Below are 62078 nucleotides of genomic sequence, written 5' to 3' on the forward strand. Positions count from 1 at the left end.
CATTGAGCAGGACGTTCTGACACTTGTCATACCACCAGCCTCCATAGCTACTTGCGCAATTCCCACTGGCCTGGTCCTGATCCTTGTCAGTCGTGCTGAACTTCATGTTGTCGTGTATGCCCCCCAGGCCGGAGTGGTAGGTGGTGAGATAGTCCTCGCCGTCCCCAGAGTACCTGCCCAGCCTCAGCGGGTACCCGCTGGGCTCATCCTCGACACTGAAGATGTCGTACTGTGCGTAGCGGGTGTTGTTGGATTTCTCCTCCACGACAAAGCGGACCTTGTAGATGTTCTGCCGCGTGAGCAGGGACAGGTACTCGTTGCCCAGCCAGTAATCCTGCTGCACGTTCCCAAAGCCGTACTTGTAGGTGCTCCAGGACTCCTTCCAGGTGATCTCTGTGTTGTAAGAATTTCTCTGGACAACGGTCCAGCCTTTGCCTTCGGTGTCCATGTCACACCACACCACTCGAGGGGGAGAGCCTGCCGGCTGGATGACATGGACCCCGCTGGGGCTGTCCCTGGGGATGTTGCTGCAGTCTTTGGGGAACCCTGAAATGCCACGAACATCAGGTTAAGGGGGCGGGGGGGAGGGGAGGGAGAGAGAGAGAGCGCGCGCTAGCTAGCTCAATCAAATCAGCCTGGGGTAACTGGAGGCTGGGTTTTTAGAGACAGGTCCTGTGTATTTCACAATACTACAGCCACAGAATCCGCCCCGGCCATTCCTGGCCACAGAATCCCGTTCCAGATCTTACACTTTCATTTTACCAATAAAATAAAATAAGAATAGTTTCTTGCTCTGCTGGTTTTGAAGAAACCTTGAAGAGATGAATCAAGTGTAAACCAAGGCTCTGTATCCTTCCTGAGTCCGTACTGCTGAAGAAATCGTTTGGGGAGGGTGGGGGAGACGCTGCCAGATCCATCTCAGCGAATGTCAATTATGAAACCCATCAGTGACAATTTAAATGGGAGTTTTCAAAGAGCCTAAGGGAGTTTGACACCCGACTGTGATTGGAATTCAGTGGGATTTAGGCACCCAACTCCCTGTGGTGCCTTTGAAAATTCCAGACATCCTATCGAGGGGCTTGTCTTTGGGGCGGAAATTGTCCCGAACTATCCTGGTAGAATGAAAGCACTGTGGTTATACTGCTCCTCCCCTCCCCAGCGTCATCCCTCGAGCCTGAGCCCCCCCAGCTCCCCTACCCCCCAGACAATCCCCCTGTGTGCCCCACCCCCATAGCTGAGCCGAGGGGGAGGAGCTGCTGAGCTCTGCGGGGGCAGGGGCTCAGGGCCACCTCTGGAGCTGGTTCGGCCCCTGGCCTGCCTGGGCAAGCCCCTGAGCAGCTCCCAGAGCCGCTGGAGATGTGGGGAGAAGGGAATGAAAACCCCTGACAAGGAGGAACTGGCTCTCCCTGCTGCCTGGACTCTGGGCGCAAGGCTTCTAGGCATCAGCGAGAGATCCCCAGCTGTTAGCCGGGGCTAGCCCTAGTATAGGAGTTGGTGAGATTGAAGGGTAGAACTCCCAGCCAATTTGCGGGGGGGGTGCCTGGTTCCCACACGCTGCCCTGCGGTTGGCACCAGCGCTCTTCAGTCACTGCCGGGGGCTTGGCAGCCGTTACCGGAGAAAGGGATAACGAAGCTGTGGAAAGCAAACAGCCAGTCGAGCAGCACCTCCCCCACCCCGGCTGGCCCATTCCCAGGCGCTGGAGGCCTGCGAATGGGAGTAGTGGGGTCACTAGCGCAGGCCGGCCTTGCGATCCCTTCGGAGAACTCAGCGTTTCTTTGGGCCCAGCGCTGGCGGGGGGGCTGGAAGGTGCATTCAGTGGATAAGTGGATCTAGGGGTGACCCCGGCATGGAGGAGAGGAGCAGAATCAGGCCCACGATGCCCTGATCTCGGATATGGCAGATGATAGAAGCTCTCCGACGGGTTCTCTACTCACCCCTCTCGACCTTCTTGTGGGCCAGGGCCCCGTTGCCCTGCACGGGGGCTACGCAAAGGAGCGCCATCATGGACAGCGCAGACAGAAGCAGGAGAGAGCTGGACTGGAAGCCTGCAGGGGACAGAAACCGCTGGACATGAGACCAGGAGAGAGTTTCACAAGTGCCTAAATCCCACTAGACGTCACTGGGATTTAGGCACTTAAGTGACTTAGCCACTCTTGAAAATGTTACCCTTAGACGCTAAGGCCAGAGTTTTCAGAGGGCTCAACTACTGGGCCAGATTTTCAGAAGAGCTCAGCTCCCAGGTAGGCACCACAGGACATGGCTGGATGTTCAAAGGGGCTCAGCATGGGGGGGGGGGAAGTCTCTGGAGATGGGGTGAAGCCCACCATTCACCTCTCCCCCGGCCCGGCCACTGTCTCCATCTCTGCAGCCGGCCCGATTAGCACACAGCGGGGACCCAGCTGCATGGTAAAAACCATTCAAAGATTGCGGCTCCGATGGCCTGGGTCCCGGGCGGGTCAGGGCCGGCTGGAGCGCTCCCTGTGGTGGGGAAGGAGCTGCCTCCTCTCTCCCCGCGCTGCACCGCTGCAAGGGGAGTGCTGCTCGGAGCAACCCCCTCTGTCCCAGCTCCCCCCGTCCACAGTCACTACCACCAGCCGGAGGGCAGTGCCCGCTCACCCACACAGAGACAGCAGCTGGGCAGCCTCCGGCAGGGCTCTGCCCCCCTCAGATGAGTGCCAGGTGAGAGGGACCCAGGGCACAGAGCTGCTGTGTGCCCCACGCCAGGCATGCTGCCCCCTGCACTGCAGCCCAGCAGCCCAGAGGGGGACACGCTGCTGACACTGCAGCTGTTCTGTGGGCCCAGCTCAGGCCAGGCTTAAAGTGGGCAGAGTCGCCAGGGGCCACAGTCCTGGCCAAAAAGAGTTCAAAATGGAGCCGGGTCCCTGAGGGGTGCACTGGAAGCGCTGCCCTAGCAAGGGCATGGCCATTTATTTCAGCCGGGATTAACATAGACACCCCTCCCCCGCCCCACACATGCTTTTCCCAGGCCACCTTCAGCACTCAGCGCAGGGATTCACAATGACCTTGCCGGGATCAGCAGCCCAGAGCAATCCAGACTCTTGGACAGAAACCGGCTCATTCACCCCCCCCCCCCCAGGTATATCTATCCCGGCCCTGGTATTACATCTTGTGTAGCTACAGCCCACAGAACGCAGAGCACGGCATATGCAGCCCCCAATGCGAAATAGGTTGAGAACCCTACAGCAGAGGCTCACGTGTGAAGCTCCAGAGGTCCCAAGTTTGATTACAGCTGCTGCCGGCCCATGACAGTTGCAAAATGGCAGCTTTTTGTGGGGTGAGGCGGGTTGGGGCGGGGTGTGTGTGTATGTGTCAAACCAGAACAGGCTAAAGCCGCACTGTCCTCCCTTTTGGACTACATGGGACCCCAGCTACCTTTCAGCGCCTCATGGATAAGCTACTACACCCCCATAATCATTATGCTGCTGCCTACCTGGACGATGTGGTCATTCATACCCCAGACTGGGAAACCCACCTCGAAGGTGGAGGCAGTCCTCAATACCTTCAGGCGAGCTGGCCTTACAGCTAACCCTGCTAAGTGTGCTGTAGGGTTTACGGAGGCCAAATATCTTGGCTACATTGTGGGAAAAGGTTTGGTAAAACCCCAACTGAACAAGTTAGAGGCCATCCAAAATTGGCCCCGACCACATCGCAAGAAACAAGTCCGGGCATTCCTAGGTGTGGTGGGGTATTACCGACGATTTAGCCCCCACTTTGCCACAAGGGCAAGCCCCCTGACAGACCTACTGAAAGCCCACGGACCTGATCTGGTGAGATGGTCTGACGGAGCAGAGAGAGCGTTCACAGACCTACAGACTGCCCTCTGCAGTAACCCCGTACTGATAGCCCCAGATTTTACCAAGGAATTTATCCTGCAGACGGATGCATCGGAAGTAGGGTTAGGGGCCGTTCTATCACAGATGGTTGGGGAAGAGGAACATCCAGTTCTCTACCTCAGTAGGAAACTCCTTCCGAGGGAACAAAAATATGCTGTGGTGGAGAGAGAGTACCTCGCTGTAAAATGGGCCATGGAAACGTTGCGCTACTACCTGCTCGGGTGCAGATTTGTCCTCGTGACCGACCATGCCCCTCTTCAATGGATGCAACGGAACAAGGAGAAGAACACTAGGGTGACCAGGTGGTTCTTATCCCTCCAACCTTTCCAGTTCCATGTGCAACACAGAGCAGGGAGCCATCACGGTAATGCCGATGGCTTGTCACGTGTGCACTGTCTGGCGTCCCAAGCTGCCCAACCCCTTGGTGTTGAGCAGGGGGGAGGGATATGTGACAGACCCAGACAAGTGGGGTACAGAAGCCTTGTAGAAGGCAAATATACTGGCCATTGGATGAATAGTTTTCTGTTCTCTGAGTGACCAGAGCAGGGGCTGCACTAGAACAAGCAGGAACTTTCTTGAACCAATTTAAGGCAGGCAGGCTAATTAGGACACCTGGAGTCAATTAAGAAGAACCTGCTAGACTCAATTAAGGCAGGCTAATCAGGGCACCTGGGTTTAAAAAGGAGCTCACGTCAGTTTGTGGTGGTGTGTGTGAGGATCTGGGAGCAAGAGGCACTAGGAGCTGAGAGCGAGAAGGCGTACTGCTGGGAGATCCTTTTTTAAGAACATTATTGGATTTCTGTGTTTTAAGAAGTCTGTGCATGTTTTTCAGTTAGCTGGTGGCAGCAGCTGATTTCTTTTCCTTTTTTCAGTTCTTCCCCAGACAAGGGGGGAAGAGTTCGGGGGTACCCCACAGGAAGGAATTCCCAAGCGCGCCTTCCTGGGCTCTCAAAGGGGTGGCAGCATTTACCAATCCACGGCCAGGGGGATCTGTAACCTTGGGAGTTTAATACAAGCCTGGAGTGGCCAGTATTAATTTTTAGAGTCCTTGTGGACCCTCCCCCCCTTCTGCACTCAAAGTGCCAGCGTGGGGAATCAGCCTTGACAGCATCCCAGCTGGGGAAGTTTCCCATTAGCCTGGCTCCCCAGACCAGGAGAGACCGGCCCAGGGCAGTGTGCAATGCCCAGTGATACGAACGCCCACAGTGACTGTCCTGCAGCACGGGGCAAACGTCTCAGGCCCCAGAGCCTTGGTACCTCCTCTGCCCCCAAGAGGAGACTAACGAAAAATAATTCCCCCAAATGAGGTAAACAGCCCCATGACTTGCAAAAGCAAAGAAAATACAGGAGTTGGGTCACCATCTCCTTGTGCTTAGATCAGGGGGCTGGAGCCAGGACTCCTGGGTTCTAGCCCTAGATTTGCTGCTTCCAGGGCAAATCACTGGGGGCAGTGAGGCTGTAGGAGTGCCAGGGGTTGTTGTGGTGTCCCTCCCCGCAAAGGGAGAGGGGCGGGAAGGGGTTAATTCATGAAATCCAGAAAGTGATTAAAGTTCCCAGCCGGACAGACAAGTCCCCGAGCTCCAGGAAGGGGTCTCGGGCCTGGGGGCTGCAGGTCCGACTAGAGCTAAGGGCGCTGCTGGGACACTGTGTGTAGTGGGGGGCTGAGAGCCCCTGACCCGAACTGTGACCCCTTCCCCTAGTGCCACCGCCCCCAGCCCGGGGGTGCGGCCCCCCGCGAGTTCCAGCCTCGGAACACACGGACCAGCTGACCCCAGAGAGGCGGGGCCAGAGACCGGCCGAGCTAATGGCGGCTCCGCCCATTACAGCCCCGGGGCCCAGGTCTCATCCCGCCCCCGCCCCCCCCGGCTCAGACATTCGGTTCCCCTTCGCCAGCCGGCCCAGCGGGTTCTGCCCAGCGACCGGTGACGGAGGCGGGGCTGCGCGCCGCTATTGGCGGGATGGTCCCCTCTCAGCCAATCCCTGCAGACTGGAGGCTCACACGGCCAGTAGCTGGGAGCTGGAGTCCGGTCTCAGCGCCCCGCGGGGTTCTCGGGTTGTGGGGCCGAGACCGGGCTGGGGGATGCAGGGAGGGGGGAGCTGGGTGTTGGGGGTCAGCCGGGCTGGGGGGTGCAGGGAGTTGGGTGTCGGGGGAGGGGCAGTCGGGCTGGGGGGCGCAGGGAGGGGGGAGCTGGGTGTCGGGGGAGGGGCAGTCGGGCTGGGGGGCGCAGGGAGGGGGGAGCTGGGTGTCGGGGGGCAGTCGGGCCCGAGGGTGCAGGGAGGGGGGAGCTGGGTGTGGGGGGGCAGTCGGGCTGCAGGGGTGCAGGGAGGGGGGAGCTGGGTGTGTGGGGGGGCAGTCGGGCTGGGGGGTGCAGGGAGAGGGGAGCTGGGTGTGGGGGGGCAGTTCTGGGCTCTGCGTTCAGAGGTGTCAGGATAACCACACCGCTCCCCCCAGCACTGAGCGGTCACTGACGTGGAACGGTGACGTTGCTATAGTGACTGGGGGGGTCCTGGCCCCCTTGTGCCAGGTGCTGCCAGGGTCACTGCTGGGACACTGTGTGTAGTGGGGTGCTGAGAGCCACTGAACTGTAACCCCTTCATCTAATGCCAACCTCACCCAGCCAGGGGGTGAGGCTTCGTTGGGGCCAGAGCAGCTCAGCAGCCCGTATTGATCCGGGTGAGGGTGCGGGGTGGATTTGGGGTTTGTTTAAAATGGCTTAAGGCACATTGGTGCCCTTGTGACACCTCAGTAACCGGTGTGGTTTGACCTAAACAGGGTTAGGCCCCAGTGCAGCCTGGCCCTACTGGGTCATAGAATCATAGAAGATAAGGGTTGGAAGAGGGGAAAAGGACACTGCCCAACTTACTTGGGGTTTGCAAGAAGGCTGGCTAACCTAGTGAGGAGGGCTTTAAACTAGGTTCGTTGGCGGGGGGCGGGGGGGTAAGAAGACCAAAGCCCTGAGGGAAGTGGGATACCAGGAGGAAGCACGAGCAGGAGAGCACAAGAGAGGAGGACTCGTGCTTCACACTGAGAAAGCAGGACGATCAGCGAGTTATCTTAAGTGCCTATACACAAATGCAAGAAGCCTGGGAAACAAGCAGGGAGAACTGGAAGTCCTGGCACAGTCAAGGAATTATGATGTGATTGGAATAACAGAGACTTGGTGGGATAACTCACATGATTGGAGCACTGTCATGGATGGATATAAACTGTTCAGGAAGGACAGGCAGGGCAGAAAAGGTGGGGGAGTTGCGTTGTATGTAAGAGAGGAGTATGACTGCTCAGAGCTCCAGTATGAAACTGCAGATAAACCTGAGAGTCTCTGGATTCAGTTTAGAAGTGTGAGCAACAAGGGTGATGTCATGGTGGGAGTCTGCTATAGACCACCAGACCAGGGGGATGAGGTGGACGAGGCTTTCTTCTGGCAACTAACAGAAGTTACTAGATCGCAGGCCCTGGTTCTCATGGGGGACTTCAGTCACCCCGATATCTGCTGGGAGAGCAATACAGCAGTGCACAGACAATCCAGGAAGTTTTTGGAAAGTGTAGGGGACAATTTCCTGGTGCAAGTGCTGGAGGAACCAATTAGGGGCAGAGCTCTTCTTGACCTGCTGCTCACAAACCGGGAAGAATTAGTAGGGGAAGCAAAAGTAGATGGGAACCTGGGAGCAGTGACTATGAGATGGTCGAGTTCAGGATCCTGACACAAGGAAGAAAGGAGAGCAGCAGAATACGGACCCTGAACTTCAGAAAAGCAGACTTTGACTCCTTCAGGGAACTAATGGGCAAGGTCCCCTGGGAGACTAACATGAAGGGGAAAGGAATCCAGGAGAGCTGGCTATATTTTAAAGAATCCTTATTGAGGTTGCAGGAGCAAACCATCCCGATGTGCAGAAAGAATAGTAAATATGGCAGGCGACCAACTTAGCTTAACAGTGAAATCCTTGCTGATCTTAAACACAAAAAAGAAGCTTACAAGAAGTGGAAGATTGGACAAATGACCAGGGAGGAGTATAAAAATATTGCTCAGGCATGCAGGAGTGAAATCAGGAAGGCCAAATCACACTTGGAGTTGCAGATAGCAAGGGATGTTAAGAGTAACAAGAAGGGTTTTTTACAGCTATGTTAGCAACAAGAAAAAGGTCAAGGAAAGTGTGGGCCCCTTACTGAATGGGGAGGCAACCTAGTGACAGAGGATGTGGAAAAAGCTAATGTACTCAATGCTTTTTTTGCCTCTGTTTTCACGAACAAGGTCAGCTCCCAGACTACTGCACCAGGCAGCACGGTATGGGGAGGAGGTGATCAGCCCTCTGTGGAGAAAGAAGTGGTTCAGGACTATTTATAAAAGCTGGACGAGCACAAGTCCATGGGGCCGGATGCACCGCATCCGAGGATGTTAAATGAGTTGGCTGATGTGATTGCAGAGTCATTGGCCATGATCTTTGAAAAATCATGGCAATCGGGGGAGGTCCCGGATGATTGGAAAAAGGCTAATGTAGTGCCCATCTTTAAAAAAGGGAAGAAGGAAGATCCGGGGAACTACAGGCCAATCAGCCTCACCTCAGTCCCTGGAAAAATCATGGAGCAGGTCCCTCAAGGAGTCAATTCTGAAGCACTTGGAGGAGAGGAAAGTGATCAAGAACAGTAGCATGGATTCGCCAAGGGCAAGTCATGCCTGACTAACCTAATTGCCTTCTATGATGAGTTAACTGGCTCTGTGGATGAGGGGAAAGCAGTGGACATGTTATTGTTTGACTTTAGGAAAGCTTTTCATACAGTCTCCCACAGTATTCTTGTCAGCAAGTTAAAGAAGTATGGACTGGATGAATGGACTGTAAGGTGAATAGAAAGCTGGCTAGATCATCGGGCTCAACAGTGATCAATGGCTCCATGTCTAGTTAGCGGCCAGTATCAAGCGGAGTGCCCCAAGCGTCAGTCTTGGGGCCGGTTTTGTTCAACATCTTCATTAATGATCTGGAGGATAGCATGGATTGCACCCTCAGCAAGTTTGCAGATGACACTAAACTGGGAGGAGTGGTTGATACGCTGGAGGTAGGAATAGGATACAGAGGGACCTTGACAAATTAGAGGATTGGGCCAAAGGAAATCTGATGAAGTTCAGCAAAGACAAGTGCAGAGTCCTGCACTTAGGACGGAAGAATCCCATGCACTGCTACAGACTAGGGACCGATTTCCTACGCAGCAGTTCTGGGAAAAGGACCTAGGGGTTACAGCGGATGAGAAACTGGATATGAGTCAACAGTGTGCCCTTGTTAGCTTTTTTGGCAACATCCTTTTGGGTTGTATAAGTAGGAGCATTGCCAGCAGATCGTGGGACATGATCATTCCCCTCTATTCGGCATTGGTGAGGCCTCATCTGGAGTACTGTGTCCATTTTGGGGCCCCACATTACAAGAAGAATGTGCAAAAATTGGACAGAGTCCAACGGAGGCCAACAAAAATGATAAGGGGGCTGGAGTACATGACTTATGAGGAGAGGCTAAGGGAACTGGGCTTATTTAGTCTGCAGAAGAGAAGAATGGGGGGGGATTTGATAGCTGCTTTCAACTACCTGAAAGGGGGTTCCAAAGAGGATGGATCTAGACTGTTCTCAGTGGTAGCCGATGACCAAACAAGGAGTAATGGTCTCAAGTTGCAGTGGGGGAGGTCTCGTTTGGATATTAGGAAAAACTTTTTCACTAGGAGGGTGGTAAAGCACTGGAATGGGTTACCTGGGGAGCTGGTGGAATCTCCATCATTAGAAGGTTTTTAAGGCCCTTCTTGACAAATCCCTGGCTGGGATGATTTAGTTGGTGTTGGTCCTTCTTTGAGCAGGGCATTGGACTAGATGACCTCCCAGGTCTCCTCAAACCCTAATCTTCTATGATTCTATGATCTTACAAAACTGGGTGACTGGGCAATAAAATGGTAGGTGAAATTCCGTGTGGATAAATGCAAAGTAATGCACATTTGAAAACATAATCCCAGTTTATACATATAAAGTGGTGGGATCTAAATTAGCTGTTACCACTCGAGAGATCTTGGAGTCATTGTGGATAGTTCTCTGAAAACATGCACTCAATGTGGAGTTTCAGAGGGGTAGCCATGTTAGTTTGTTTCTGCAAAAACAAAGGGGAGTCCCATGGCACCTTAAAGACTAACAAATTTATTTGGGCATAAGTTTTCGTGGGCTGGAACCCACTTTGTCAGATGCATACACGAAAGCTTAGTCTTTAAGGTACCACAGGACTCCTTGTTTTTTCAATGCGCAGTGGCAATCAAATAAGCTAACAGAATGTTGAGAATCATTAGGAAAGTGATTGATAGTAAGACAGAAAATATCATATTGCCTCTATATAAATCCATGGTATGCCCACATCTTGAATACTGCATGCAGATGTAGTCATTCCATCAGAAAAAAGAAATATTGGAATTGGAAAAAGTACAGAAAAGGGGAACAAAAATGATTAGGGGTATGGAATGGCTGCTACATGAGGAGAGATTAATAAGACTGGAACTTTTCAGCTTGGAAAAGAGATGACTGGGGGGGATATAATGAAATTCTATCTTTCCACAGAGGTTGCAGAAGTCATGGGATCTGTGACTTCCAGCAAACTCCATGACTTCAGAACACGGCGGCCGGAAGCTGTGCGGTCCCCCTGCCACCTGTAGCAGCCAGGAGCGGTGGGGCGGCCTCCGTGGGTTGTGGGGGAACCAACCGCTCCAAGTTGCTGTGGGTGGCAGGGGGACCTGGAGCTCTGAGTGGGCTGCAGTTGCCTAGCCCGTGGGTGGTGTGTGGGTCACGCAGCTGAGCTCCCCATTTTGCCATGGATATTTTTAGTAAAAGTCACGGATGGGTCACGGGCTTCCGTGAGCTTTTCTTCGTTGCCCAGGACCTGTCCAGGTCTTATACTACAAATATCCATGAGAAAATCATAGTCTTAATCAAGACTGGTTTGGAGAAAGTGAATACCGAAGTGTTGTTTACCCCTTCACATAACACAAGAACTAGGGGTCACCCAAATAAATTAATAGGCAGCAGGTCTTTAAAACAAACAAAAGGAAGTATTTCTTCACACAACACACAGTCAACCAGTGGAACTCCTTTCCAGAGGACGTTGTGAAGGTCAAGACTATAACACGATTCAAAAAAGATCTAGCTAAGTTTATGGAGGATAGGTCCACCAATGGCTATTGGTCAGGATGGGCAGGGATGCTGTCCCTAGCCTCTGTTTGCCAGAAGCTGGGAATGGGCGACAGAGGATGGATCACTTGATAATTCCCTGTTCTGTTCATTCCCTCTGGGGCACCAGGCATTGGCCACTGTCAGAAGACAGGAGACTGGGCTAGATGCGCCTTTGGTCTGACCCAGTCTGGCCGTTCTTATGTTCTGAATAAATTACAGTAAATTCTGTGCACAGCCGGTGTCGTGGCTCCCACCTGTAGCTTGGACACATTCCCCTGTCCACCTTGCCTTCCCCAGCTTCAGCTCGTGCATCTCCTCTCCCCCAGTCCTCCTGCCCCACCCTCTCCCATAACACCCCCTTCCTTTTCCCCACACCGCACTCCAGCCCTGCCCCTCCTCCTGGGCCCCCTCTCCTGCCTCACACTCCCCTGTACCCCCAGTACACTGTCCCCATATGCTCCCGTACTCCTCACATGCTCCAGCCCCCCTGTACCTCCCTACCCCTTCCTCTCCTCACTCCCCCTCCAGCCCTGCCTCCCTTTCTCCTTCTACCCCACTGTCTCTTTCTCCCCGGTCAGGCCGTTCTGTGAGCCCTTCCCCAGATCTCCCTCCCATGGGAGCCCTCCTAAGGGATGGCGCTGCCTCTCGCATATTGCCAGGGGCTCCTGGCAGGGTCTGGTTTGGTCTGACTCTCCCCTCCCCCAATCTCCCCCCTCAGGCCTGCACTCCAGGCGCATTTTGGACACTGTGGTGTCGGAGCCTGCCCCGGGGCTGCCCTGGTACAGCCGTGTTGTGTATGTGGACGATCAGCTCACCTATGTCTACACCAGTGGGACGAAGAGGGAGGAGCCCTACACACTGTGGATGGCGCAGAACGAGGGTTCGGAGTTCTGGGACGAGGTGACCTGGTGGGGACAGCGCTTCCAGAAATGGTACAACGTGAGTCTGAACACCCTGAGTCAGCTCTACAACCGGACCGAGGGTGAGTGAAGGACACAACACGACCTAGGGATGCAGGGAAATGGGGTGGGGGTTGGGAGTGTGGTTGATGTAAACAGGGTGAAGGGACACCGGGATGTGTGTTGGGGATGGGGGGAGGGGACAGAGCCCGAAGGCGCATTTTCTCGCTGGAGTCAGTGTGAATGTGGGGGACAAAGGGATATGGGATGGGGGGAGGGGCTGCAGGATGGAGGGTCCATGCGAAAGAGATTTTTTGACACCCTCCAAAGTGGGACTCTCAGATTGTCCCCTCCCCAAACAGCCCAGACTTCTGCTACCAGTCCCACTTGCAGCTGCCTCTGCTGCCCTTCGGGGGGCCCCCTCCCACCCCCGCCCTTTCCCAGACATATATTTCCCAGACAGAGTGGCAGAGGTGCAAAAGCCAGAAGTTCCCAGCAGACCCGGCTAGTCCGACCTCCTGGTGACGCAGGCCAGAGAATCGCACCCAGCGATTTCTGGACAGGGGGGTTTGTTCCTCCTGGCTACAACAGTGACTCTGTCAGACCCTAGAGCTAGAACAGGGTTCTGAGACGTCTTGTCTCAATTCCCAGATATCGAATGATGGGGAACCCCAATATCGACAGCCCCAAGTGTTCAGACATCACGAGTCAGACCCCCAAAATCCTGAGTTTGGCTTAAGCGTTGTAAGTATTTTGGGAATAATACTGGAGCTTATTTTTATTTGCCCTCTGGTTTGAGCCCTTAGGGGACACATTTCTGGGGTTTTCCCTGCTGCTAGAAGGACTAGAAGTTATTGCTGTAAGAAAAGAGAGCTGAGACTTTCCCCTAATCCCATGAGTCCAGGAACTGGGGAGTTATTAAAACCACCCACTATCATGAAACGCACAGTAAAGTCACAAGAGCAGGCAGTGCTGCATTCACCCCAGCCCTGGGGAGAAGCTGCTCACCAGTGAGCCTCCTTCATTGTTCACTTTGTCTTATTTCCAGAGTGAGTTTATCTCAGGTCAGACTCCGCAGAGTGTCATCAACTTGGGCTGGAGAGTTAGTGAGAGAATCAGCCCCTGCAACGTGCAGATTTCAGAGTAGCAGCCGTGTTAGTCTGTATCCGCAAAAAGAACAGGAGTACTTGTGGCACCTTAGAGACTAACAAATTTATTAGAGCATAAGCTTTCGTGGACTACAGCTAAATTTGTTAGTCTCTAAGGTGCCACAAGTACTCCTGTTCTTTTTGCAACGTGCAGAGACTCCCGGGCTGCCTTACTCCTGGCAGCACAAACCCAGCACGGAGCCCCCGGGGTCAGGCAGGTTCCCCTGCACGCTATCGATAGACGTGTACAGAGCCGTTCTTCCTGCTCAGTCCCTGATGTGGGGGGCTGTAGTCACCTGGCCAGGCCCCCGATTGTGCTGTCTCACTTAGCACGGGAATGATCCATAAGCGTTCAGTGCCTGGCGCTGCTGAACTGTCCCTGGCAGGTGACGGTCTCTCTGACGTAATTGCTCCTCCCTTCCTGACAGGGGACTCGCGAGTGACAATCCCTGTTTCCCCCGTGTCAGTGGTACTGGCCTGTCGCATTGGTGCTCACCCAGGAGTGTCCCCAGCCCCTTGTTGTAGCACCTCCAATCCCTCCTGGCTCCCAGCACTGACAGCAGCAATGAGAACTAATTCCTGTCCTGCCCTGGACACCTGGGTTTCTGGTGGCCCTGCCCCAGGACTAAGCGACAGCGTGGAGGGTTGCCAAGTGTCTGCCCCCAGCCCGCCCCCTCTGTAGCTAGTTTAACCCTCTCCTGACTAGTCTCACCCATTGGTCCCCTGCTGCTGAGCCTGTCCAGCCTGACCTGTTCACACGGACACCAGCCTCCCCAGTGCTGAGAGAGGGGCTCCGCTCGCCTGCGCTGGGGAGCTGCTGTTCTGTTCCCACTGCCCCCTCCCCAAACCACTGTCCCTCCTGCCCTCCTCCCCCCATTTACCCCTCTTCCTCCCCCCATCCTGGGGCTGCCAGATCGCCAGAGACTGTCCTGAGTCCTGCATCTTGACCACCAAGTGTTCTCTCTAGCTGTGTCTGCCCCCAACACACACATGGGGGAATTCGGGGTCTGGTCCCTCTGAGACCACATCGGTGCCCTGTCACGGAGTGTGGGGGAACTCAGGGCCCTGCACCCCCGGCTTCCTGCGATTCACCATGACTCTTAGTCAGCCAGTAAAGCAGAAGGTTTATTTAGATGACAGGGACACAGTCCAAGACAGGTCTTGCAGGCACAGACCACAGGATACCCCTCAGTTAGGTCCATCTTGGGGTCCTCAGGCACCCCAGCCCCCTTGGGAGGTCAGAGCCCTCTCTGCTTCCCAGCCACCTCACCAGCCAGCTTCCGAGACTCTCCTTCAGCGACCCCTCCCACAGCCTTTGTTCAGTTTCCCAGGCAAAGGTCTCACCTGGCCTCTAACCCCTTCCTGGGTTCTCATGTTACATGCTCAGGTATTCTCCGTTGGTCAGTCTCCCATCCCCCCATTGCAGACTATCCTAGCCACGCTCCCCTGTCAGCATTCACAGACCACATTAAGAACAGTCCCAGTTTGTCACATGCCCCACCCTGCTTATCCCTGTGGAGTGCAGCACGGAGGAGAAGAGGGGTGGGTGGGGAGGGCTGACCCACCCCACTCCTCTCGGGCACCTGGCTTGGGATCTCTGCGTGTCTGTGACCAGCCGCCCTGCATCTCTCCAGATTCTCAGTGGTTCTCTCGTTACTCCATCCCTTTTCACCTCAGTTGTTTTCTCACTTTTTGACTTTAGTTGATTGGTATAAATCAGCAGTGTCCAATAGAAATTCGATGCTAGCCACACTGCTAGCCACACTTGTGGTTTTGAATTTTTCTTATTAGCCACATTACAAAAAAGCCACATGCATTAGCCACAATTCAATAGCCTATTAGCCACCTGTGGCTAGTGGCGAACGTATTGGACACCACTGATATAAATAGTTAGTTGGACTCTTCTAGCAGAGTTTCTTCTGCTCCTGAAACTGGGCATGTCTCGGTCTCCGGGCTTCAGACCCGGTGCCTCCTGTGGCAAGCCCATGGCTTTGAGCGACCTGCACTCCAGCTGTCTAAAGTGCTTGGATGAGACTCCTATTGCGGATCGCTGTCAGCTCTTCCACCAGTTCAGTCCACATCTGAAAAAGGACAGGGAGGCCAGGCTGAAGTTGTGATGGGTTTGGTCACAGAGACTCCCCTTGAGACTGTCACTCCATGTCCTGGGATACCACTGAGAATAACCCTCCTACCCGAACAGGTTTCCCTCCACTCCCGTCTTGCTGAGTTAGACACACCAGTCACCTCCAGCACAGACACAGAGGTTGGGCCACAGAAACAGATTCACTCAGCCCAGGGGCTTCTCAGTTAACAGGGACTTTCCCAGCACTCAGTATTCAACCTTTTTGGGAGCCCAAACCCCAAATAAATCCCTTTTACTCTGTATAAAGCTTATACAGGATAAATTCCTAAATTGTCCACCCTCTATAACACTGATAGAGAGAGATGCACAACTGTTTGCTCCCCCAGGTATTAATCATTTACTCTGGGTTTATTAATAAACAAAAGTGATTTTATTAAGTATAGAAAATAGGATTTAAGTGATTTCAAGTAATAGACAGAACAAAGTAAGTAACAGAGCAAATTGAAACAAAACACTGAAGTCTAAGCCTGATACATGAAGAAACTGATTACAGGAAATATCTCATCCTCAAAGATGTTCCAATAAGTTTACTTCACAGACTGGACTCTTTCCTAGTCTGGGCCCAATCCTTTCCCCTGGTACAGTCTTTGTTAGATCCAGCAGACATCTCATTTGATAAGCAGGGGTTTTCTCATGACTGGCACCCCCTTTTATAACTTTGGCACAAGGTGGGAATCTTTTCTCTTTCTGAGTCCCTGCCCCTCTTGCTAAATGGAAAAGTACCAGATTAAAGATGGATTTCACTACCAGGTGACATGGTCAAGTCTCCATTCCTCCTTGGTTGGCCCCTATGTACACAGGAAGGCTTTCAGGTAAATAAATCATGTACTATCAATTGCCCTAATCAATGGGAGCCATCAAGTTCCCAATGCCCCATTGACGGCCCTCATCTGGTGTGACTACAACAGTGATACAAGTTTCATATTTCCCCAATTCCAGACATAGAAATAATACATGAAAACAAATAGGATGAACATACTCAGTAGATTACAAGCTTTCTAATGACATCATACAAGAGAATATTGCATAAAGCATATTCCAGTTGCATCATATTCACATTCATAATCATATTTCCATAAAGTATGTGGAGTGCAATGTTACGATCCTTAATCCTGAGTGCCAAAGTGGGTCTCTGACCCATTCTAGACCTGCAACATCTCAAAGACTGAAGTTGTGCATTGTCTCCATCATTCCTTCCCTGGATGTAGGGGACTGGGACGCCACCCTCGATTTGAAAGATGCCTATTTCCACACCTCTATTTCCCGAGGCCACAGAATGTTTCTCGGGATCGTTGTGAACCAGACTCATTGCCAGTTTACCATCCTCCCGTTCAGCCTGTCAGCAGCCTAATGGGTCTTTATGAAATGCTGGTAATAGTGGCAGCCTTCCTGAGAAGGTGAGGGGTGCATGTGTATCTGTACCTCAGTGACGGGCTGGTCAATGACCAGTCCAATCCCAGATGAAAGCCAGCATCCACCTCGTCCAAACAACCTTTCGAGCACTGGGCCTGCTGATAAACGAGCAGAAGCCAACACTCCTCCCGGCTCAGAGGATAGTGTTTATCGGAGCGTTGCTCAATTCTACCCAGGCCAGGGCCTTCCTCCCAGGAGCCCGCTTCCAGTTAGTGTCGTCACAGGTCAAGGCCCACTCAGGCTGTTGGGTCACATGGGTCGCGTGCCTATACGAGGTGTGGTATGCGAGGTTGCACCTCAGACCCCTACAGGCTTGGCTGGCCTCAGTGTACCGGCCAAACAGCCATCATTTGGACTCGGTGCTCACAGTGCCTGCCCATCTTCGGCACCTCACGACACAAGGTCAGTGGTCCCGGCAGCAACTCTTGCTATGGATAAACGTCAGAGAGCTCAGAGCGGTTGGCCTAGCATGTCAGGTGTTGTTACCCACCATCGCAAGCAAGGTGGTGCAAGTTCTTACAGACCATATGGCAGCCATGTTTTACATCAACAGGCAGAGAGCGGCCCGCTCTTCTCCCCACTGTGTCAGGAGGCCATTTGCTTGTGGGAGTTCTTCATAAAGCACTCAATACACCTCAAAGCTTCTCCCCTTTTGGGAGCCCAGAACAAGCTGGCAACTCAGATCTTCTCACCATGAATGGTCCCTATGCCCCAACATAGCAAGGACCATTTTCCAGTGGTGGGTACTCCCCTCGTAGACCTGTTCATGACCAGACAGAACAGGAAATGTCAGCCGTTCTGCTGTCTGTGTGACTGCAACCCGGGCTCACTCACAGATGTTGTCTTACTCCCTTGGAGAAATCACCTGTTCTGCGCCTTTCCCCTTCCCCCTCTCCCCCCAATTCCTTTTGTGCACAAGATCTTGCTGAAGATCAAGAGCGAAGGTTATTCTCACAGCCTCAGCCTGGCCACATCAGCACTAGTTTGGCTTATTTCTAGACCTGTCAGTAGCAACTCCAATGCCGCTCCCTCCCCTTCTGGACCTGATCTCGCAAGATCGCGGCCAAATGCTCCATCTGCCTGACAGGTCCATGTTTAAACCTGCAGAACTGGCCTGTTTGGAGCAGGTCTGCTAGGTTTTGCTAGGCAGTAGGAATCCAATTACCAGAGCTACTTACCTTGCCAAGTGGAAGCGTTTCTCCATTTGGTCTACCCTGCAAGGCCTCTCACCGGGGTGCCAGAATCTCCCTATGAGTGTGGGTGCCACCGGTGCTGAAACTGTAACTCCGCCTCTTCCCCAATTTCCCCACACACACCCCCTGCTTCACCTCTTCTCCTCAGGCTCTGCCCACTCCTCCCCTTCCCCTCCCCCCGCTCTCACCTGCTGCTAATGTGGCAGGGCCATGGCCCCTTGGTCCCCCTGTTCCGGCACCCCTGCCTCCTCACCCACTGAGTCATCTTTCAGATGAAGCAGATACTCCAGAACCGTCTGGGAACAGCCAGGTCTAGCGATTTCATCCGTTAAGGTACACCTAGGAGCGATCTCCGTATTCTACCCCTGCTGGGTGGTCAGTCAGGTTTTTCTCATGAAATGTCCATTCCCTTCCTCGAGGGCTTTGAAAGGCTGTTCCCACAAATCTGGGAACCCATCTGTGATAAATGAGTGGGGGTAGCACCCCAACCATTCAGTAGCTATAGAATCCTCCTTAGCAGCTGTACCCTAACTGCCTTACCTGTAAAGAGTTAAGAGGTAAGCTTAAAATGAGTTGGCACCTGAACAAGGGAACCAGTAAGGAAGCTGTACCCTCTCAAAGTGGGGAAAAGTGCTGGGTGTGTGGGTCTTTTGTTCTCTTGGCTGCAGAGGGACAGGGCAGTACTTATGCCGTAAAAAGCTCTGGGCCAGGTATGAAAAATCATCAGGATCATACCTAGAAACTACTCATTTGGAACCACCGATATGGAAGTTGTCAGGGTTCCCTCCCCACTCTAAACTCTAGGGTAAAGACGTGGGGACCCGCATGAAGAGCTCCTAAGCTTTTTCTACCAGCTTAGGTTAAAACCCCCAAGGTACAAAATTCCCTGCACCCTGAGAAATGCTTCTCTCACTGCCACCATCAAGTGTTTTAAACAGGAATCCGGGAAAGGAACCACTTGAAGTTCCCCTTCCCCCCAAAATACCCTCTCAAGACCGTACACCCCCTTTCCTGGGAAGCTTGAGAATAATCTCCTAACCAATTGGTTACACCGTGATCTAAAAATCCACTCCCGGGGTTTTAAAACCATAGAAAACAGTCAGGTTCTTAAAAGAAGGATTTCATTAAAACAAAGAAGGTAAAATCAGGATGGTAACTATTTTACAGGGTACTCAATTTCCAAACTCCGAGGGATTCCCCCTCTGGACAAAACCTTAAAGTTACAGAAAAAAACAGGAATAACCCCTCCTTCTAACACAGGGAAAGCTCACCAAGCAAAACAAACAGAAACCTACTCGCAATGCTGACTAAACTTACTTTAGAAAAGTGAGGTTTGGTGAGAAGATGACTGGTTGAGGAGATTGATTTTCTGCAGGTACTTCTTGTCTCCCAAGATCACTCTGACTCAGACAAAGAGCCACACACAAAGTCTTCTCCTCTCCCAAGATTTGAAAGTATCTTGTCCCCTTATTGGTCAGATGCCAGCCAGGTCAGGTGTCAGTCTGGCTACCTGAATTTCTTAATCCTTTACTGGTAAGAGGATTTTATAGCACTGCATCAGACCCTCTCCCCCGTCCCTTTATATTTATGACAGAAGTAGAACAAGAAATGTTCAGGTAGACACGATTAGGCCGATCTCTTTTTATGGCTTGTGGATTCCTGTGTGCTAACCCCACGTGCTTTTGTTTTGTTGTAACCTTTAAACTGGATCCCAAGAAAGCTACTCTTGGTGATTAATCCTTGCAGTTGCTCTTTTAAGATCTAGCAATAACCTAAGTTTTCCAAGGGTGTTTTCTTTCTTTTTTTTAAATAAAATTTCCTTCTTGTAAGAACATGACTGGATTTCTGTGTCTTATGAGGTAAAGAGGTTGTGCATATATTAATCAGCCAGTACAACCGCTGGGTTCTCCTTTTCTTTTGTTTCCTTTCTTGGCTTTCCCGAAGAAGGGGTGGAAAAGCCGAGGGGCCCCAGAAATGCTGCTGGTTCCAGGGGTCGTTAATCCCCCCTGATTCCTCAGAGGCGTCTCAGTCTCAGGTTCTCGTTCCCTTGCAGCAGGAGGACGTCACGGCCAATGTGATGCGTCAGCTCCGTATCATGCCGCACTTGCGCCAGGTGCCCGAGGCGCTGCAGGGCCTGTGCCTCTGAGGCCACTAGCAACTCCCGCTCCCTGCTGCAGGTACTGCTCTGGCTCTCCGTAAATGAGGAGCTAGTGGAAGGAGAAATGGAGCCCCCTGGCACTCACAGAAACCCTCTCCCCTCTCTGTGGAGCAGGGTCCTTTCCTCTGCCCCCAAATTCCTTCATCTGGGACAGGAGCTCTTTCCCTCACACCCATTCCCCTCCCCACTTTCCTTGATCTACCCCCATCCCATTCCCCCTGCACCCAGGCAGAGCTCTGCCTGCCCCATATGGTGCAGAAAGGCCGTTGTGTCAGGGCCCCACCCCTAGCCCCACTGAAGCTCGGAAAGCTCCACTTTTGAGGAGGTGGGGGTGGGACAGAGGATCAGGGCTAGCTTCACCTCCTGCCCTTTATTCTCCCCTTGGCTCTTCTATGGGGTCTCTGGGTGTGAATCGGAGCCTCATTCCCAGCTGTCTTCCAGGCCCTGGATCTGGCACAGCCTCCCAGACGGGCACAGCCTGCAGCTGAGCCACGTCAGGGAGCAGTGGGGACAGGTCACCTCGTCCCATCCAAGCAAGCAATGCTGGGGGTCAGAGAGGCTTAGATGGGAGACCCTGATCTCTCATGGAGGTAAGAGCCATTTACTCCTTGGGGCGTGTGGGTCTCTTGGGGGAGAAATGGGATCCTCGATGCACAGCCTGGCTGGGAGCTTCCCCTGTCCCTGGCTCCCAGTGACAGCGATGAGATGAGGAGGAATGAAGCTTGGAGAAGAATAGAACTTGCCCCCGCGTGGGCCAGGTTCTAAGGAGGAGGGTATATAACGGGGGGCTTGGCCTGTGGGCTATAAAGCCTGGAGCTAGGCCAAATGGATTACAGAGTGAGCTCCAGCTGAGGGGAAACCAGGGGAAACCGCAACAAAGGTACAGGAGCAGGCCTAGCTGTTCGGTACAGGGCCTTGGGGCAGAACCTAGAATCCAGGGTAGGACTGGTTCTCCCACGGTCTCTAAGGAAGGGGATGTACAGGGCCATAGAAAGGGCTACCAAGGCCAGCAAGGGCAGGCCGATCCAAAGTCAGGCTGAGGAAAAGCCCCCAAGGGACAGAGGATCTTGTTTCAGTTAAAGACATTTTTTGACTTTTCGTTTGGGATGAGCGCGACCCAGGAAGGAGTGGGACTAAAAGATGGTCGCCTGGCCGAAGGGCTGAGTTCCCAGCCCAAAACCTGCTGGCGGGTGTGCTAGCCCAAGAAATCTGTGACCCCAGGCCTTGAAGGAAGGGGCACCTATCGGTGAGTGAACTCTGTTACAAGCCTGCTTCCATTGTGGAAAGAGCCTGGTATTGGAGAGTGGTGGGGATGGCCTGTGGGCGAGGATGGCTGGAGGGGTCATACAGGAGGGGCAGCAGCGTCCAGTGAGGAGATCAGGGAACGGGTTGTTTGCAGTCCTGCCACTGAGCGGTAACGTGATCCTGGCCAGGTCACTCTCCCACCTGGTGCCTCACTTTCTCTGTCTTTGAAATGGGGATCATCCCGACCCACATTAAGAAAGGGTTTGATCCTCTGCTCTTGCTTCCCAAATCCCTGCCCTCCTTGTCCCACACAGGCCTCTGCCCTGTTGCTCAAACTCCCATGCACATGTTAGTGCCTGTGTCACCCCCGCAACTGCAAGGTCTCATGTACAGTCCCCTGCCAGCAAACTGAAGCTGCCACTAGATCCAGAATAGGAATCGCAGTTCCTGTGCGCTGCCCTGAATGGAGTCTAGACTCTGGGCATGGGGAAGGCCAACGCTCACATCCAGGTAGATCATCAACCTACTCCTCTGTCCCAGGAGCAGGAAGGCCTCTGGTTCGTGCTCCCTTCGGTAGCTGGAGCTGCTGAGTTGGGAGTGTGGTGGGCAGAGATGGGAACAGGCCATAGGATGAATCAAGTGTCAGGGGGAGACTCCCTGTGTGTGGGAGATGATGTTGCCCCTCTGTGGGGAATCCCTTCCTTGCAGATGCTGGGCTTTAGGTGCTGGACTCTGCCAGGAAGCCTAGCTCCCATCCCTAGCAGCTTGGCTGTTCCCTACACTGCTGTGCACTAGGCCCTCTGCAGAAATGTGCTCTGGGCAAGGACTACAGAGCCTGCTGTCATCCTGGCAGGTGTCACCCCAGGTTCCATAATCCTGACCCCTGGTCTCCCTCCGCTAGCAGGCTCTGAGCAAGGCCTGCCCAGAGAACATGGATGACGATCTCTCGATCCTGCTGACAGCACCCCCCAGCACAGACAAACTCCAGCACATCTTGGAGGTGAGCAGAATGGGGAGGGGCCGCAGGGGTTTTACCTTAGCCCTGGGGACTCCTAGAAAGAAGAGACTGGAAAATCCATGTTTCTATTGGATCCTTCCAACTATGCATTCGTGATATAAACTCACTGGGTGACCTTGGGGTAACTCACTTCCCCCTTACGGCATCAGTCTTCTCCACTATCAAATCTACACTGGGGAAGAAGGACAGAAGACCCGACAACCACCTTCACCTCTGGGTGTCTGGTCCTGGGAGCCGAAACCAACTGGACTATCTGCCCCATCTCCTAAACTGCCCTGTCTTTCCCTCCTAGGGCCTTGTCCTTAGTGCTCAGCCTGGCCCCTTCCCAGCTTGTCCCTGACCTTTAAAGGACTCTCCAAGCCCCTCCCATGCCTGCTTCCCTTGGGGTCTCTCTCCTGGCTGAGCACAGGCTGCCCTTCTATCTCTCAGCAGGCCTGGGTCCTAGTCACAGGCTGCGTCTTGTCACGTGACCCCCACACTTATTCCCTTCACTCTAGGGAGCTGCATCACCTGGGCTAGGTGCAGTTGAGCTCCAACCCCTTTCCTGGCCATCTCACCCTGGGACAGGTTGAAACTGGTAACCTGTGGGTAACAGTAACTGGTTGCTCCCAAAGGTGCTGAAGACACAATGGAAGAGGAAATCCTTTGGCCTGGATTGAAATTATTCCGACTGAAAGTGAATGAGAGAAAATAGGTCCAGAGTTCTCTTCCTGGCAGCAGAAAATGTAGCGATTGATAGAAGTTCAGGTCAGAAAGGACCATTATGTGCATCTAGTCGCCCCTCCTGTATAACTCAGGGCCTAGAATGTAACCAAGTGGTTCCTTCAGCCAACCATAGCATGGGACTGAGCCAGAGCACGTCTTTCAGAACGACATCCGCATGCAGGAGAGCCAGCTGGCTACCAGAAAATCTCTCTTCTGCAGTGACGTGGGGTTAAGGGACATGGCGGAAAAGACATGGCGGCTGTGACTAAACTTAGAGCAGGGTGGGAAACGGAGACGCAGTTGGGACCTGTCTACACTACAGGTCTGTCGTGCGTTTGTAATCTGCTGACCCCCACATGTTGTTCAGAGGCTATGGACAACACAGCTCCTAAAGGTACGTTTGTTCTGTGCTTATCCCCTATGTACCAGCAGGGCTGGACGGCATTTCTCCCAATGCAAAGTCCTATACGTGGCAACAAGGCACGCCGGCCACACCTCCAGAATGGGGACGTGTATCCAGGAAAGCAGTGACTCTGAAAAGGATTTAGGGGCCAGAGTGGAGAAGCCACTCAACATGAGCTCCCAGTGTGATGCTGTGGTGAACAGGGCTAAAGCCATCATTAGACGAAGGAGAAGAGCCGTGAGTAGGATAGGGAGGTGACACAGCAGCAGTGAGACTGCTATTGGAATACTGCCTCCAGTCTTGGTGTCCTCCTTTGAAAAAGATGGTCCTAGAAATTGGAGCTGGGGCAGCAAAGAGCCACCAAATGTTCTGAGGGTTGGAGAAAAATGCCTTCTAGTGAGCTATTGAAAGAGCTCAACCTGTTTAGCTTATCAAAAGGAGATTGAAAGGTGACTTCACTGAAGTGTTGAAATGCCTTAATGGAGAGAAAATATTGGGTATTAAAGGGTTCTTTAATCGAGCAGAGAAAGGCAGAGCAAGACCCAATGGCTGGAAGGTGAAAAGAGACAAATTCCTATGACAAATAAGGCACAAATATTCAACAGCGAGGATGATTGAACCCAGGAAGAAGCTACCATGGAAAGTGGTGGATTCTCCATCTCTTGATGTCATTTAATAAGGACTAGATGCCTTTCCGGAATGTGTTTGCCCCAAAAGTAGCTATTGTGGTAGACAGGAGGCCTGTGATATGCAGGGGGTCAGATTAGATGCTCTAACGGTCTCTGCTGCCCATAAAGTCTACTCATTTCTGAGAAACCGAGTGTAGCATTGGGAGCAGCCTCTGTTTTTTAAACAATCAGTTTGTCAGCACCTGCAGGACAATTTGGTTTTTAGGACTAGTGAGCATGGACTTGTCAAGAACAAATCATTCCAGACCAATCCTAGCTCCTTCTTTGGCAGGGTTAGGGGCCTAGTGGAGATGGCTAAACAGTAGATGTGATCTATCTTGGTGTTAATAAGGCTTTTGACACAGTCCCATAGGACATTCTCACAAGCAAACAGATGCTGCTTAGCACTGTCAGAGCAGCTTTTGCTGGGGGATTCTCCCAGCACTTTCCAATAGTGGGAAAGTATGAAATCCCCATTTGACTGCTAGGGACAGAGCCTAGAGGGGGCAGCAACTTACCTCAAGTCCCACAGGTCAATAGGAAACCAGCAATGGAACCCAGGAGTCCTGACTCCCAGTTCCCTGCTCCAATCACTCCAGCGGAGCACACTCCCTCTCAAAGCAGGGGGACCGGACATGAGGGCCTGGTTGTAATTGCCAGCTGTGGGAGGGAGTGTGCAGCAGTGGTTAGTGAAGGGGCCTGGAAATAAGGACTGCTGGGTCTATTGGAGAGTGTCACTAGGAGCAGTGCATAAGATGAGGTGTCCTATCATGTTTACTCAGATCAGATTAGGACATAATAGAATGGCTGAAATAGTTTATTTTATTTGTATTGTATTATTTTGCAATTGTTAAGAGCAGCAACTACTTAGCTCAGACTGAAGCATCTTATCTAATTTTTGAGATCTAAGTGTCTCCTCTTTGAGTGCCACGAGACAATTTAACACATTGTGAGAAAGAATTTTCATTGCCACTTGTTATGATTTCAAGAAACAAACTGGTTTAGTTTGAATAGGATTTTCGGTCAGAAACGGTTTCAATGAAATTTCCCCACCATCTCGATTCCTGGGCTCTATCTCTGCCTTTCAGGGGGGCGGGGTGTTACTGTCTGTTAGAACAGGAGTCTGATTTGGATAGGGATAGAGAACTCTTCAATGTTTTTAATGAAGTAAATACTAATGGGAATTGTGTGATCATGGGAGACTTTAACTTCCCAGATATAGACTGGAGGACAAGTGCTATTAATATAATAGGGCTCAGATTTTCCTAGATGTGATAGCTGATGGATTGCTTCACCAAGTAGTTGCTGAACCAACAAGAGGGGATGCCATTTTCGATTTGGTTTTGGTGAGTAGTGAGGATCTCTTAGAAGAAATGGTTGTAGGGGACAGCCTTGGTTTGAGCGATCATGAGCTAATTCAGTTTAAACTAAATGGAAGGGTAAACAAAAATAGATCTGTGACTAGGGTTTTTTTTTTTTCAAAAGGGCTAACTTTAAAAAATTAAGGAAATTAGTTAGGGAAGTGGATTGGACTGAAGGACTTGTGGAACAGATGGATCAGACTGAACAGGTTCCAAACCTCTCGGAGGCTCTTACCTTCTAAACAGGGACGTCTGTTTTCTAGTGAAATCAGGAAAAAGAAAGGAGAAAACTCAAAAGAGGTTCCTCCTGGCGCTCATGTACGTGACCCCTAATACTCTCTCAGTCCTCAAAGAGAGACCTCGAGAAGGAGACTTGCTGAAGGAAAACTACAGGGGACTCAGAGGTTTCCCTGGCCCTGTGCCCCTGTCCTGCCTGGCTGATGTCAGCATCTCTCTGTGAGGTCACCACCTCCCCTGCAACTTTGACCAATAGGCTGAGGTCCAGCAAAAGGCCTTTGTGATGTCACTGCCACACCCACCCCTCCCCTGCAGTGTTAATGTCCTGCCGCAGGCCAGACCCTTTGGAGGTTTGAGCTACTCCCTGTGGATCACCCCGCTCAATGAGTGTTCATTCTAGGAAGCAAGCCGGCTAGACAGTAAAACAGCAGAGGCTGCTCCCAATACTACACTCGGTTTCTCAGAAATGAGTAGACTTTATGGGCAGAAGAGACAGTTAGAGCATCTAACCTGACCCCCTGCATATCACAGGCCTTTCTGCACCATATGGGGCAGGCAGAGCTCTGCCTGGGCGCAGGGGGAATGGGATGGGGGTAGATCAAGGAAAGCGGGGAGGGGAATGGGTGTGAGGGAAAGAGCTCCTGTTCCAGATGAAGGAATTTGGGGGCAGAGGAAAGGACCCTGCTCCACAGAGAGGGGAGAGGGTTTCTGTGAGTGCCAGGGGGCTCCCCTTCCACTAGCTCCCCATTTACAGAGAGCCAGAGCAGTACCTGCAGCAGAGAGCGGGAGTTGCTGGTGGCCTCAGAGGCACAGGCCCTGCAGCGCCTCGGGCACCTGGCGCAAGTGCCGCATGATACGGAGCTGGCGCATCACATTGGCCGTGACGTCCTCCTGCTGCAAGGGAACGAGAAACTGTCTGAGACTCAGACGCCTCCGAGGAATCAGGGGGGATTAACTGCCCCTGGAACCAGCAGCATTTCCACCCAGCCCCTGCCCAACTCTGAGGGATGGATTCCCCCTCCTGACCCCCAGGATGGAGTCTTGTTGTCCTTCCTAGTGACCTCCAGTGGCAACCCCCCTCCTTGTACGGGGAGCTCCTGCCACTTCCCCCTCAGTGCCCCTGACAGCTGTTCCACCTCCAATCCACAGCTCAAGTTCTCAGACCCCTCTCCTCCAGCCCCACCCAGGTTGGGTAGGGAGGGGACTGTAGTGGAGGGTAGCAGGAGGGATTCTGGCAGCAGTGAAGTGGGATGTGGGGAGGTTGAGACCTTTCCCCAAGTCACCCCCATCCCATTTCCCTTTCCCCAGCCACTAATGCGGAAGCCGCAGGATGGCAACCCTGGTGAATGGGACGGATCGGCAGCCCCTGCTGACTAGGGTTACCATACGTCTGGTTTTTCCCGGATATGTCCTGCTTTTCGGCAATCAAACCCCGGTCCGAGGGGAATTGCCGAAAAGCCAAACATGTCTGGGAAAATGCCGGTCGGGCACTTCCCCTCCCGCGGCTGCTCTGCTCCGCTCCTCCCCTCTCAGACTTTAAGAGCCGAGCTGCGCGAGCCAGCGCTACTGGCTTCGGGCAGCCCCCCCTGCCTCCGGACCCCGAACTGCCGGCCAGGCACTTCCCTTCCCGGTTCCAGCTGAGCTGCTCCGCTCCTCCCCTCTCAGACTTTAAGGTTCCAGATGCGCTGGGGAAGCGCCGGCCGGGGGCGCAGGGTCTGGGGGCTGCCCGGCAAACCGTGAAGCCGGTAGCGCTGGGGCAGCCCTTTCCCCATGGCTGGCAGTGGGAGGGAGGAGCGGGCGGAGTTAGGGCGGGGAAGGGGCGGAGTTGGGCGGGGCTAGGGGTGGGGAAATGGGCGGGGCCAGGGCCCGTGGAGGGTCCTCTTTTTTTATTTATTAGACATGGTAACCCTACTGCTGACTGAATCCTCCTGTTCTCTCCAGAACGGGTCCAGCCTTGCCAGCAGTAGGACAAGCGTCCCCTGCCCATGTGCCTCATCCCTGCCTGGTCAGACGCCATCACCCGTCAGTCCTTGGCCTCCCAGGCTGCCAGTGATGGGAGCAACTCTGGGTGGTGGCTCGGGTGACACAGACACCAGACCACTAGGAATTGGGTGCGGCCCTGTGGGACAGGAGAGTCTCGCAGAGGGCACTTGGGGGACTCTCCTGCCCTTCCCAAGAGCGATAGCACCGTGTCCTGAGAACGTAAGTCTGGGATGAGGCAAAGCTTGTCATTAATTAGCCTGGCTAAAGAGCTGGGTGGAGCTGCTCCGGGGACAAGCTGGCTCGCTCCTGCTCATGGAGGTGAATTCATCCCCCTTCCCAGGAGCACCTGCTCTCCCTTTCATTCCCCACCAGGCTCCTTGTGCCAGGCCAGCGAATGGCCACAGGATGGGAATGAGGCCTGGGCCCCGCCCCAATCTCCTGAGTCTAATGCAGCTGCTCACTTTGTCCCCCATCAGCTGCTGGGTTTCCCCCAGGAGGGAGTAGGTGACAGGGAGAGAGACACACACACATTTGTCCTTCTGGTTGCAGGGCTTGTGTCCTTCCAATCCCATTGGTGGCTGCACAGTGGGCAGAGTCCTCGCTGCGTGCCCGGCCCAACAGAATTGCAGGGCGTGGTGTGGAACACAGAAAGAGATAGAGAGACTCATCCTCCAGCCGGGGTCAGTCTGAGAGAAATTGGCTGGGGTCCCAGTCTCACTCTTCTAGCGGGTGCCATTTCCCAGCTGGGTTCCTTACCCCTCTGGTGCAGCAGCAGCTGGTAGAGCCGGTAAACCCCCTCTCTGGCCTGCCGGCTGATGTCCTTGGCTGGGTCACTGACGGACAGAGCCAGCTGTGCCATGTGGTGACCCATCCTGGGGAATTCCGCTGAGTTCTAATGGACGGGAGAGGGAGAGGGGACTCCATCAGCATTTTCCTGTCAGCTCCCAGTCCCCCCCGGGCCAGGACTCTCCTTCCCCTCAGCCCCTCTGCAGGAGATGCTAGAGCCAGACCCTTAATTTCCTCTGCCCCCAAGGAAGCCTGGAGCACAGGGCTGTGGGCAGGGCCCTCCATGAGGACTTGCTTCCCCAGCTGCTCCAGGATGACAGGGAGGCATGAACCTGGAGCACAGTCCCCTTAAAAGCCCAGAGTCACCACTTAACTAGGACAAGAAGAACTTGACTCAAGCCAGGCTCACTCTCTGCTCTGACTCTGCCTCCCCAAGAGGAACACTCCTAACCCACAGCCCCTGCAGCAGCAGATCCTACAGCCCGTCGGAGCCAGATCACCTACCCCTGGAGTCAGGAAGCTGGGGTCAGAGGTCACTTACGTCAAACTCAGGGAGGGTGATGGTGGATCTGAGCAGGGCCGTGCTGCTCTTAACGGCCCTGGCTCTCTCTCGCGGCACCCTGGACACGATCCAGTAGTTAATGTGCTGTGGGGAAAGGAGGCATTGCACTGACTGCCCTGACCAAGGATGCCCACTGGGGGCCCGGCTAGGAGGACAGACTGGAAAATGGATCTAAGAGTGAAGGTAAAATTGCCCCCACCCCTCTCATCGGGCTCACCTCCAAGATGTAATGGAGCCTGTCGGTGTCTGGGGACTCTGCCAGCAGGTTCCCCAGCATGGCGTCCAGGAGGTCTGGCAAGACCCTAGGCAGATCCTGAAAGCAAGGGAGAGCCATGGGTCAGAGTTAGGGAACCTGGGGCTACATCTGCCACAGGATGGGAAGTGGGGTCTCTGGGAAGCACTGGTGAGACCCCCAAACACATATCCTGGCCTCTCTCATTCACGTTCCACTGCAGGCAATTAGCAAGGATTCATGGCAGGATGACAGCTGGCTCTTCAATCCATGACTTTAGCTGATTTACCTGCACTTGGGTGGTGTCCTTCTCCATGCCCAGGGTGAAGACGGCGTGCAGGGCAGCTCGGAGGAGGTGGGTCTCCAGCTCTGGCTCCAGGGCAGGCGTCATGGTGCTGGCAAGAGAGAGGAGCCGGTATTAGACTGTGCAGTGCGGGGATGGGACTGGCACCAACACGCAGGTGAAACTGCAGGGAAATAGGCACAGGCTGGCAAGAAGGGAAACTGAGGCACCGAGCCAGGGAATGACAAGGCCAAGGTTTCTCAGACAGACAGGGGCAGGGCAGGAATAGCCCCTGTTCCCTGGACCCTACTGCCCCTCCTGAATCTGATCCTGGGAGTGAGCCTCTCCCCAAAGCCGTTGCAATGTTACTGGAGTGAAAAGAACAGCCCAGCCAGGAGAGAATGACCCTTCCCCGCACCTCTGCCAGAGGAGCCACCCTTGGGCGGTGACCTGGGAGTGGGAGGGGCAGTGACTCCCAGCCATGGGCCTGAGCAGCACCGGGGTTAGGGGAACCGGGCCGGAGGGTCTCTGTACCTGAGGTTGCCCACAGCAATCAGGGAGTTAGCGAGGACGGCGCCGGGTGGAGAGTTATCAGGCAGCTCCTCAATGAGCTCCTGTGAGACCCAAAGGAGACAAAGGAGCGTGTGAGATTCGGGCCACACTGACACTTCTCAGTGAGGAGATTACACAGCCAGGGCCCCACACAGCCAGCAGGATCCCCTCACCTGCCTCCCGCTCCTCCGATTCCTGCCCAATAGTGACCACTCTCCGAATTTCTCCCGTCTCTTCGCCCCGACCATTTCTGGTTTCTGCAGACTAGATGTTTTAGCGAAGTTTAGAATTCCTTGGTGCTCAACACCGTGAAACTCCCCTTTCTCCTTCACAAAGGGCTTTAACGCCCCTTATCTCACCCAGGCTCTCGACTGCCCAAAGTTGGAGAATTGTCCCTGTTCCCACTGCAGAGCACCCCCCACGACACACACACAGAGTCCTCCTGGTGGTGGGAGGGGAACAGAGGAAAGGACAGAAGACATAAGAGATGAAGAGAAAGGAGGGAGGGATGGAGGAAAAGGTAAAACAAAAAGGACAAACCCTAATGTCCCCAGTGATTCTAAGGGACAAAATCCCAGGTGGGGAATAAAATTCGACCACCTTAAGCTAGTGTTTTCCATGCCTAGAATTCAGCTGGCGCCAGATGCATCAGACTGAACAGGTTCCAAACCTCTCGGAGGCTCTTACCTTCTAAACAGGGACGTCAGTTTTCTAGTAAAATCAGGAAAAAGAAAAGAGAAAACTCAAAAGAGGTTCCTCCTGGCCCTCATGTACGTGAACCTAAATACTCTCTCAGTCCTCAAAGAGAGACCTCGAGAAGGAGACTTGCTGAAGCAAAGCTACAGGGGACTCTGAGGTTTCCCTGGCCCTGCGCCCCTGTCCTGCCTGGCTGATGTCAGCATCTCTCTGTGAGGTCACCACCTCCCCAGCACCTTTGACCAATAGGCTGAGGTCCTGCAAAAGGCCTTTGTGATGTCACTGCCACACCCACTCCTCCCCTGCAGTGTTAATGTCCTGCCACAGGGCAGACACTTTGGAGGTTTCAGCTACACAAAGAGGAGACACTTAGATCTCAAAAATTAGAGGAGATGTTTCAGTCTGAGCTAAGTAGTTGCTGTTCTTAACAATTGCAACATAATAAAATACAAATAAAATAAACTATTTCAGCCATTCTATTATGTCATAATCTGATCTGAGTAAACATGATAGGACACCTCATCTTATGCACTGCTCCTAGTGACACTCTCCAATAGATCCCCATCCTCCACCTGCCGGGAGGTAGGTAGGGGCGGATTGTTATCCCTACTTGAAAGAGGGAGAAGCTAAGGCTGAGAAAGGAGAATTGACTTGTCTTAGGTCACACAGCCAGTCCGTGGCAGAGTTGGGAATAGGACCCAAGAGCCCTGGTTTTCAAACTAACCATCGGATCTTGAATTTCAGACATTGAATGACCTGAATAAAGTGCTCTCAAGTGAGTTCCAGACCAGCAAGATTTCATAGTAATTATTCAGCAAGTATTTTAGGAGAACTGGAATGGTAGAGAAAATAATGAACTGCAGAGAAGCAGCAAAATTTGTCGAACATATGACTGGTTATGACTATTTACTTGGTCTTAAAAGAAAACAACAGGGACCTGAGTCTCCTCCCTGTCAATAACCCCCTGCTCAGCCAATCAGGGTAGAGACCGAGGGGCGGGAGGATGAGGGTTCTCACCAGAGAGCCCAAAGGATGGCCCAGGTCACCGCTGGGGATCACTGTCTGAGCACTATTTCAGCCCCACATTTTTCGGTGGACCTTCCACAATGGGAGTTGTAGAGCACCCCCCACGACACACACACACCCCTCCTGGTGGTGGGAGGCGAACAGGGAAAGGACAAAAGAAGTAAGAGATGAAAAGAAAGGAGGGAGGGATGGGGGTAAAGGTAAAAGAAAAAGGACAAACCTTAATGTCCCCAGAGATTCTAAGGGACAAAATCCCAGGTGAGGAATAAAATTTGGCCACCTTAAACTAGTATTTTCCATGCCTAAAATTCAGCTGGCGCCAGATGCAGCAGAGTGAACAGGTTCCAAACCTCTCGGAGGCTCTTACCTTCTAAACAGGGACGTCAGTTTTCTAGTGAAATCAGGAAAAAGAAAGGAGAAAACTCAAAAGAGGTTCCTCCTGGTGCTCACATACATGAACCCAAATACTCTCTCAGACCTCAAAGAGAGACCTCGAGAAGGAGACTTGCTGAAGCAAAGCCACAGGGGTCTCTGAGGTTTCCCTGGCCCTGCGCCCCTGTCCTTCCTGGCTGATGTCAGCATCCCTCTGTGAGGTCACCACCTCCCCAGCACCTTTGGCCAATAGGCTGAGGTCCTGTAAAAGACCTCTGTGATGTCACTGCCACACCCACCCCTCCCCTGCAGTGCTAATGTCCTGCCGCAGGCCAGACCCTTTGGAGGGTTGAGCTACTCCCTGTGGATCACCCCACTAAATGAGTGTTCATTCTAGGAAGGAAGCCGGCTAGACAGTAAAACATCACAAGCTGCTCCCAATGCTACACTCGGTTTCTCAGAAATGAGTAGACTTTATGGCCAGAAGAGACCGTTAGAGCATCTAATCTGACCCCCTGCATATCACAGGCCTCCTGTCTACCACAATAGCTACTTTTGGGGCAAACACATTCCGGAAAGGCATCTAGTCTTTATTAATGACTTCAAGAGATGGAGAATCCACCACTTTCCTTGGTAGCTTCTTCCTGTGGTCAATCATCCTCGCTGTTGAATATTTGTGCCTTATTTGTCATAGGAATTTGTCTCTTTTCACCTTCCAGCCATTGGGTCTTGTTCTGCCTTTCTGTGCTAGACTACAGAGCCCTTTAATACCCAGTATTTTCTCTCCATTAAGGCATTTCAACACTTCAATGAAGTCCCCTTCAATCTTCTTTTGATAAGCTAAACAGGTTGAGCTCTTTCAATAGCTCACTAGAAGGCATTTTTCTCCAGCCCTCAGAACATTTGGTGGCTCTTTGCTGCCCCAGCTCCAATTTCTAGGACCATCTTTTTCAAAGGAGGACACCAACACTGGAGGCAGTATTCCAATAGCAGTCTCACTGCTGCTGTGTCACCTCCCTATCCTACTCACGGCTCTGCTCCTTCGTCTAATGATGGCTTTAGCCCTGTTCACCACAGCATCACACTGGGAGCTCATGTTGAGTGGCTTCTCCACTCTGGCCCCTAAATCCTTTTCAGAGTGACTGCTTTCCTGGATACACGTCCCCATTCTGGAGGTGTGGCCGGCGTGCCTTGTTGCCACGGATAGGACCTTGCATTGGGCTCTGCTCAAACTTGTTTTCTTTGAATGGGTCCAGCTGGCTGAATGAGCCAGATCGCTCTGTATCACTGCCCTCTCGCCATCAGGAATTACAACTCTGCCTGTATTTTGTCACCCCCCAATCTTATCCACATGTATGTTTTCTCTCAATTCATTGATAACAATTATTTTAAAAAATTAGTCCTTGAGAGCTTCTTCAGACCCTCAGTACCCCGGACCTGCTCCCCACAGCACAGTGAGAAATGCCGTCCAGCCCTGCTGGTACATATGTGATAAGCACAGAACAAACACACTTTAGGAGTTGTGTTGTCCATAGGCTCTGAACAACATGTGGGGGTCAGCAGATTACAAACGCACGACAGACCTGTAGTGTAGACAGGTCCCAACTGTGTCTCGGTTTCCCACCCTGTAAAATGGGGAGAACAAACAAAACCTTGATTAGCTCCATTTGATAGCTGGGGAAACCGAGGCACCCAGCGGTGCAGAGACTCGCTCATGGTCCCAAAGCCAGGAATAGAAAACAGCAGATCTGATAGCCAGGCCTGGGACCTAGCCCCAGTTATCCTGGCCTTGCTGCTCTAAGTTTAGTCACAGCCTCCATGTCTTTTCCCCCGTGTCCCTTAACCCCACGTCACTGCAGAAGAGAGATTTTCTGGTAGCCAGCTGGCTCTCCTGCATGTGGATGTCGTTCCAAAAGACGTGCTCTGGCTCAGTCCCATGCTATGGTTGGCTGAAGGAACCACTTGGTCACATTCTAGGCCCTGAGTTATACAGGAGGGGCGACTAGATACACAGAATGGTCCTTTCTGACCTGAACCTCTATCAATCGCTACATTTTCTGCTGCTAGGAAGAGAACTCTGGACCTATTTTCTCTCATTCACTTTCAGTCGGAATAATTTCAATCCAGGCCAAAGGATTTCCTCTTCCATTGTGTCTTCAGCACCTTTGGGAGCAACTAGTTACTGTTACCCACAGGTTACCAGTTTCAACCTGTCCAAGGGTGAGATGGCCAGGAAAGGGGTTGGAGCTCAACTGGACCTGGCCCAGGTGATGCAGCTCCCTAGAGTGAAGGGAATAAGTGTGGTGGTCACGTGACAAGACGCAGCCTGTGACTAGGACCCAGGCCTGCTGAGAGATAGAAGGGCAGCCTGTGCTCAGCCAGGAGAGAGACCCCAAGGGAAGCAGGCATGGGAGGGGCTTGGAGAGTCCTTTAAAGGTCAGGGACAAGCTGGGAAGGGGCCAGGCTGAGCACTAAGGACCAGGCCCTAGGAGGGAAAGACAGGGCAGTTTAGGAGATGGGGCAGATAGTCCAGTTGGTTTCGGCTCCCAGGACCAGACACCCAGAGGTGACGGTGATTGTCGGGGCTTCTGTCCTTCTTCCCCAGTGTAGATTTGATAGTGGAGAAGACTGAAGCCGTAAGGGGGAAGTGAGTTACCCCAAGGTCACCCAGTGAGTTTATATCACGAATGCATACTCGGAAGGATCCAATAGAAACATGGATTTTCCAGTCTCTTCTTTCTAGGAGTCCCCAGGGCTAAGGTAAAACCCCTGCTGCCCCTCCCCATTCTGCTCACCTCCAAGATGTGCTGGAGTTTGTCTGTGCTGGGGGGTGCTGTCAGCAGGATCGAGAGCTCGTCATCCATGTTCTCTGGGCAGGCCTTGCTCATAGCCTGCCAGCGGAGGGAGACCAGGGGTCAGGAGCCTGCATTAGCACCGGTGTGCCATTGACCAGGAGCCGGCTGAGGTAAGCGCCCCCTGGCCGGAGCTCGCACCCAGAAAACCTGCCCCAGGTCGAAACCCCCTCCCACACCCAAATTCCCTCCCAGACCTCACACCCGGCACCCCAACCCCCTGCCCCAGGTCGGAACCCCCTCCTGTACCCTAATCCCTCCCAGACCCCACACCCCCACCCGCACCCCAATCCCCTACCCCAGCCCTGAGCCCCCTCCCGCACCCAAACTCCCTCCCAGAGTCCGCACCCCAACCCTCTGCCCCAGCCCGGATCCCCCTCTGGCACCCCAAACCCCTAATCTCCAGCCCAATCCCAGAGCCCGCATCCCCACCAGAGCCCTCACCCCTCCCTGCACTCCAACCCCCAGCTCCAGCCCAGTGAAAGTGAGTGAGGGTGTGAGAGCGAGCGACTGAGGGAGGTGGGCTGGGCTGGAGTGAGTGGGGGTGGGGCCTTGGGGAAGGGCATGAAAGGGGTTGGGTCAAGGGCGTTTGGTTTTGTGCAAGTAGAAAGTTGGCAACTCTACTTAAGGACCTTTGAAAAGCAGCCTCCTTAGCACCGCTCCTGATACCAGGGGCCAAGGCGCCCCCGACATTAGAACAACAATAGGCCAGAGCAAAACGCTGTGTTAGAAATCGGAGCTCAGGCTGCCAAGCGAACGATAGCTGACAGACAGGAGATGCAGGAATTAAGGTTGTGCCTTCAGCCAGCAACTGGTGTTCATCCGTTTGCACCACACACACACCTGTAGGCAGGGCCACTATTTCCTTGTCTGTCTGCCTGTATAGCGTCTCTCGGTCCTTACAGTGCCCATCACCGTGGTGTCTGAGTGGCAAACCAAGGGTTTGACGTATGCATATGAAACTGCCTGACTGGAAGGACCTGGTTTGGTGTGGATCAGTGACTGCTGGGGCGATTGGTGGCAGAAGGCTCTGAGGGCCTGGCTCATTCCGACCTGGCTCATTCCAATGGCTTCTACAGCTGAGAGCAACCCAGTCTCCTGCCTGGGTCCGACGCAAACCAGGAAGTACAGGACCACGGTTAAAAAGAACAGCTCAAAAGATCATTTTCGCTGAGCCCAGCCCTGCACAGATTTCCAGCTTAGGTTTGCATTTTCAGCAAAACTTCTTCTTGATTATTTTCTCCCAACCCCCTTCTGCCTCCATAATAGCCAGCCACCCCGTCAGTCACATCCTGGGGCGCTCCAGGGACAGCGTGTGTGCGTGTATGTGCACGTCTGTATATATATGTATGTGTACATGTGTGTACGTTTATGTGCACATGAGTGTGTGCACATGTGAGTATGCGTGTGTATGTGTGTACATGTACCCCAGTCAGATGTATACATCTGGATTTCCTTTGAAAGAATTTTCAAATTGAGCTGATCAAGTGCAATGGCAAAGCACCCAATTCCTCTGCCCCCCAACTGCCTTCGCTGCTTTAACATACAACCTGCTCCGCTGACACCTCTGACTCCTGAAAGCCCTAACGCTCCCGGGGAGCAGGCCGTGCCCTGCCCTGCCCTGGCTGCCCCGGGTGTTATCTCGGGGGGAATCGTTCCAGATTCCAATGGTTGGCAGATCCAGGGAAGAGCCTTACCTGGGGGGAGGCTGTACCAGACCCGCCCGACCCAGGCAGGCTCCCAGGTACTCTCTGCTCGGGGCTGATAAGGCTCCTTAGCAGTTTCTCTCCAAACAAATTCCAGTTCAAGACACCTGAGAGCTCCACAGCAGGGCAGCATCCCCAGAGCGCAGCAGGGCGGGGTTAGGGGGAGCAGTCGGTAGCAGCACCTGCCCCTCATACGGCAGGAGCGAGAAGTGCCAGCCACGTGCTGCCTCCATCCCCAGAGGCCAGGTGAGAGTGAATTCCCACTTCCCCGCACGATTGGTTCCGTCACTCTTCTACACTTACATGGATTTCCAATGTCAATGTTTCTAACATCAGCTTTGCCAGCTCTCCTTACACCTTTGTCTGCTAGAGCAAAAACCTGAAATGCAGCTACCTCCTCCTGCTGGGTGACTATAGACCTTAATGACAGAGCTCGGAACTGCTTAGTCAAGCTGACTAGCTGCAGCCCCTCGGGTTGCCTGCTCGAAGGTGTGCTGGCCAGGCCACAAGTCATTTCTGTGCCTCTTCCCTGCTCCTTCTCAGCATTTGAACATCATTCGACTAGTGTGAACAAGAGTCTATACTGGGGAGAGCCCAGGGTGAGAGAGTCACTAGACTCTTGTCAAGGCTGCTTCCCCACTCTGAACTTTAGGGTACAAATGTGGGGGCCTGCATGAAAACTGCTAAGCTTAACTACCAGCTTAGATCTGGTCCACTGCCACCATTCCCAAGTGGATTCCCTTCCCTGGGAAGCCTTGAGAAACCTTTCACCAATTCCCTGGTGAATACAGATCCAACCCCCTTGGATCTAAAAACAAGGAGAATTAACCATCCCCCTCCTTCCTCCCACCAACTCCTGGTGGATCAAGATCCAAACCTCTTGGATCTTAAAACAAGGAGAAATCAATCAGGTTCTTAAAAAGAAGGCTTTTAATTAAAGAAAAAAGGTAAAAAACATCTCTGTAAAATCAGGATGGAAAATAACTTTACAGGGTAATCAAACTTAAAGAGCAATAGGCCAGAGCAAAACGCTGCGTTAGAAATCGGATTCAAAGTACAGCAAACAGAGGTAAACACTCTAGTAAAAGGTACATTTATATGTTGAGGAAACAAAGTAAAAACTAACACGCCTTGCCTGGCTGTTTACTTACAAGTTTGAAATCTGAGAGACTTGTTCAGAAAGATGTGGAGAACCTGGATTGATGTCTGGTCCCTCTCAGTCCCAAGAGCGAATGACTTCCCAAACAAAGAGCACAAACAAAAGCCTTCCCCCCACCAAGATTTGAAAGTATTTTGTCCCCTTATTGGTCCTTTGGGTCAGGTGTCAGCCAGGTTATCTGAGCTTCTTAACCCTTTACAGGTAAAAGGATTTTGGAGTCTCTGGCCAGGAGGGATTTTATAGTACTGTACACAGCAGAGCTGTTACCCTTCCCTTTATAGTTATGACAACTCTGGTTATACAGTGCTCTGTATACATCTGTGAAGCAGGAGTGATGAAACCCCATGTAACAGACGGGGTCCAGCCCCAGTGAGCACCAGCCTGGTCCTGGGGTGTGGGGGTGGGAGGGCGACATGGAGAGCAGTTTGGTCCGATGCAGGGCACTGCTGCCAGGTGGCTCATGGGGAGGGGCGGGGGTGGGCTGTGGCATATGAAGAGTTCAGGTTGTTTTGGGAGGGGAGGGGTAGCCATGTTCAGGGGGGAGTTGGGGTGTGGGTGGGACCCCAAGTTGGGGGGAAATGGTGCAGGGGAACCCTGGGTTTGGCAGGGAGCCCCCAGGCAGCAAAACGGCTGAGCGAGCTGGCTGCCCGGGACAGGCTGAGGATGTCCCCGCTTGCAGCGTCATGCTCCAGCCTGGCGAGGGATGGCTGGCTGGGGAGGGCACCAAGCGCAGCCTGCAATGGGCAGAGTGGGGGGTGGGGGTGGCTCCCAGTACGGACAGCGGAGATGGGAGGCGGGAAGGGGAGAGGTCAGTGCCCTGGGCAGGGGGATTCCCCCGCTCCCCCACTGCAAAACAGCACACCCCCACCTCACCACCAGCAACCGAGATGGAGAGGACAGATTAGTGCACGGGGGGGGGGGGGGGGCAGGGGTCCCTGATACTCCCAACTGCAAAATAGCAACCCCCTCCCCCCGTCTGCACCCCAGATGCTGAGGAGGGAGGAGGAAACCTTCCAGCTGCACCTCAGCGGCTCCCAGCTTCCCTTCCCCTGAAAACATCCCTCTTTCCAAACCTGCCCCCCAAACTCCCCCCTACGCACACTCTCCATGCAGGCTCTGTCAGGAAGGCCAATTAGACAGGGCCTTGTGTCCTGGGGATGCACTGAAGGGCCATGGTCAGGAGGGGACTGGAAAGATGCAGTTTTGGGGGGGGCAATGCCCGTTCACATTCCCCCCCATCTTCACCCCTGCCAGTGGACCAGCCAGGGCTACGTCATGGCCCATCTTTGGGCTACAGCCCACGATTTGGAAGCCCTGCCCGAGGGTGAACTTCATCAGGCCCAGCTGACTTGTTCTTTAGCCTGTTCTTTCCGTGTTCGGGGGGATGGGGGGGGGGTGCTCCTGCCCCTGGCTGTTAGCATTAATGGTGTTCAGCATCTGGTCACAATGAACTTTGATTGAAGTGACTGAAGCCAAACAGGCAGGAAATGCTCAGAGATGCTCAGAGGACGTCAGCCTGACAGATAAATACACTGCTAGGAGCTGGATTATACCATGTTATGGGTGGAGTTAAAATCTCATTGACACAGCTGTGAGGATGCACTCTTCATTTAAAACAGCTGGAAGCAACAGGTAAGGGGGCCTCGTGTAGAACAAGCCATGATGGCATGTACCCAGAAACTAGCCCCAGGTGGGCAGAGGATGCCACCGAGTATCGTTCTGAGCTGGTGCGTGTGTGACAGAGACAAGCCGGGCAGTGCAGCCAGGACACGGAGGCAGAGCAGGAAAGCCAAGCAGAGCCTGTGAGCATGGTGTGATCTTGGGAGGAGCATAGAGAGCTTTTGGGCCAGGTGCTGGCTAAAGAGGCTTGGAGCTGAGAGCAGGGAGGCTAATCCCTGCTGTTGGTTCCTGCTGTGTTTGGAGAAGCAGGACTCTGTATGTTCCTTGTCAGTAAACAAGACATCAAAAAATTACCAGACTCCATTGCCAATTTCTGCTCCCCACTGGAACATCCCCAGGGCCCCAAACTTTGACTAGCCCCTTGGGTTGAAGAGGGACACCAATATCTTTATTGTGTGGTTTCGTTGCATGTCTATCTAATCTCAGTGGTTTATCAGCAACTAATTACTGTTGCAATGTTTTCTCATGTAATAACCATATTTATTAAAAACACAGAGGGCAGGTTTTTGAACCCAAACTCACCACTGCTAATACATGGAGAATTCAGATGTAAAGTCCTGGCTTTGAGTCATCCCCCATTTAAATGCTCAATGACAGTTGCTAGAAATCCAGTGTCATGATTCATTGATCACTAATGCCAAGGGGCAGTGGCAGGGCTGGGAGAAGCAGAGGTTAATGTGGGTCTAAAGTCGTAGTGAGTGACATGGCTTCCAGCGAGGCAGAGTGGAAGCGGGGGTCCAGTTATACACACCAATCACGCTTTTCGTGTCATTCGAACGCACCGGCGGGGTCGGCTCTCAGCATTTATTCCAGGGGATTTACCATGCAGAAGCCAACAGGAAGGGAGTGAGCAGAGTAGAGGCATTGCAGGGACTGCACTGATTAGGTGGGGGCTGGCGCGCCGTGTCTGATCTAATATTGTCTCCCCTTCTCAGCGGCGCCGGCTCCCAAGGACGATGGGCTCCTCCTGCCGGACCCCAGCACACGTCTGTTGGCTTAACCAGGATGAGGGAAGACCTGCACTCCCCACTCTTACAGAACCCTGCCCAGTAGATGTAGCCTTTCCCATTGAGCAGGACGTTCTGACACTTGTCATACCACCAGCCTCCATAGCTACTTGCGCAATTCCCACTGGCCTGGTCCTGATCCTTGTCAGTCGTGCTGAACTTCATGTTGTCGTGTATGCCCCCCAGGCCGGAGTGGTAGGTGGTGAGATAGTCCTCGCCGTCCCCAGAGTACCTGCCCAGCCTCAGCGGGTACCCGCTGGGCTCATCCTCGACACTGAAGATGTCGTACTGTGCGTAGCGGGTGTTGTTGGATTTCTCCTCCACGACAAAGCGGACCTTGTAGATGTTCTGCCGCGTGAGCAGGGACAGGTACTCGTTGCCCAGCCAGTAATCCTGCTGCACGTTCCCAAAGCCGTACTTGTAGGTGCTCCAGGACTCCTTCCAGGTGATCTCTGTGTTGTAAGAATTTCTCTGGACAACGGTCCAGCCTTTGCCTTCGGTGTCCATGTCACACCACACCACTCGAGGGGGAGAGCCTGCCGGCTGGATGACATGGACCCCGCTGGGGCTGTCCCTGGGGATGTTGCTGCAGTCTTTGGGGAACCCTGAAATGCCACGAACATCAGGTTAAGGGGGCGGGGGGGAGGGGAGGGAGAGAGAGAGAGCGCGCGCTAGCTAGCTCAATCAAATCAGCCTGGGGTAACTGGAGGCTGGGTTTTTAGAGACAGGTCCTGTGTATTTCACAATACTACAGCCACAGAATCCGCCCCGGCCATTCCTGGCCACAGAATCCCGTTCCAGATCTTACACTTTCATTTTACCAATAAAATAAAATAAGAATAGTTTCTTGCTCTGCTGGTTTTGAAGAAACCTTGAAGAGATGAATCAAGTGTAAACCAAGGCTCTGTATCCTTCCTGAGTCCGTACTGCTGAAGAAATCGTTTGGGGAGGGTGGGGGAGACGCTGCCAGATCCATCTCAGCGAATGTCAATTATGAAACCCATCAGTGACAATTTAAATGGGAGTTTTCAAAGAGCCTAAGGGAGTTTGACACCCGACTGTGATTGGAATTCAGTGGGATTTAGGCACCCAACTCCCTGTGGTGCCTTTGAAAATTCCAGACATCCTATCGAGGGGCTTGTCTTTGGGGCGGAAATTGTCCCGAACTATCCTGGTAGAATGAAAGCACTGTGGTTATACTGCTCCTCCCCTCCCCAGCGTCATCCCTCGAGCCTGAGCCCCCCCAGCTCCCCTACCCCCCAGACAATCCCCCTGTGTGCCCCACCCCCATAGCTGAGCCGAGGGGGAGGAGCTGCTGAGCTCTGCGGGGGCAGGGGCTCAGGGCCACCTCTGGAGCTGGTTCGGCCCCTGGCCTGCCTGGGCAAGCCCCTGAGCAGCTCCCAGAGCCGCTGGAGATGTGGGGAGAAGGGAATGAAAACCCCTGACAAGGAGGAACTGGCTCTCCCTGCTGCCTGGACTCTGGGCGCAAGGCTTCTAGGCATCAGCGAGAGATCCCCAGCTGTTAGCCGGGGCTAGCCCTAGTATAGGAGTTGGTGAGATTGAAGGGTAGAACTCCCAGCCAATTTGCGGGGGGGGTGCCTGGTTCCCACACGCTGCCCTGCGGTTGGCACCAGCGCTCTTCAGTCACTGCCGGGGGCTTGGCAGCCGTTACCGGAGAAAGGGATAACGAAGCTGTGGAAAGCAAACAGCCAGTCGAGCAGCACCTCCCCCACCCCGGCTGGCCCATTCCCAGGCGCTGGAGGCCTGCGAATGGGAGTAGTGGGGTCACTAGCGCAGGCCGGCCTTGCGATCCCTTCGGAGAACTCAGCGTTTCTTTGGGCCCAGCGCTGGCGGGGGGGCTGGAAGGTGCATTCAGTGGATAAGTGGATCTAGGGGTGACCCCGGCATGGAGGAGAGGAGCAGAATCAGGCCCACGATGCCCTGATCTCGGATATGGCAGATGATAGAAGCTCTCCGACGGGTTCTCTACTCACCCCTCTCGACCTTCTTGTGGGCCAGGGCCCCGTTGCCCTGCACGGGGGCTACGCAAAGGAGCGCCATCATGGACAGCGCAGACAGAAGCAGGAGAGAGCTGGACTGGAAGCCTGCAGGGGACAGAAACCGCTGGACATGAGACCAGGAGAGAGTTTCACAAGTGCCTAAATCCCACTAGACGTCACTGGGATTTAGGCACTTAAGTGACTTAGCCACTCTTGAAAATGTTACCCTTAGACGCTAAGGCCAGAGTTTTCAGAGGGCTCAACTACTGGGCCAGATTTTCAGAAGAGCTCAGCTCCCAGGTAGGCACCACAGGACATGGCTGGATGTTCAAAGGGGCTCAGCATGGGGGGGGGGGAAGTCTCTGGAGATGGGGTGAAGCCCACCATTCACCTCTCCCCCGGCCCGGCCACTGTCTCCATCTCTGCAGCCGGCCCGATTAGCACACAGCGGGGACCCAGCTGCATGGTAAAAACCATTCAAAGATTGCGGCTCCGATGGCCTGGGTCCCGGGCGGGTCAGGGCCGGCTGGAGCGCTCCCTGTGGTGGGGAAGGAGCTGCCTCCTCTCTCCCCGCGCTGCACCGCTGCAAGGGGAGTGCTGCTCGGAGCAACCCCCTCTGTCCCAGCTCCCCCCGTCCACAGTCACTACCACCAGCCGGAGGGCAGTGCCCGCTCACCCACACAGAGACAGCAGCTGGGCAGCCTCCGGCAGGGCTCTGCCCCCCTCAGATGAGTGCCAGGTGAGAGGGACCCAGGGCACAGAGCTGCTGTGTGCCCCACGCCAGGCATGCTGCCCCCTGCACTGCAGCCCAGCAGCCCAGAGGGGGACACGCTGCTGACACTGCAGCTGTTCTGTGGGCCCAGCTCAGGCCAGGCTTAAAGTGGGCAGAGTCGCCAGGGGCCACAGTCCTGGCCAAAAAGAGTTCAAAATGGAGCCGGGTCCCTGAGGGGTGCACTGGAAGCGCTGCCCTAGCAAGGGCATGGCCATTTATTTCAGCCGGGATTAACATAGACACCCCTCCCCCGCCCCACACATGCTTTTCCCAGGCCACCTTCAGCACTCAGCGCAGGGATTCACAATGACCTTGCCGGGATCAGCAGCCCAGAGCAATCCAGACTCTTGGACAGAAACCGGCTCATTCACCCCCCCCCCCCCAGGTATATCTATCCCGGCCCTGGTATTACATCTTGTGTAGCTACAGCCCACAGAACGCAGAGCACGGCATATGCAGCCCCCAATGCGAAATAGGTTGAGAACCCTACAGCAGAGGCTCACGTGTGAAGCTCCAGAGGTCCCAAGTTTGATTACAGCTGCTGCCGGCCCATGACAGTTGCAAAATGGCAGCTTTTTGTGGGGTGAGGCGGGTTGGGGCGGGGTGTGTGTGTATGTGTCAAACCAGAACAGGCTAAAGCCGCACTGTCCTCCCTTTTGGACTACATGGGACCCCAGCTACCTTTCAGCGCCTCATGGATAAGCTACTACACCCCCATAATCATTATGCTGCTGCCTACCTGGACGATGTGGTCATTCATACCCCAGACTGGGAAACCCACCTCGAAGGTGGAGGCAGTCCTCAATACCTTCAGGCGAGCTGGCCTTACAGCTAACCCTGCTAAGTGTGCTGTAGGGTTTACGGAGGCCAAATATCTTGGCTACATTGTGGGAAAAGGTTTGGTAAAACCCCAACTGAACAAGTTAGAGGCCATCCAAAATTGGCCCCGACCACATCGCAAGAAACAAGTCCGGGCATTCCTAGGTGTGGTGGGGTATTACCGACGATTTAGCCCCCACTTTGCCACAAGGGCAAGCCCCCTGACAGACCTACTGAAAGCCCACGGACCTGATCTGGTGAGATGGTCTGACGGAGCAGAGAGAGCGTTCACAGACCTACAGACTGCCCTCTGCAGTAACCCCGTACTGATAGCCCCAGATTTTACCAAGGAATTTATCCTGCAGACGGATGCATCGGAAGTAGGGTTAGGGGCCGTTCTATCACAGATGGTTGGGGAAGAGGAACATCCAGTTCTCTACCTCAGTAGGAAACTCCTTCCGAGGGAACAAAAATATGCTGTGGTGGAGAGAGAGTACCTCGCTGTAAAATGGGCCATGGAAACGTTGCGCTACTACCTGCTCGGGTGCAGATTTGTCCTCGTGACCGACCATGCCCCTCTTCAATGGATGCAACGGAACAAGGAGAAGAACACTAGGGTGACCAGGTGGTTCTTATCCCTCCAACCTTTCCAGTTCCATGTGCAACACAGAGCAGGGAGCCATCACGGTAATGCCGATGGCTTGTCACGTGTGCACTGTCTGGCGTCCCAAGCTGCCCAACCCCTTGGTGTTGAGCAGGGGGGAGGGATATGTGACAGACCCAGACAAGTGGGGTACAGAAGCCTTGTAGAAGGCAAATATACTGGCCATTGGATGAATAGTTTTCTGTTCTCTGAGTGACCAGAGCAGGGGCTGCACTAGAACAAGCAGGAACTTTCTTGAACCAATTTAAGGCAGGCAGGCTAATTAGGACACCTGGAGTCAATTAAGAAGAACCTGCTAGACTCAATTAAGGCAGGCTAATCAGGGCACCTGGGTTTAAAAAGGAGCTCACGTCAGTTTGTGGTGGTGTGTGTGAGGATCTGGGAGCAAGAGGCACTAGGAGCTGAGAGCGAGAAGGCGTACTGCTGGGAGATCCTTTTTTAAGAACATTATTGGATTTCTGTGTTTTAAGAAGTCTGTGCATGTTTTTCAGTTAGCTGGTGGCAGCAGCTGATTTCTTTTCCTTTTTTCAGTTCTTCCCCAGACAAGGGGGGAAGAGTTCGGGGGTACCCCACAGGAAGGAATTCCCAAGCGCGCCTTCCTGGGCTCTCAAAGGGGTGGCAGCATTTACCAATCCACGGCCAGGGGGATCTGTAACCTTGGGAGTTTAATACAAGCCTGGAGTGGCCAGTATTAATTTTTAGAGTCCTTGTGGACCCTCCCCCCCTTCTGCACTCAAAGTGCCAGCGTGGGGAATCAGCCTTGACAGCATCCCAGCTGGGGAAGTTTCCCATTAGCCTGGCTCCCCAGACCAGGAGAGACCGGCCCAGGGCAGTGTGCAATGCCCAGTGATACGAACGCCCACAGTGACTGTCCTGCAGCACGGGGCAAACGTCTCAGGCCCCAGAGCCTTGGTACCTCCTCTGCCCCCAAGAGGAGACTAACGAAAAATAATTCCCCCAAATGAGGTAAACAGCCCCATGACTTGCAAAAGCAAAGAAAATACAGGAGTTGGGTCACCATCTCCTTGTGCTTAGATCAGGGGGCTGGAGCCAGGACTCCTGGGTTCTAGCCCTAGATTTGCTGCTTCCAGGGCAAATCACTGGGGGCAGTGAGGCTGTAGGAGTGCCAGGGGTTGTTGTGGTGTCCCTCCCCGCAAAGGGAGAGGGGCGGGAAGGGGTTAATTCATGAAATCCAGAAAGTGATTAAAGTTCCCAGCCGGACAGACAAGTCCCCGAGCTCCAGGAAGGGGTCTCGGGCCTGGGGGCTGCAGGTCCGACTAGAGCTAAGGGCGCTGCTGGGACACTGTGTGTAGTGGGGGGCTGAGAGCCCCTGACCCGAACTGTGACCCCTTCCCCTAGTGCCACCGCCCCCAGCCCGGGGGTGCGGCCCCCCGCGAGTTCCAGCCTCGGAACACACGGACCAGCTGACCCCAGAGAGGCGGGGCCAGAGACCGGCCGAGCTAATGGCGGCTCCGCCCATTACAGCCCCGGGGCCCAGGTCTCATCCCGCCCCCGCCCCCCCCGGCTCAGACATTCGGTTCCCCTTCGCCAGCCGGCCCAGCGGGTTCTGCCCAGCGACCGGTGACGGAGGCGGGGCTGCGCGCCGCTATTGGCGGGATGGTCCCCTCTCAGCCAATCCCTGCAGACTGGAGGCTCACACGGCCAGTAGCTGGGAGCTGGAGTCCGGTCTCAGCGCCCCGCGGGGTTCTCGGGTTGTGGGGCCGAGACCGGGCTGGGGGATGCAGGGAGGGGGGAGCTGGGTGTTGGGGGTCAGCCGGGCTGGGGGGTGCAGGGAGTTGGGTGTCGGGGGAGGGGCAGTCGGGCTGGGGGGCGCAGGGAGGGGGGAGCTGGGTGTCGGGGGAGGGGCAGTCGGGCTGGGGGGCGCAGGGAGGGGGGAGCTGGGTGTCGGGGGGCAGTCGGGCCCGAGGGTGCAGGGAGGGGGGAGCTGGGTGTGGGGGGGCAGTCGGGCTGCAGGGGTGCAGGGAGGGGGGAGCTGGGTGTGTGGGGGGGCAGTCGGGCTGGGGGGTGCAGGGAGAGGGGAGCTGGGTGTGGGGGGGCAGTTCTGGGCTCTGCGTTCAGAGGTGTCAGGATAACCACACCGCTCCCCCCAGCACTGAGCGGTCACTGACGTGGAACGGTGACGTTGCTATAGTGACTGGGGGGGTCCTGGCCCCCTTGTGCCAGGTGCTGCCAGGGTCACTGCTGGGACACTGTGTGTAGTGGGGTGCTGAGAGCCACTGAACTGTAACCCCTTCATCTAATGCCAACCTCACCCAGCCAGGGGGTGAGGCTTCGTTGGGGCCAGAGCAGCTCAGCAGCCCGTATTGATCCGGGTGAGGGTGCGGGGTGGATTTGGGGTTTGTTTAAAATGGCTTAAGGCACATTGGTGCCCTTGTGACACCTCAGTAACCGGTGTGGTTTGACCTAAACAGGGTTAGGCCCCAGTGCAGCCTGGCCCTACTGGGTCATAGAATCATAGAAGATAAGGGTTGGAAGAGGGGAAAAGGACACTGCCCAACTTACTTGGGGTTTGCAAGAAGGCTGGCTAACCTAGTGAGGAGGGCTTTAAACTAGGTTCGTTGGCGGGGGGCGGGGGGGTAAGAAGACCAAAGCCCTGAGGGAAGTGGGATACCAGGAGGAAGCACGAGCAGGAGAGCACAAGAGAGGAGGACTCGTGCTTCACACTGAGAAAGCAGGACGATCAGCGAGTTATCTTAAGTGCCTATACACAAATGCAAGAAGCCTGGGAAACAAGCAGGGAGAACTGGAAGTCCTGGCACAGTCAAGGAATTATGATGTGATTGGAATAACAGAGACTTGGTGGGATAACTCACATGATTGGAGCACTGTCATGGATGGATATAAACTGTTCAGGAAGGACAGGCAGGGCAGAAAAGGTGGGGGAGTTGCGTTGTATGTAAGAGAGGAGTATGACTGCTCAGAGCTCCAGTATGAAACTGCAGATAAACCTGAGAGTCTCTGGATTCAGTTTAGAAGTGTGAGCAACAAGGGTGATGTCATGGTGGGAGTCTGCTATAGACCACCAGACCAGGGGGATGAGGTGGACGAGGCTTTCTTCTGGCAACTAACAGAAGTTACTAGATCGCAGGCCCTGGTTCTCATGGGGGACTTCAGTCACCCCGATATCTGCTGGGAGAGCAATACAGCAGTGCACAGACAATCCAGGAAGTTTTTGGAAAGTGTAGGGGACAATTTCCTGGTGCAAGTGCTGGAGGAACCAATTAGGGGCAGAGCTCTTCTTGACCTGCTGCTCACAAACCGGGAAGAATTAGTAGGGGAAGCAAAAGTAGATGGGAACCTGGGAGCAGTGACTATGAGATGGTCGAGTTCAGGATCCTGACACAAGGAAGAAAGGAGAGCAGCAGAATACGGACCCTGAACTTCAGAAAAGCAGACTTTGACTCCTTCAGGGAACTAATGGGCAAGGTCCCCTGGGAGACTAACATGAAGGGGAAAGGAATCCAGGAGAGCTGGCTATATTTTAAAGAATCCTTATTGAGGTTGCAGGAGCAAACCATCCCGATGTGCAGAAAGAATAGTAAATATGGCAGGCGACCAACTTAGCTTAACAGTGAAATCCTTGCTGATCTTAAACACAAAAAAGAAGCTTACAAGAAGTGGAAGATTGGACAAATGACCAGGGAGGAGTATAAAAATATTGCTCAGGCATGCAGGAGTGAAATCAGGAAGGCCAAATCACACTTGGAGTTGCAGATAGCAAGGGATGTTAAGAGTAACAAGAAGGGTTTTTTACAGCTATGTTAGCAACAAGAAAAAGGTCAAGGAAAGTGTGGGCCCCTTACTGAATGGGGAGGCAACCTAGTGACAGAGGATGTGGAAAAAGCTAATGTACTCAATGCTTTTTTTGCCTCTGTTTTCACGAACAAGGTCAGCTCCCAGACTACTGCACCAGGCAGCACGGTATGGGGAGGAGGTGATCAGCCCTCTGTGGAGAAAGAAGTGGTTCAGGACTATTTATAAAAGCTGGACGAGCACAAGTCCATGGGGCCGGATGCACCGCATCCGAGGATGTTAAATGAGTTGGCTGATGTGATTGCAGAGTCATTGGCCATGATCTTTGAAAAATCATGGCAATCGGGGGAGGTCCCGGATGATTGGAAAAAGGCTAATGTAGTGCCCATCTTTAAAAAAGGGAAGAAGGAAGATCCGGGGAACTACAGGCCAATCAGCCTCACCTCAGTCCCTGGAAAAATCATGGAGCAGGTCCCTCAAGGAGTCAATTCTGAAGCACTTGGAGGAGAGGAAAGTGATCAAGAACAGTAGCATGGATTCGCCAAGGGCAAGTCATGCCTGACTAACCTAATTGCCTTCTATGATGAGTTAACTGGCTCTGTGGATGAGGGGAAAGCAGTGGACATGTTATTGTTTGACTTTAGGAAAGCTTTTCATACAGTCTCCCACAGTATTCTTGTCAGCAAGTTAAAGAAGTATGGACTGGATGAATGGACTGTAAGGTGAATAGAAAGCTGGCTAGATCATCGGGCTCAACAGTGATCAATGGCTCCATGTCTAGTTAGCGGCCAGTATCAAGCGGAGTGCCCCAAGCGTCAGTCTTGGGGCCGGTTTTGTTCAACATCTTCATTAATGATCTGGAGGATAGCATGGATTGCACCCTCAGCAAGTTTGCAGATGACACTAAACTGGGAGGAGTGGTTGATACGCTGGAGGTAGGAATAGGATACAGAGGGACCTTGACAAATTAGAGGATTGGGCCAAAGGAAATCTGATGAAGTTCAGCAAAGACAAGTGCAGAGTCCTGCACTTAGGACGGAAGAATCCCATGCACTGCTACAGACTAGGGACCGATTTCCTACGCAGCAGTTCTGGGAAAAGGACCTAGGGGTTACAGCGGATGAGAAACTGGATATGAGTCAACAGTGTGCCCTTGTTAGCTTTTTTGGCAACATCCTTTTGGGTTGTATAAGTAGGAGCATTGCCAGCAGATCGTGGGACATGATCATTCCCCTCTATTCGGCATTGGTGAGGCCTCATCTGGAGTACTGTGTCCATTTTGGGGCCCCACATTACAAGAAGAATGTGCAAAAATTGGACAGAGTCCAACGGAGGCCAACAAAAATGATAAGGGGGCTGGAGTACATGACTTATGAGGAGAGGCTAAGGGAACTGGGCTTATTTAGTCTGCAGAAGAGAAGAATGGGGGGGGATTTGATAGCTGCTTTCAACTACCTGAAAGGGGGTTCCAAAGAGGATGGATCTAGACTGTTCTCAGTGGTAGCCGATGACCAAACAAGGAGTAATGGTCTCAAGTTGCAGTGGGGGAGGTCTCGTTTGGATATTAGGAAAAACTTTTTCACTAGGAGGGTGGTAAAGCACTGGAATGGGTTACCTGGGGAGCTGGTGGAATCTCCATCATTAGAAGGTTTTTAAGGCCCTTCTTGACAAATCCCTGGCTGGGATGATTTAGTTGGTGTTGGTCCTTCTTTGAGCAGGGCATTGGACTAGATGACCTCCCAGGTCTCCTCAAACCCTAATCTTCTATGATTCTATGATCTTACAAAACTGGGTGACTGGGCAATAAAATGGTAGGTGAAATTCCGTGTGGATAAATGCAAAGTAATGCACATTTGAAAACATAATCCCAGTTTATACATATAAAGTGGTGGGATCTAAATTAGCTGTTACCACTCGAGAGATCTTGGAGTCATTGTGGATAGTTCTCTGAAAACATGCACTCAATGTGGAGTTTCAGAGGGGTAGCCATGTTAGTTTGTTTCTGCAAAAACAAAGGGGAGTCCCATGGCACCTTAAAGACTAACAAATTTATTTGGGCATAAGTTTTCGTGGGCTGGAACCCACTTTGTCAGATGCATACACGAAAGCTTAGTCTTTAAGGTACCACAGGACTCCTTGTTTTTTCAATGCGCAGTGGCAATCAAATAAGCTAACAGAATGTTGAGAATCATTAGGAAAGTGATTGATAGTAAGACAGAAAATATCATATTGCCTCTATATAAATCCATGGTATGCCCACATCTTGAATACTGCATGCAGATGTAGTCATTCCATCAGAAAAAAGAAATATTGGAATTGGAAAAAGTACAGAAAAGGGGAACAAAAATGATTAGGGGTATGGAATGGCTGCTACATGAGGAGAGATTAATAAGACTGGAACTTTTCAGCTTGGAAAAGAGATGACTGGGGGGGATATAATGAAATTCTATCTTTCCACAGAGGTTGCAGAAGTCATGGGATCTGTGACTTCCAGCAAACTCCATGACTTCAGAACACGGCGGCCGGAAGCTGTGCGGTCCCCCTGCCACCTGTAGCAGCCAGGAGCGGTGGGGCGGCCTCCGTGGGTTGTGGGGGAACCAACCGCTCCAAGTTGCTGTGGGTGGCAGGGGGACCTGGAGCTCTGAGTGGGCTGCAGTTGCCTAGCCCGTGGGTGGTGTGTGGGTCACGCAGCTGAGCTCCCCATTTTGCCATGGATATTTTTAGTAAAAGTCACGGATGGGTCACGGGCTTCCGTGAGCTTTTCTTCGTTGCCCAGGACCTGTCCAGGTCTTATACTACAAATATCCATGAGAAAATCATAGTCTTAATCAAGACTGGTTTGGAGAAAGTGAATACCGAAGTGTTGTTTACCCCTTCACATAACACAAGAACTAGGGGTCACCCAAATAAATTAATAGGCAGCAGGTCTTTAAAACAAACAAAAGGAAGTATTTCTTCACACAACACACAGTCAACCAGTGGAACTCCTTTCCAGAGGACGTTGTGAAGGTCAAGACTATAACACGATTCAAAAAAGATCTAGCTAAGTTTATGGAGGATAGGTCCACCAATGGCTATTGGTCAGGATGGGCAGGGATGCTGTCCCTAGCCTCTGTTTGCCAGAAGCTGGGAATGGGCGACAGAGGATGGATCACTTGATAATTCCCTGTTCTGTTCATTCCCTCTGGGGCACCAGGCATTGGCCACTGTCAGAAGACAGGAGACTGGGCTAGATGCGCCTTTGGTCTGACCCAGTCTGGCCGTTCTTATGTTCTGAATAAATTACAGTAAATTCTGTGCACAGCCGGTGTCGTGGCTCCCACCTGTAGCTTGGACACATTCCCCTGTCCACCTTGCCTTCCCCAGCTTCAGCTCGTGCATCTCCTCTCCCCCAGTCCTCCTGCCCCACCCTCTCCCATAACACCCCCTTCCTTTTCCCCACACCGCACTCCAGCCCTGCCCCTCCTCCTGGGCCCCCTCTCCTGCCTCACACTCCCCTGTACCCCCAGTACACTGTCCCCATATGCTCCCGTACTCCTCACATGCTCCAGCCCCCCTGTACCTCCCTACCCCTTCCTCTCCTCACTCCCCCTCCAGCCCTGCCTCCCTTTCTCCTTCTACCCCACTGTCTCTTTCTCCCCGGTCAGGCCGTTCTGTGAGCCCTTCCCCAGATCTCCCTCCCATGGGAGCCCTCCTAAGGGATGGCGCTGCCTCTCGCATATTGCCAGGGGCTCCTGGCAGGGTCTGGTTTGGTCTGACTCTCCCCTCCCCCAATCTCCCCCCTCAGGCCTGCACTCCAGGCGCATTTTGGACACTGTGGTGTCGGAGCCTGCCCCGGGGCTGCCCTGGTACAGCCGTGTTGTGTATGTGGACGATCAGCTCACCTATGTCTACACCAGTGGGACGAAGAGGGAGGAGCCCTACACACTGTGGATGGCGCAGAACGAGGGTTCGGAGTTCTGGGACGAGGTGACCTGGTGGGGACAGCGCTTCCAGAAATGGTACAACGTGAGTCTGAACACCCTGAGTCAGCTCTACAACCGGACCGAGGGTGAGTGAAGGACACAACACGACCTAGGGATGCAGGGAAATGGGGTGGGGGTTGGGAGTGTGGTTGATGTAAACAGGGTGAAGGGACACCGGGATGTGTGTTGGGGATGGGGGGAGGGGACAGAGCCCGAAGGCGCATTTTCTCGCTGGAGTCAGTGTGAATGTGGGGGACAAAGGGATATGGGATGGGGGGAGGGGCTGCAGGATGGAGGGTCCATGCGAAAGAGATTTTTTGACACCCTCCAAAGTGGGACTCTCAGATTGTCCCCTCCCCAAACAGCCCAGACTTCTGCTACCAGTCCCACTTGCAGCTGCCTCTGCTGCCCTTCGGGGGGCCCCCTCCCACCCCCGCCCTTTCCCAGACATATATTTCCCAGACAGAGTGGCAGAGGTGCAAAAGCCAGAAGTTCCCAGCAGACCCGGCTAGTCCGACCTCCTGGTGACGCAGGCCAGAGAATCGCACCCAGCGATTTCTGGACAGGGGGGTTTGTTCCTCCTGGCTACAACAGTGACTCTGTCAGACCCTAGAGCTAGAACAGGGTTCTGAGACGTCTTGTCTCAATTCCCAGATATCGAATGATGGGGAACCCCAATATCGACAGCCCCAAGTGTTCAGACATCACGAGTCAGACCCCCAAAATCCTGAGTTTGGCTTAAGCGTTGTAAGTATTTTGGGAATAATACTGGAGCTTATTTTTATTTGCCCTCTGGTTTGAGCCCTTAGGGGACACATTTCTGGGGTTTTCCCTGCTGCTAGAAGGACTAGAAGTTATTGCTGTAAGAAAAGAGAGCTGAGACTTTCCCCTAATCCCATGAGTCCAGGAACTGGGGAGTTATTAAAACCACCCACTATCATGAAACGCACAGTAAAGTCACAAGAGCAGGCAGTGCTGCATTCACCCCAGCCCTGGGGAGAAGCTGCTCACCAGTGAGCCTCCTTCATTGTTCACTTTGTCTTATTTCCAGAGTGAGTTTATCTCAGGTCAGACTCCGCAGAGTGTCATCAACTTGGGCTGGAGAGTTAGTGAGAGAATCAGCCCCTGCAACGTGCAGATTTCAGAGTAGCAGCCGTGTTAGTCTGTATCCGCAAAAAGAACAGGAGTACTTGTGGCACCTTAGAGACTAACAAATTTATTAGAGCATAAGCTTTCGTGGACTACAGCTAAATTTGTTAGTCTCTAAGGTGCCACAAGTACTCCTGTTCTTTTTGCAACGTGCAGAGACTCCCGGGCTGCCTTACTCCTGGCAGCACAAACCCAGCACGGAGCCCCCGGGGTCAGGCAGGTTCCCCTGCACGCTATCGATAGACGTGTACAGAGCCGTTCTTCCTGCTCAGTCCCTGATGTGGGGGGCTGTAGTCACCTGGCCAGGCCCCCGATTGTGCTGTCTCACTTAGCACGGGAATGATCCATAAGCGTTCAGTGCCTGGCGCTGCTGAACTGTCCCTGGCAGGTGACGGTCTCTCTGACGTAATTGCTCCTCCCTTCCTGACAGGGGACTCGCGAGTGACAATCCCTGTTTCCCCCGTGTCAGTGGTACTGGCCTGTCGCATTGGTGCTCACCCAGGAGTGTCCCCAGCCCCTTGTTGTAGCACCTCCAATCCCTCCTGGCTCCCAGCACTGACAGCAGCAATGAGAACTAATTCCTGTCCTGCCCTGGACACCTGGGTTTCTGGTGGCCCTGCCCCAGGACTAAGCGACAGCGTGGAGGGTTGCCAAGTGTCTGCCCCCAGCCCGCCCCCTCTGTAGCTAGTTTAACCCTCTCCTGACTAGTCTCACCCATTGGTCCCCTGCTGCTGAGCCTGTCCAGCCTGACCTGTTCACACGGACACCAGCCTCCCCAGTGCTGAGAGAGGGGCTCCGCTCGCCTGCGCTGGGGAGCTGCTGTTCTGTTCCCACTGCCCCCTCCCCAAACCACTGTCCCTCCTGCCCTCCTCCCCCCATTTACCCCTCTTCCTCCCCCCATCCTGGGGCTGCCAGATCGCCAGAGACTGTCCTGAGTCCTGCATCTTGACCACCAAGTGTTCTCTCTAGCTGTGTCTGCCCCCAACACACACATGGGGGAATTCGGGGTCTGGTCCCTCTGAGACCACATCGGTGCCCTGTCACGGAGTGTGGGGGAACTCAGGGCCCTGCACCCCCGGCTTCCTGCGATTCACCATGACTCTTAGTCAGCCAGTAAAGCAGAAGGTTTATTTAGATGACAGGGACACAGTCCAAGACAGGTCTTGCAGGCACAGACCACAGGATACCCCTCAGTTAGGTCCATCTTGGGGTCCTCAGGCACCCCAGCCCCCTTGGGAGGTCAGAGCCCTCTCTGCTTCCCAGCCACCTCACCAGCCAGCTTCCGAGACTCTCCTTCAGCGACCCCTCCCACAGCCTTTGTTCAGTTTCCCAGGCAAAGGTCTCACCTGGCCTCTAACCCCTTCCTGGGTTCTCATGTTACATGCTCAGGTATTCTCCGTTGGTCAGTCTCCCATCCCCCCATTGCAGACTATCCTAGCCACGCTCCCCTGTCAGCATTCACAGACCACATTAAGAACAGTCCCAGTTTGTCACATGCCCCACCCTGCTTATCCCTGTGGAGTGCAGCACGGAGGAGAAGAGGGGTGGGTGGGGAGGGCTGACCCACCCCACTCCTCTCGGGCACCTGGCTTGGGATCTCTGCGTGTCTGTGACCAGCCGCCCTGCATCTCTCCAGATTCTCAGTGGTTCTCTCGTTACTCCATCCCTTTTCACCTCAGTTGTTTTCTCACTTTTTGACTTTAGTTGATTGGTATAAATCAGCAGTGTCCAATAGAAATTCGATGCTAGCCACACTGCTAGCCACACTTGTGGTTTTGAATTTTTCTTATTAGCCACATTACAAAAAAGCCACATGCATTAGCCACAATTCAATAGCCTATTAGCCACCTGTGGCTAGTGGCGAACGTATTGGACACCACTGATATAAATAGTTAGTTGGACTCTTCTAGCAGAGTTTCTTCTGCTCCTGAAACTGGGCATGTCTCGGTCTCCGGGCTTCAGACCCGGTGCCTCCTGTGGCAAGCCCATGGCTTTGAGCGACCTGCACTCCAGCTGTCTAAAGTGCTTGGATGAGACTCCTATTGCGGATCGCTGTCAGCTCTTCCACCAGTTCAGTCCACATCTGAAAAAGGACAGGGAGGCCAGGCTGAAGTTGTGATGGGTTTGGTCACAGAGACTCCCCTTGAGACTGTCACTCCATGTCCTGGGATACCACTGAGAATAACCCTCCTACCCGAACAGGTTTCCCTCCACTCCCGTCTTGCTGAGTTAGACACACCAGTCACCTCCAGCACAGACACAGAGGTTGGGCCACAGAAACAGATTCACTCAGCCCAGGGGCTTCTCAGTTAACAGGGACTTTCCCAGCACTCAGTATTCAACCTTTTTGGGAGCCCAAACCCCAAATAAATCCCTTTTACTCTGTATAAAGCTTATACAGGATAAATTCCTAAATTGTCCACCCTCTATAACACTGATAGAGAGAGATGCACAACTGTTTGCTCCCCCAGGTATTAATCATTTACTCTGGGTTTATTAATAAACAAAAGTGATTTTATTAAGTATAGAAAATAGGATTTAAGTGATTTCAAGTAATAGACAGAACAAAGTAAGTAACAGAGCAAATTGAAACAAAACACTGAAGTCTAAGCCTGATACATGAAGAAACTGATTACAGGAAATATCTCATCCTCAAAGATGTTCCAATAAGTTTACTTCACAGACTGGACTCTTTCCTAGTCTGGGCCCAATCCTTTCCCCTGGTACAGTCTTTGTTAGATCCAGCAGACATCTCATTTGATAAGCAGGGGTTTTCTCATGACTGGCACCCCCTTTTATAACTTTGGCACAAGGTGGGAATCTTTTCTCTTTCTGAGTCCCTGCCCCTCTTGCTAAATGGAAAAGTACCAGATTAAAGATGGATTTCACTACCAGGTGACATGGTCAAGTCTCCATTCCTCCTTGGTTGGCCCCTATGTACACAGGAAGGCTTTCAGGTAAATAAATCATGTACTATCAATTGCCCTAATCAATGGGAGCCATCAAGTTCCCAATGCCCCATTGACGGCCCTCATCTGGTGTGACTACAACAGTGATACAAGTTTCATATTTCCCCAATTCCAGACATAGAAATAATACATGAAAACAAATAGGATGAACATACTCAGTAGATTACAAGCTTTCTAATGACATCATACAAGAGAATATTGCATAAAGCATATTCCAGTTGCATCATATTCACATTCATAATCATATTTCCATAAAGTATGTGGAGTGCAATGTTACGATCCTTAATCCTGAGTGCCAAAGTGGGTCTCTGACCCATTCTAGACCTGCAACATCTCAAAGACTGAAGTTGTGCATTGTCTCCATCATTCCTTCCCTGGATGTAGGGGACTGGGACGCCACCCTCGATTTGAAAGATGCCTATTTCCACACCTCTATTTCCCGAGGCCACAGAATGTTTCTCGGGATCGTTGTGAACCAGACTCATTGCCAGTTTACCATCCTCCCGTTCAGCCTGTCAGCAGCCTAATGGGTCTTTATGAAATGCTGGTAATAGTGGCAGCCTTCCTGAGAAGGTGAGGGGTGCATGTGTATCTGTACCTCAGTGACGGGCTGGTCAATGACCAGTCCAATCCCAGATGAAAGCCAGCATCCACCTCGTCCAAACAACCTTTCGAGCACTGGGCCTGCTGATAAACGAGCAGAAGCCAACACTCCTCCCGGCTCAGAGGATAGTGTTTATCGGAGCGTTGCTCAATTCTACCCAGGCCAGGGCCTTCCTCCCAGGAGCCCGCTTCCAGTTAGTGTCGTCACAGGTCAAGGCCCACTCAGGCTGTTGGGTCACATGGGTCGCGTGCCTATACGAGGTGTGGTATGCGAGGTTGCACCTCAGACCCCTACAGGCTTGGCTGGCCTCAGTGTACCGGCCAAACAGCCATCATTTGGACTCGGTGCTCACAGTGCCTGCCCATCTTCGGCACCTCACGACACAAGGTCAGTGGTCCCGGCAGCAACTCTTGCTATGGATAAACGTCAGAGAGCTCAGAGCGGTTGGCCTAGCATGTCAGGTGTTGTTACCCACCATCGCAAGCAAGGTGGTGCAAGTTCTTACAGACCATATGGCAGCCATGTTTTACATCAACAGGCAGAGAGCGGCCCGCTCTTCTCCCCACTGTGTCAGGAGGCCATTTGCTTGTGGGAGTTCTTCATAAAGCACTCAATACACCTCAAAGCTTCTCCCCTTTTGGGAGCCCAGAACAAGCTGGCAACTCAGATCTTCTCACCATGAATGGTCCCTATGCCCCAACATAGCAAGGACCATTTTCCAGTGGTGGGTACTCCCCTCGTAGACCTGTTCATGACCAGACAGAACAGGAAATGTCAGCCGTTCTGCTGTCTGTGTGACTGCAACCCGGGCTCACTCACAGATGTTGTCTTACTCCCTTGGAGAAATCACCTGTTCTGCGCCTTTCCCCTTCCCCCTCTCCCCCCAATTCCTTTTGTGCACAAGATCTTGCTGAAGATCAAGAGCGAAGGTTATTCTCACAGCCTCAGCCTGGCCACATCAGCACTAGTTTGGCTTATTTCTAGACCTGTCAGTAGCAACTCCAATGCCGCTCCCTCCCCTTCTGGACCTGATCTCGCAAGATCGCGGCCAAATGCTCCATCTGCCTGACAGGTCCATGTTTAAACCTGCAGAACTGGCCTGTTTGGAGCAGGTCTGCTAGGTTTTGCTAGGCAGTAGGAATCCAATTACCAGAGCTACTTACCTTGCCAAGTGGAAGCGTTTCTCCATTTGGTCTACCCTGCAAGGCCTCTCACCGGGGTGCCAGAATCTCCCTATGAGTGTGGGTGCCACCGGTGCTGAAACTGTAACTCCGCCTCTTCCCCAATTTCCCCACACACACCCCCTGCTTCACCTCTTCTCCTCAGGCTCTGCCCACTCCTCCCCTTCCCCTCCCCCCGCTCTCACCTGCTGCTAATGTGGCAGGGCCATGGCCCCTTGGTCCCCCTGTTCCGGCACCCCTGCCTCCTCACCCACTGAGTCATCTTTCAGATGAAGCAGATACTCCAGAACCGTCTGGGAACAGCCAGGTCTAGCGATTTCATCCGTTAAGGTACACCTAGGAGCGATCTCCGTATTCTACCCCTGCTGGGTGGTCAGTCAGGTTTTTCTCATGAAATGTCCATTCCCTTCCTCGAGGGCTTTGAAAGGCTGTTCCCACAAATCTGGGAACCCATCTGTGATAAATGAGTGGGGGTAGCACCCCAACCATTCAGTAGCTATAGAATCCTCCTTAGCAGCTGTACCCTAACTGCCTTACCTGTAAAGAGTTAAGAGGTAAGCTTAAAATGAGTTGGCACCTGAACAAGGGAACCAGTAAGGAAGCTGTACCCTCTCAAAGTGGGGAAAAGTGCTGGGTGTGTGGGTCTTTTGTTCTCTTGGCTGCAGAGGGACAGGGCAGTACTTATGCCGTAAAAAGCTCTGGGCCAGGTATGAAAAATCATCAGGATCATACCTAGAAACTACTCATTTGGAACCACCGATATGGAAGTTGTCAGGGTTCCCTCCCCACTCTAAACTCTAGGGTAAAGACGTGGGGACCCGCATGAAGAGCTCCTAAGCTTTTTCTACCAGCTTAGGTTAAAACCCCCAAGGTACAAAATTCCCTGCACCCTGAGAAATGCTTCTCTCACTGCCACCATCAAGTGTTTTAAACAGGAATCCGGGAAAGGAACCACTTGAAGTTCCCCTTCCCCCCAAAATACCCTCTCAAGACCGTACACCCCCTTTCCTGGGAAGCTTGAGAATAATCTCCTAACCAATTGGTTACACCGTGATCTAAAAATCCACTCCCGGGGTTTTAAAACCATAGAAAACAGTCAGGTTCTTAAAAGAAGGATTTCATTAAAACAAAGAAGGTAAAATCAGGATGGTAACTATTTTACAGGGTACTCAATTTCCAAACTCCGAGGGATTCCCCCTCTGGACAAAACCTTAAAGTTACAGAAAAAAACAGGAATAACCCCTCCTTCTAACACAGGGAAAGCTCACCAAGCAAAACAAACAGAAACCTACTCGCAATGCTGACTAAACTTACTTTAGAAAAGTGAGGTTTGGTGAGAAGATGACTGGTTGAGGAGATTGATTTTCTGCAGGTACTTCTTGTCTCCCAAGATCACTCTGACTCAGACAAAGAGCCACACACAAAGTCTTCTCCTCTCCCAAGATTTGAAAGTATCTTGTCCCCTTATTGGTCAGATGCCAGCCAGGTCAGGTGTCAGTCTGGCTACCTGAATTTCTTAATCCTTTACTGGTAAGAGGATTTTATAGCACTGCATCAGACCCTCTCCCCCGTCCCTTTATATTTATGACAGAAGTAGAACAAGAAATGTTCAGGTAGACACGATTAGGCCGATCTCTTTTTATGGCTTGTGGATTCCTGTGTGCTAACCCCACGTGCTTTTGTTTTGTTGTAACCTTTAAACTGGATCCCAAGAAAGCTACTCTTGGTGATTAATCCTTGCAGTTGCTCTTTTAAGATCTAGCAATAACCTAAGTTTTCCAAGGGTGTTTTCTTTCTTTTTTTTAAATAAAATTTCCTTCTTGTAAGAACATGACTGGATTTCTGTGTCTTATGAGGTAAAGAGGTTGTGCATATATTAATCAGCCAGTACAACCGCTGGGTTCTCCTTTTCTTTTGTTTCCTTTCTTGGCTTTCCCGAAGAAGGGGTGGAAAAGCCGAGGGGCCCCAGAAAAACTTCCCAAGAGAGTTCTTCTGGATTGGCAAAAGGCAGATTTTCACTTGGGTGGTGGCAGCATTACCAGGCTGGAGTGGCCAGTATTAATTTTTCGAGTCCTTGCAGGCTCCCACCTTCTGCACTCGAAATGCCAGAGTGGGGAATCAGCCTTGACAACATCCCCCTGGGAGACTTAAACCTGGTCCTGTCAGAGCTCACGGGGCCTCCCTTTGAGCCTCTAGCATTGTGCCCTCTGTTGGACCTTTCCTAGAAGGTCGCCTTTCTGGTAGCAATTACCTCAGTCAGGAGGGTCTTGGAGATTAGAGCTCTTATGTCAAAACCTCCATATACAGTGTTCTTTAACGACAAGGCAGTGGCGTAGCCAGGTTAAGAGCACGGGGAGCGGAGCTAAAAAAAGGCACCGGGAGCAAAAAGTGTCAGGAGAAAAAAAGGCGCTGGGAGCAAAACAAATGCTCCACTCCGGCAGCAGCGCAGGAGCAAAAGGCGTCGGAGCACAAAAAAGGCGCAGCTTCTGCTCAGTGGGGGAGCGGCCGCTCCCCCTGCTCCCCCCCCCCCCCGGCTACGCTACTGCGACAAGGTACAACGTTGCCCCCACCCCGTGTTCCTCCCAAAGGTAATCTTGGAGTTTCATAGTAATCAGGGTATTTTCCTGCCCATTCCCTTCCTCAAGCCGCACAAGAATAGGGAGGAATGACATCTCCACCCTCTGGATGTTAGGCAGGTGTCCTAAGCTGATCCATAAATCCACACCGCTCTGATAGGATGAAAACCCTACCCCTTTTGGCTCAGAGAATTTCATTGTGGGTTACATTGTGCATTCACATGTGCTACAAGCAGGCAGGTATCCCACCACCTGCCTTCCTTGCGGCCCATTCTGTGAGAGCACAAGCTTCCTCAGTGGCGTTCATGGCCCAGGCCTGATCCAGGACATTTGCAGAGCAGCGACCTGGGCGTCAATACGTACTTTTTCTTCCAACTACGCCATTACCCACCAAGTGAGAGATGACACTGGGTTTGGTTGGGCAGTATTGTAATCCATGTGTCCATGAACTCCGAGCCCACCTCTTACGGTATTGCTTGGAAGTCCCCGAACGTGGAAGGGACATGTGCAAACAGTTGAAGAAGAAAAAATGGTTACTAACCTTTCTGTAGCTGTTGTTACTTTTAATGTTTTCCACAAGTGATTAGTGATTTTTGGGTGTCTGATGTTCAGAGGCCGGGTGCTCCCACTTTCTGATCAGGCCCCTTTAAAGGGTCTCAGTTAGGCACCCAAAATCACTAGTCATTGCTGAAAATCTTGACATTTACCTCGATGTATCTAATGCAGGGTGAGGGAGGGGTGAAAATATTTGGGACCCTGTGTGAGTTATTTTTGTGCCCCAACATTCTACCCAGTTTGCCAAGCTAGGGGTCTGATCCTTTCCCAACGTTTCAGTCTTCCTCGTGATCCCCACACTGTTCTCTGTTCACCACAGCCTCTCTCCCTCTCCCCTAATTTCTCCTTCCTGTCCCCATCCCCCTTCCCTCCCCCCCAGTCTCCCTCCCTGCCTCCTATCAGCCCAGGGGTGGCTCCATTAACGGAGTCTGCTCTCGGTTGTGTGCGAGATGGAGGCCGTTGTTGTGAAGATTAGCCTGGCTGTAGGAAAATGGTGGCTAGCTGAACTAAGGGCCGTCAGTGGC

General features: G+C 53.0%; 4 protein-coding genes across 4 annotated transcripts in view; 2 read left to right on the top strand and 2 right to left on the bottom strand.

Moving 5' to 3' along the window:
- The window catches only part of LOC135978360 (fibrinogen-like protein 1-like protein), a 4302-nt gene extending 2225 nt beyond the window's left edge, over positions 1-2077 (bottom strand). Inside the window, exons 1-2 of the mRNA XM_065579317.1 lie at positions 1936-2077; positions 1-546 (exon numbers count right to left, since the gene is read on the bottom strand). The exon at positions 1-546 is cut by the window's left edge and continues 2225 nt beyond it. Coding sequence (XP_065435389.1) covers positions 1-546; positions 1936-2005 — 616 coding nt within the window. The 5' untranslated portion in view covers positions 2006-2077. The remainder of the gene's footprint in view (positions 547-1935) is intronic.
- A 4131-nt stretch (positions 2078-6208) lies between these two features.
- LOC135978361 (class I histocompatibility antigen, F10 alpha chain-like) lies at positions 6209-16824 on the top strand. Its single transcript, XM_065579318.1, has 3 exons — positions 6209-6529; positions 11758-12021; positions 12590-16824. The coding sequence occupies exons 1-3, from the start codon at positions 6457-6459 to the stop codon at positions 12598-12600; spliced, it is 348 nt and encodes a 115-aa protein (XP_065435390.1). The 5' UTR covers positions 6209-6456; the 3' UTR covers positions 12601-16824.
- Positions 16825-38356: 21532 nt separating this feature from the next.
- On the bottom strand, positions 38357-42648 carry LOC135978358 (fibrinogen-like protein 1-like protein). The gene is made up of 2 exons (XM_065579315.1): positions 42521-42648; positions 38357-41131 (listed from the first exon to the last, which is right to left on the bottom strand). The coding sequence occupies exons 1-2, from the start codon at positions 42588-42590 to the stop codon at positions 40338-40340; spliced, it is 864 nt and encodes a 287-aa protein (XP_065435387.1). The 5' UTR covers positions 42591-42648; the 3' UTR covers positions 38357-40337.
- Positions 42649-46793: 4145 nt separating this feature from the next.
- LOC135978359 (class I histocompatibility antigen, F10 alpha chain-like) lies at positions 46794-57409 on the top strand. Its single transcript, XM_065579316.1, has 3 exons — positions 46794-47114; positions 52343-52606; positions 53175-57409. Exons 1-3 carry the CDS (start codon positions 47042-47044, stop codon positions 53183-53185), a joined length of 348 nt encoding a protein of 115 aa, XP_065435388.1. The 5' UTR covers positions 46794-47041; the 3' UTR covers positions 53186-57409.
- The last annotated feature ends 4669 nt before the right edge of the window (positions 57410-62078 follow it).

Source organism: Chrysemys picta, unplaced genomic scaffold (assembly GCF_011386835.1).
Source record: "Chrysemys picta bellii isolate R12L10 unplaced genomic scaffold, ASM1138683v2 scaf225, whole genome shotgun sequence".
NCBI classification, from domain to species: Eukaryota; Metazoa; Chordata; order Testudines; family Emydidae; genus Chrysemys; species Chrysemys picta.

What these genes read in the sequence shown, in the direction of transcription:
- LOC135978361 (XM_065579318.1), top strand. Translation starts at nt 6,457, where the DNA reads ATGCCAACCTCACCCAGCCAGGGGGTGAGGCTTCGTTGGGGCCAGAGC. An exon ending in AGCAGCCCGTATTGATCCGG is followed by an intron (nt 6,530 to 11,757) that starts GTGAGGGTGCGG and finishes CTCCCCCCTCAG; the next exon opens with GCCTGCACTCCAGGCGCATT.
- LOC135978358 (XM_065579315.1), bottom strand. Translation starts at nt 42,590, where the DNA reads ATGATGGCGCTCCTTTGCGTAGCCCCCGTGCAGGGCAACGGGGCCCTG. An exon ending in CCACAAGAAGGTCGAGAGGG is followed by an intron (nt 41,132 to 42,520) that starts GTGAGTAGAGAA and finishes GTGGCATTTCAG; the next exon opens with GGTTCCCCAAAGACTGCAGC.
- LOC135978359 (XM_065579316.1), top strand. Translation starts at nt 47,042, where the DNA reads ATGCCAACCTCACCCAGCCAGGGGGTGAGGCTTCGTTGGGGCCAGAGC. An exon ending in AGCAGCCCGTATTGATCCGG is followed by an intron (nt 47,115 to 52,342) that starts GTGAGGGTGCGG and finishes CTCCCCCCTCAG; the next exon opens with GCCTGCACTCCAGGCGCATT.